The sequence below is a fragment of the Phyllobates terribilis genome, unplaced genomic scaffold (genome assembly GCF_046119375.1).
Source record: "Phyllobates terribilis strain yellow unplaced genomic scaffold, ASM4611937v1 Scaffold_4__5_contigs__length_816908805, whole genome shotgun sequence".
Taxonomy (NCBI): Eukaryota; Metazoa; Chordata; class Amphibia; order Anura; family Dendrobatidae; genus Phyllobates; species Phyllobates terribilis.
The window spans coordinates 464,357,468-464,429,556 of NW_027362764.1; the positions used below are offsets into that span (position 1 = coordinate 464,357,468).

The 72,089-nt window shown below is 42.8% G+C and overlaps 1 protein-coding gene across 1 annotated transcript; it reads left to right on the plus strand.

Annotated features, from left to right (window-relative positions):
- The first annotated feature begins 7,823 nt into the window (after window positions 1-7,823).
- On the plus strand, window positions 7,824-40,943 carry ZCCHC2 (zinc finger CCHC-type containing 2). Its single transcript, XM_073678660.1, has 14 exons — window positions 7,824-8,711; window positions 13,177-13,267; window positions 15,584-15,660; window positions 19,895-19,966; window positions 22,971-23,080; window positions 23,366-23,460; window positions 27,705-27,776; window positions 28,091-28,148; window positions 31,145-31,265; window positions 33,278-33,330; window positions 33,799-33,884; window positions 34,563-34,691; window positions 37,135-38,613; window positions 39,137-40,943. The coding sequence occupies exons 1-14, from the start codon at window positions 7,839-7,841 to the stop codon at window positions 39,196-39,198; spliced, it is 3,378 nt and encodes a 1,125-aa protein (XP_073534761.1). The 5' UTR covers window positions 7,824-7,838; the 3' UTR covers window positions 39,199-40,943.
- Window positions 40,944-72,089: the final 31,146 nt, after the last annotated feature.

Sequence of the window (72,089 nt, forward strand, 5' to 3'; positions counted from 1 at the left end):
TGTAGAGTTTTTGGACAGAGTCGAACTGGGGACTATTTGGCGGGAGTTTTGAAATGTTTGTATTTCAGAGTTATTAGTTTTATGTTAAGTAAATGGTTTTTTTTTTTGCACCTGATTATGTGTAGTCTCTTTTATTACATCCCTATGAAGGTCACTGATCACTTTTAGAGCACTGAAATTGCAAACATTAGATATTATAGGTATTTTTCTAGCCTGCGCCTGACAGTCACATTGTATGTGAACTCGTTAGAACTGATATTGTATGTGACGGAGGGTTAAGAATGACCTAAAAATGTTTAATAAAACAAGTTTTACAAACTGGAGAGTCAGTAAGGTTTTCATAGGATCATCTACTTAAATGTAATTTTTAAGAAAGAGCTCCTATATACTTCATACTAAACTCTATTTTACACAAAAACGGTTCATTTTGAATAATTAAGCATTATCCTGGTGTTCCAAAATCCCTATGACAACACTTCCTGTATTGTGTTGTTATGGAGTCACTAGAGGGGTCACTAGTGGAAATGTCGAACCTAATGCCTTGTAAGTTGTGCCTGATAACTGTCTACACATTTAGGAATTAATTACATTTTATAGATATGATCATCTTTTTAGTTTGTTAGTAAACCCATCATGAACATCCGAAGAATGAAGCCTGCAGGGAGCTCTCTTACTGCTATTACAAGGATTTTAACCCCTTCACTCGGGAGATTTTCCGTTTTTGTTTTTTCCTCCCCTTCTTCCAAGTGCCATACGTTTTTTATTTTCTGTCCACATACACATATGAGGGCTTGTTTTTTGTGGGACAAATTGTACTTTTGAATGACACCATTCATTGTACCACATAACGTACTGGAAAGCGGGAACAAAAAATTCCAGGTGTGTTGAAATTTCAAAAAAAAGTGCAATTCCCCAATTGTTTTTTTATTTACAATGTTCACTATATGGTAAAACTGATCTGGCAGTACGATTACCCATGTCAGTACGAGTACGCAGATACCAAACATGTATTATTTTTTTTTTGTTTAAGAGGTGAAAAAAAATCTGAAATTTGTGAAAAAAAGATTTTTGATTTTGTTGCCATTTTCTGAGACCCAGGTTTTCATTTTTCAGGATCTGGGGCTGTGTGAGGGCTTCTTTTTGCACCCTGAGCTGACATTTTTACTGATACCATTTTGGGCAGATAAGATGGTTTGTTCTCCTCTTATTGCAATGTTGAGGTGGCCAAAAAACCTTAATGCTGGCGTTTTGATATTTTTTCTCGTTGTATCGTTTACCGATCAGATTAATTTACTTTATATTTTGATAGATCGGGCTTTTACGAACGCAGTAATACCAAATATGTATTTTTTTATTGTTTTAATGCTATTATCAGTATAACTTCTGTTGTGGGGGCCCCAAAGGTGTGGGGGCCCCGGCCAACTGCCCAGTTTGCTCCCTCTAACGCCGGCCTTCGCTCCAACACAGATGTGAACTAAGTCTAAAAAGGAGACCAGAATCATCAGGCTCATCATTTGAGATTGCAAACCCAGGTTGTCCCCCATGATCAGTGCTGTGTGAAGGGGGCTGACTGACTGCCCCACTCCAATAGCTAAGCTGGCTTACTCTCTGAATTGAGCCAGGCCCCTATACACACAGCACTGATGATGTGCCAACACATGGACCTCTCTTCTGTGTCACCTCCAACCCAGAAGTAGAGCTGCCGAGACCTGTGCTAATAGCTGAAGATCAAGCCACTTTGTAAAACCAAAAATATTATCAAGTCATAAGTACATATAGTAGAAACATAAATATATTTTTAAGTGGATAACCTTTGTGATCTTTTTATATTGCATTGCAGATAAATCAGTGAATTCTTTTGCTATCTTCAGCAGCTATGTACTGTTATATTAGTTGTGTAGAAATTATTTTATATGATCTTTAAAAAAGTAAACTATTAGTCATATTTCCGGTGATAAAATACTTTGGTTAGCAGTGAAATTCAGATGTGGCAACAATTATACATATGACACTTTGTGGTGAGACTTCAGTATATGGAGCCACCTCTACTAGAAAGACAAGTGCATTCCTCCTCCCACAGGTTTAAGAATACAATGAAAATCTCTTAATATCCCAAGTGCCTCTGGAAGGACCATTATTCTGTATGCTCACAGATAATTGGCAATTTAAGAAGGAATTGCACACTGCTGATATAAACCTTGCCATGTGCCCAAAAAGGGAATCCCCAAAAACTGGTGGTACAAATATACGGTAATAACAGAAAAATGAATGCTGCGTTGTCTTTTGTTTCAGTCTCTGGACAATGTATGCCATTTTATACAGTGTTATAAGTCAGAGACGTTGGGAAATCCTCCTGAGGTCCACCTTCAACAGACGGCTCAGAACACAATGTAATCAGAGCCCTAAGGCCATGTTCACACGTTCAGTATTTGGTCAGTATTTTACATCAGTATCTGTAAGCCAAAACCAGGAGTGGGTGATAAATACAGAAGTGGTGACTTGTTTCTATTACACTTTTCCTCCGATTGTCCCACTCCTGGTTTTGGCTTACAAATACTGATGTGAAATACCGACCAAATACTGAATGTGTGAACATGGCCTAAGACAACACAGTGATTATTTCCACCAAATGGAAATCAGTTCCATTGTAGCAAATTTTATAGGAAATTATTCAGAATTATTCTTGCCCACTATTAGACCTTGATTTACAGGTCCATCAGCCGCATCAGTAATCTGGGCCGCTGGAGGGGAGCCCTAGAACCGCCTCCTACTTTGTGGCCTCAGAGGCTCTTCTTTTGATTAGCCTGCCTGATGTGACATCAATGTTGCGGCATGACACGTGTGACGATGCACCAGGCAAGCTAATCAAAAGAGCTGTGGATGCCATCAGGTAGATGGCGGTTCTATGGGCTCCCATCCAGCCGCCAGAGATTACTGACGTGGCGGCTGGACTGGGTCCTACAAATCGATTTGCACCAACTCTACTTACTAGTTAAAGCACATCTGTTCTTTCGTACAAAAAAGCACAATCTTACTGCCCTCATTCCCCAGAAGTTAAAACTGCTTTTGTTGATCATACCAGTCTGTTATGTCTGGATTCTCTTGCTCGATAACATGCCTTCCCCTATTTTTGAGTGACTACCTTATTTCACCAGCATTCTACCTGTACTAAAGGTGCTGGAACTTCCTTTCCCTAACTTCCCAGTTGGAAGTTGTCCAAACACAGTCATAGGAATTTGCAACAAGAAAATGGCACACAACTGTGCGGAATTTTAGGCACATGCTATTTTTCTCCCATAGACCTTTATTGTTTGTTTTTTTTTGTCCCCAATTAAAAAACTAATGCATAAATGTGTTGTGCACTTTATTGGTGTAATTTTATTGTCATATTATGTGATTTTAAGGCCAAGTTCACACATTCAGTTTTTTACATCAGTATTTGTAAGCTAAAACCAGGAGTGGGTGATAAATACAGAAGTGGTGACATGTTTCTATCATACTTTCCCTCCGACTGTTCCACTACTGGTTTGGCCTACAAATACTGATAGAAAATACTGAAATACTGAACACGTCCTAAGGGAAATTACTTAGTCACATGATCTATGAAACTGCAACATAAAAACACCAAATTCTAATTAAACACAAAGGTACAGAATCATTGAAAAAGAAAGCAGAAAAAAATGCTGCAAAAATGGAGGAAGAAAAGTGTATAAAGGAAGAACCCTCCAGCTTGTGCACGGGCCGACATCCATACTCAGACAGAAAAACCCTACATGTAATGTTTCTTGATTCGGCTCCTGGACTGGTCTGGTACAACTATTAACTGTAGCTTTGGATGCTAGAAATACTCACATAGAATGGAATTTGTTCTGCTGGGAGTTTCCTTTAGCATTTGGGCACCATTTCCCCTTATACAGGTACTTCTCACAAAATTAGAATATCATCAAAAAGTTAATTTATTTCAGCTTTTCAATACAAAAAGTGACACTCATATTATATAGAGTCATTACAGAGTGATCTATTTCAAGTGTTTATTTCTGTTAATGTTGATGATTATGGCTTACAGCCAATGAAAACACAAGTCATTATCTCAGTAAATTAGAATACTTTATAACAACAGCTTGAAAAATGTTTTTAATATCCGAAATGTTGGCCTACTGAAATGTATGTTCAGTAAATGCACTCAGTACTTGGTCGGGGCTCCTTTTGCATCAATTACTGCATCAATGTGGCGTGGCATGGAGGCGATCAGCCTGTGGCACTGCTGAGGTGTTATGGAAGCCCAGGTTGCTTTGATAGCAGCCTTCAGCTCGTCTGCATTGTTGGGTTTGGTGTCTCTCATCTTCCTCTTGACAATATCCCATAGATTCTCTATGGGGTAAAGGTCAGGCGAGTTTGCTGGCCAATCAAGCACAGTGATACTGTTGTTTTTAAACCAGGTATTGGTACTTTTGGCAGTGTGGACAGGGGCCAAGTCCTGCTGGAGAATGAAATTTCCATCTCCAAAAACTTGTCGGCAGAGGGAAGCATGAAGTGCTTTAAAATTTCCTGGTAGACGGCTGCGCTGACTTTGGTCTTGATAAAACACAGTGGATCTACACCAGCAGGTGACATGGCTCCCCAAACCATCACTGATTGTGGAAACTTCACACTAGACCTGAAGCAGCTTGGATTGTGTGATTCTCCGATCTTCCTCCAGACTCTGGGACCTTGATGTCCAAATGAAATGCAAAATTTACTTTCATCTGAAAACAACACCTTGGACCACTGAGCAGCAGTCCAGGTCTTTTTCTTCTTGGCCCAGGTAAGAGGCTTCTGGTGTCGTCTATTGGTCATGAGTGGGTTGACACAAGGAATGTGACACTTGTAGACAATGTCCTGGATATGTTTGTGTGTGGTGGCTCTTGAAGCAATAACTCCAACAGCAGTCCACTCCTTGTGAATCTCCCCCAAATTTTTGAATGGCCTTTTCTTAACAATCCTTTCAAGGCTGTGGTTATCCTGGTTGCTTGTGCACCTTTTTCTACCACACTTTTTCCGTCCACTCAACTTTCCATTAATATGCTTGGATACAGCAATCTGTGAACAGCCAGCTTCTTTAGCTTTTGTGGATTACCCTCCTTGTCGAGTGTGTCAATGACTGCCTTCTGGACATCTGTCAAGTCAGAAGTCTTCCCCATCATTGTGGAGGCTACTGAAACAGACTAAGGGACCTTTTTAAAGCTGGACCGTAGAGTGAAGGCAAAAGGGCCAACAAGTGCTAAGCATCTCTGGGAACTCCTTCAAGATTGTTGGAAGACCATTTCCGGTGACTACCTCTTGAAGCTCATCAAGAGAATGCCAAGAGTGTGCAAAGCAGTCATCAAAGCAAAAGGTGGCTACTTTGAAGAACCTAGAATATAAGACATATTTTCAGTTGTTTCACACTTTTTTGTTAAGTATATAATTCCACATGTGTTAATTCATAGTTTTGATGCCTTCAGTGTGAATGTACAATTTTCATAGTCATGAAAATACTGAAAAATCTTTAAATGAGAAGGTGTGTCCAAACTTTTGGTCTGTACTGTACATGAGATACATAGTGAGGTACATGGTGATGTACATGGGGCACACGGTGGGGTAGATGGTGAGGCACATGGTGATGTACATGGTAGGGTAGATGGTGAGGCACATGAGGTACACGGTGGGATAGATGGTGAGGCACATGGTGATGTACATGAGGTACACGCTGAGGTACATAGTGAGGCACATGGTGATGTACATGAGGTACACGCTGAGGTACATAGTGAGGCACATGGTGATGTACATGAGGTACACGCTGAGGTACATAGTGAGGCACATGGTGATGTACATGAGGTACACGCTGAGGTACATAGTGAGGCACACGGTGATGTACATGAGGCACACGGTGAGGTACATGGTGTTACGGTAAATATTTATACTATGCTTTATTATTTAGCCAATTCATGTATCTAATTGATAATTTTGTATTTTAATATTAGCTTTATAAGTGTTATTCATAAATAACAGATCTAATTGATAATTTTGTATTTTAATATTAGCTTTATAAGTGTTATTCATAAATAACAGAGTGTTGTCTCTGACATAGAGATGTATTAAAGTCTTCCTTTGTTTCTGAACATATAGTAAACTAGATATAGCCAGATCCTAAGGAATGCAGCAGAATACATAATTTACAACTTATCTCCCTTTTTAGGTAATGTAAAGTAAGTCACTCTCACTTTCCTTATCTTTGTGGTTGTAATAAAGACATGTAACCAGGCATCTGAGGGCAGACAAGTCTGGGACACAGACAGAATTGGTTGTGTGTTCTCGTCGCCGATCAATCGACTCCCTGATTTGATCAAAACTGGCAAACCCTCTGGAGTTTCTCCTAAAACTTTTCATATATGTTTCTCCATCAATAGTGAGGTGCACGGTGAGGCTGGTGCCTCCAGAGCCTTGGCCTCCTAGTCTATGAATGCAGTGGATGAGTGGTATCTTGTGAAGGGGCTGTAGTGTCCACCACTCGCATATTGATCACCTCTTCTTAGGGTATGTGCCCACGTAGCATTTTACAAGCGTATATGCTGCGGAATTTCTGCAGCGTAAACGCTTGGTAATCCGCCCCCCATGACAATCCGCAATGTCAATGCCCATGCTGCGGATTGTTCCGCATCATTTATGCTGCACTCAAAAATCCGCACCATGTAAATTAATTTTGCGGACACGCAGCGTAATCGCCGCTATTGACTTGCATTGAAACACATAATATCCGTGTCAGTACATTTGTACACACGGATATTATGCGTTTCTATGTGCGGATGGTACCAAAGTCTGGAGGAGAGGAGACTCTCATCCAGACCCGGGCACCATAGAACCTGTAAAAAAAAGAATTTAAAATAAAAAATAAAGTTTATACTTACCTTCCGATGTCCTCCCGGTGTTTTGTCTGCTTCGTCCGGTCTATTGCTATGCTCCCGCTGTTGTGAAGGACCTGCAATGAGGTCACTGAGTCATGTGACCCATCACATGGCTCAATGACGTCACTGCAGGTCCTTCACACCACTGCGAGCAGTGCAAGACACTGGACGGAGCAGACAAAACACCGGGAGGACATCGGAAGTTAAGTACAAACTTTATTTTTTACCATTTTATTCTTTTTTTTTAACTAACTTGGTCACACTATATAAATCAATGCCGGTTGCATGGATTTATATAGTATGACCAAGTTGTCAAGCACTTTCCAAGTGATGCTGAAATCGCTTGGAAAGCTCTTGATAACCCGCATGCGGAAATGCTTCTACCAGGTGGGAAAAACGCATGTAAAAACCGCATGCGTTTTTCCTGCCAGGGAGAAGCGGAAAAAATATGCAGCATTTCTGCATCGTGGGCACATAGCCTTAGGACGGACCATCACTATTAGATCGGTGGGGTATGACTCCCGACACCCCACCCGTCAGCCTTCACCAGCCCTGGCGACTGCCAAATGTGAACAGTGTGGAAACCCTGCTATATCACAGTGGACCCCCCTGGTAGGGGGCTGGACCCCCCAATCTCATGCTGATAGCCTTTCTTAGGGCCATCAGTATGGTGGCGGCAGCCCCTATAGGTCCTAGTCTCAGCCGTGCTCCGGGTCCGTGTCTTTCACAGTTATCCCCTTGCTGATAACATCATGCTCTATGGAGGCTCCGGAAACCGCCATCTTTCTGAGGAGCAGCGGGAACTTGTCGCACACGACTTTTCCGTATCAGCAGTCTGTGCCGCCCGGAGCGCGGGAAGTCCCGCGGCATTACCGCTAGTACAGGATGAATTGGCTGCACAGGAGCGGTGTCGCGATGTCAGCCCTCTCCATCGCAATACATGACGGTCGGTATCACGCCGCCGAGAGAGGAGGCGGGGCGGCGGGGGATCCCGCGGACAGCCAATCAGAGCGCAGGACGGAGGACGTCACAGCTCAGACTGTGGAACCCGGGGAAAGAGAACGAGCGTTCTGGAAGTGGCTGGTGCTCCGCCCTCACACGCCCAGCGCCGCTCTGTGGTACAGCGCCCGGTGGGGCGGCCATGGCACCGGCCCTGTGTCAGCATCTGTGCTGATAATGCTGAGGATGAAGCTGCCGCAGAGGAAGAGCAGACACCGGGTGGTGGAGGACGAGGGAGCGCGGCTCGGGATGTGTTCTCGTCCCTGTCCCCTCCGGGACTGTCCCGCTGGCGCTGGGGTCCCCGGGCCCGGCGCCCTCCGGCGTGAGGCGGTGTACGAGTGGTTCGTGCGGACGCTGGGCCCGGCGCACCGGCTGGAGTTCGCCTGCGGGCTGCTGGACCTGTGTAACCCGCTGGAGCTGCGCTTCGTGGGCTCCTGCCTGGAGGACCTGGCCCGCAAGGACTGCCACTACCTGCGGGACTACGAGAGCAGAGCCAACAGCCCGGCCGGGCCGCTCCTGGGCGACCTCGGGGACCCCGTCACCCGCTCCCGCCTCATCGTCTACCTGGCGCTGCTCAGCTCTGAGAACCGGGACGTGGCCGGCCGCCTGTACCGCCTGCTGCTGCCGGCCATGGAGCCCGAGCCGGGGGGCTGGGAGCAGGACGAGGAGGACGAGCTGCTGCTCACCATGGCGGCCCTGCACCCAGCCTTCTCCTTCCACCAGCGGGTCACCCTGCGGGAGCGCCTGGAGCGGCTGCGGGAGGCCATGGGCAGGAGAGGCCGCCCTGAGGTAAGGCCACATGTGCGCGAGCCGGCTAACCCCTTCACTGCTGGCTGCACGCTGTGACCAGCTGTGCACAGAGACCTGCCCGCCGGCGCCGACCTGTGGCCAGGGCTGGCATTGGTGCCAGGGAGGGAGTGCCACCCTCACATCAATAGCCCGGGTCAGGGACCCGAAGAGTTTCAGGAAATATCCTGGAGGTTTCTTCTAGTAACCAGGATTGGGCCAGGTGATTTGCTTGTCCCACTCCATCAGCCAGGTCAGTGACTTGTGACCGCCTCTTACCGGACGGCGTCCGCGGCCTGCCAACAAATGAAATCCAGAGCCTCGGATGCCATTGGGTAAGGGGGGTGCGCCGGCTCCTGTCCAGCTACCACCCATTACTTCCATGCCTATGGGATGGGACGTGCCAATTAAGTTGGACCGACTACTGGCAGCCCTGAAAGAGAGACGCACATGGACGCCATTGATGCTCGTTTTTCACTAACTCATTTGCCTGAAGGGGCAATTTCTGATCCCAATACAGCGCGGAGTAAGACGTCTTGGGGTGTGTTTTTCTCCCCTCTATTAAGGCGGTAGCAAAAACAGCCGACATGTGAATAGCGTCAGAGTATAGCTTCAGTGGAAAAAAAATGTTGGCGTGTGAATAAAACCTAATTCAACCAGTAGTAACATTGTAGTTTGGGACCCCAAAACCTGTATTGGGGCCCCGGCAGTATAATTGCAGCGGAGAGCAGGCTCCTTTTCACCGATGGTTTTGTGCCCCATACACTGGACAGTGTTATATATAGACCTGTATTTTTTTCATAAATTTTACTCACTTATATAGCGCCATTAATTCCACAGCTCTTTACAGACATGATCATCACTGTCCCCATTGGGGCTCACAATCTAAATTCCCTATCAGTATGTCATTGGAGTGTGGGAGGAAACCGGAGAACCTGGAGGAAACCCACGCAAACATGGGGAGAACGTACAAACTCCTTGCAGATGTTGTGTTTGGTGAGATGTGACCCCAGCCCTGCAAGGCTGTAGTGCTAACCACTGAGGCACTTCTGCCCCCATCACAAGTAATGACGTTGGTCTCACATCCATCTATTATGTATGACGGGCTTAACAGTTCTATATGGAGCAGCCCGATACTATTGTGCTCCGTGTTAATTGCCACATCAGAATTAAAACACAGCCAGATTATTTCCCTCTTCTTCCCTGAATGTTTTCTGAAGATAAATCACCTTAAGGCTGTGTGCCTACGATGCGTTTTTTAAGTGTTTCCGCAGCTGCTTAAACGCATGGTAGAAGGCCTGCCATGTTCCCCAATGATAATCCGCCCGTGCTGTGCACATGCTGCGGAAATTTCCGCTGCGGATTATCATTGCGGAAAAAAACGCAGCACTACCAATTATTTTGCGGAAGTGCTGCGTTTTCGCCGCCATTGAATCGCTTGGATTCCGCATCACTGCATCTGTAGATGCTCATTCCATGCGTTCCAATGTGCGGATGGTACCTGGGTGTGGAGGACAGGAGACTCTCCTCCAGACCCGGGTACCATAGAACCTGTGAAAAAAAGAAAAGAAAAAATAAAATATTTACCTTCTGACGGCCCCCGCTGCGCTCTTCCTCCCATGCCGGCAGATCGCGGTGGACTGAAGGACCTGCACTGACGTCATAGTCATGTGACGGCAGGTCCTTCAGTGTAGTGTACCGCGATCTGCCTGCAAGGGAGAACGGAGCGAAGCAAGACTGCAGGGGCCTTCGGTATGTAAGTATAGATTCATTTTTTTATTTTTAAGGTTACACTATATAAATCCATGCCGTTTGCATGGATTTATATAGTGTGACCAAGTTGTCAAGCACTTTCCAAGTGATGCTAAAGTCGCTTGGAAAGCGCTTGACAACCCGCATGCGGTAATGCAAGTGAAGAACGCTTCACATCCGCATGTCCCTGGCAGGAAAACGCATGTACAATCCGCATGCATTTTTTCTGCCAGAGAGATGCAGAAACGCTCAGGAAAAATCCGGAGCATTTCTGCATCGTGGGCACATAGCCTAACATTCAAAGACTGCGTTCTTACTAATCTGCAGGATGAGTGATCAGTGTCTTAACCTTGGGGACCCCGCCATAACGTTGCTTGAACGGAGCAGTGGATGAGTATGTGTGCTAGAGCTCCATTGGCAGCCAAGTCTTAGTGTTACTCTGACGAAGAAAATAAAGTTCTCATCCATGTTTGGCCTTTCTAGAACTATTCCTAGTTTGTCCACTTCATCATCTTTGAGGTAGAATAGCTCAGTGCCTTCAGAATAGATGGCAGGTTCTGCTGGCTCATCAGGTCTTCACATGCTCTGGTGCTATTTTCACCTTCCACAGACTCCAATATGAATTCTGTATACCTTCTTATAGCCCTTGTAAAAGTGACTGGTGGTAAAATAACATCTGCAGCTGACTTTGCGGGCTGCTCGCTGCCAGAATCCTCCTGCATTCCAGCTGTCTCCGAGAACAGGGAATCCTCCTGTGACATAACAGTGCACAGCTCACAGGAACACACTGTTGATATTGGGCCTAACCTTGCTTCATTCTTTCCACTTTATGGAGTGGAATGAAAACATTCTTCCAGAGATGCCAGGAGGTTCAGCACTGCTCTACATGATGGCCATCATTTTTTAACCAGTTCTTATTAGATGGCCTCACTACAGACATCCAGCACGTGACTGCAGGTCTGGGGATGACTTGGTAAACAAGTAAATAATTTTACTGCGGTTTTATTAGGCCAGGTTCACATTTTACTTTGGAGAATTTCATTTGTCAGAACAAACGATGAGAAATTAAATTCATGTCCAGGGTGGCATCAGATACAAATGGTTGCAGAGTGGATCATTATGGGTCTGTCTGGGTTCTTTAATGATATCCTCTTTGATAGGAAACCAAATACTGGGAGATATGCTTTTTGTTCCGCTCAAAAAACGGACTATGGGCCGCCTCTGCTTCTGTTATGCAATGAAGCCGTATTGGACATGAATTCTGTTTGTTCCTAAAATGGAAAGCAAAATCTGTGAATGCAAATGTGAACCCAGCCTTACACAGTATTATTGAGTACTACAGTATTTGTGGGGTGGGATTTCACAAAGATTCATTAGATAAATGGAGAAGGGGCCCCACGTATCGGACATTTGTCCTAAGAGACCTCATGTTCATTAGAACTTAACACAAAGTGCGTACTTTCAACTTGTATCTTGAGCTATGAGGCGATTCCCAGTGACCGCTCTCACCTACAGTAAATCACTTATACAGCAGAAACCGTTTGATTCATGGCAGCCTAGAACCCAACATATTGTCCTCTGCTGTGCTAGCACCCGAAGGACACCAACAGTAATACCTTTTTAAAGGTTTACTCTGACTTAAATGGAGATGATCTAATTGGTTTGCAGGACCCTGGTCCATTGGTCATGTGAGTAGTCTATTGCCACCAGATGAGAGCCCTGCATACCACCTTCTACCTCTTGGCATTCCCAGCATCTCTACTGATTTGAAGGCCCTGTCTGACATTGTTGCGGCACTGATGCACACGTGACTTTCCACTTAGTAGTCAGATGAGGAGCCAGTGATGCCGGCAGGTAGGAGGCATTTAACAGGGCTTTCATCTGGGCAATTGGGGCTACTAATCTTGCCACTGGATCAAGTTGTAGGAAATCAGGAGGCTGGGAAAAAAAAACCTGTCACGAGGTCAAAAGTGGCCATTTTTTACTTATCATTTTCTCATTGCTCCTCTGCGTATTCAAGTTGTTAAAAAATAAAAAATATATTGCTGTATGGTTCTGGAGATATGGGCCTTTTTAGTTAGTGAAAATTTTTAAGTCCTTTACCAAGGGTCGTGGCTCACCAAGTAATTGTGCAGAGCAGCGAAAATACACACCCCCATGGAATTATGTAAGCCACACCCCATTGGTGAAGGCCTTGAAGATTGGCACTAAATAAAAAAAAAAAAAGCCCATATCTCTGGAGGTGTGGGGCAGATTTAAAAAGAAAAATGGAGTACTCCGACGAGTAGCATCAACTTTCACATTGATTCCCTATCCGTAGAACACCAATGTATGATCGGCCTGGGTCCCGCACCCGCAGCTTTAATTCTATGGCAGTATGAACGGAAATAGGCAGAAGTTCTTGCCCCTGCTGTGTATCCAAAAATATACAAATAAGTTCATGAGGCCATTGGTACATCAGTAGTTACATGTACACTACTTATCCACTGCCTCACATTTTATTCTGTAAAAGCTATAGTAGCTGTGATAATATTTAAAAAGGATGCCAAAGTGAAAAGTAGAAAATGCAGTATTCAGTAGTCCTCACTGACATGAGTCTTCGTTTCTTAATTTCCTTCAGATTGCCTTCCCTGAGATTACATAACCTATATTTGTTTATATAGCAGTAGGAAATGGAGCTGTTTGCTGATTTAATATTTGCACTTCTCTTCTGTAGGAAGATATTCATGAATATTTACCCAGCAGTGATGGCAGTACAGGTACTCACAATGGAGTTGGAGCCACGGCTCATAATCTTCAGCAAGATGGTAAGTGTTTCATCCAGATGTCCGCTTCATCTGCGGAATCGGCTCTTATCTCTTCTGATCCATTTTGCTGCATATAGTCCACTGCTGCCTGAATTATACTGTACTGGTAGGCTGGTATTACTGGGATTAGGCAAAGTTCCCTCAGCTCACTGACATGTTCTCTGTTTAATACATGGTCTAAAAACATTTACAGACTATAATTGAGGATTTTCTACTATTACTATGTAATACGTGGTCTGCTGTGGAGCTAGTGCAGTAATCTGATTAGCAGAGAAGCAGTGAGAACTAAGGTAATGTAAGTGAAGCACAAACATAAATTAGCTGAAAGTGTTTAATGAGCACAGTGCATGCGCTTTACGGTCACTTCCATTTCATTAGGACTTACCACTAGACATACACTGCTCAAAAAAATAAAGGGAACACTCAAATAACACATCCTAAATCTGAATGAATGAAATTTTATCATTAAATACTTTGTTCTGTACAAAGTTGAATGTGCTGACAACAAAATCACACAAAAATCATCAATGGAAATCAAATTTGTTAACCAATGGAGGCCTGGATTTGGAGTCACCCCCAAAATTAAAGTGGAAAAACACACTACAGGCTGATCCAACTTTGATGTAATGTCCTTAAAACAAGTCAAAATGAGGCTCAGCATTGTGTATGGCCTCCACGTGCCTGTATGACCTCCCTACAACGCCTGGGCATGCTCCTGATGAGGTTGCGGATGGTCTCCTGTGGGATCTCCCAGACCTGGACTAAAGCAACCGCCAACTCCTGGACAGTCTGTGGTGCAACGTGACGTTGGTGGATGGAGCGAGACATGATGTCCCAGATGTGCTCAATAGGATTCAGGTCTGGGGAAGGGGCAGGCCAGGCCATAGCTTCAATGCCTTCATCTTGCAAGAACTGCTGATACACTCCAGCCACATGAGGTCTGGCAGTGTCCTACATTAGGAGGAACCCAGGGCCAACCGCACCAGCATATGGTCTCACAAGGGGTCTGAGGATCTCATCTCGATACCTAATGGCAGTTAGGCTACCTCTGGCGAGAACATGAAGGGCTGTGTGGCCCTCCAAAGAAATGCCACCCCACACCATTACTGACCCACTGCCAAACCAGTCATGCTGAAGGATGTTACAGGCAGCAGATCGCTCTCCACGGTGTCTCCAGACTCTGTCACGTCTGTCACATGTGCTCAGTGTGAACCTGCTTTCATCTGTGAAGAGGACAGGGTGCCCGTTGGTACTTTGCCAATCCTGCTGTTCTGTGGCAAATGCCAAGCGTCCCGCACGGTGTTGGGCTGTGAGCACAACCCCCATCTGTGGATGTCGGGCCCTCATATCCCTCATGGAGTCGGTTTCTAACCGTTTGTGCAGACACATGCACATTTGTGGCCTGCTGGAGGTCATTTTGCAGGGCTCTGGCAGTGCGCCTCCTGTTCCTCCTTGCACAAAGGCGGAGGTAGCGGTCCTGCTGCTGGGTTGTTGCCCTCCTACGGCCCCCTCCACGTCTCCTGGTGTACTGGCCTGTCTCCTGGTAGCGCCTCCAGTCTCTGGACACTACGCTGACACACAGCAAACCTTCTTGCCACAACTCGCATTGATGTGCCATCCTGGTTGAGCTGCACTACCTGAGCAACTTCTGTGGGTTGTAGAGTCCGTCTCATGCTACCACGAGTGTGAAAGCACAACCAACATTCAAAAGTGAGCAAAACATCAGCCAGAAAGCATTGGTACTGAGATGTGGTCTGTGGTCCCCACCTGCAGAACCACTCCTTTATTGAGGGTGTCCTGATAATTGCCAATAATTTCCATCTATTGTCTATTCCATTTGCACAACAGCATGTGAAATTGATTGTCAATCAGTGTTGATTCCTAAGTGGACAGTTTGATTTCACAGGAGTTTGATTTACTTGGAGTTATATTCTGTTGTTTAAGTGTTCCCTTTATTTTTTTGAGCAGTGTAGTTTGAAGTACAAAAAGCAGAGGCAGAATAATAATAAAAAATGTTAAACTTATTTATTCAATTGATTTATTCTGAGGCAGTTTAATGGTTTCCCCTGTACTTCCTTTCCAAACAGGTTAATCATGTTTACCGGTGTTTATGGTGTTATTTTGGAAAGACAAGCACACAGAATGACCTACAATTAAGATTTTTAGAAAGTGATAAACTTGATCGGGGTTGGAGAGCATCTTTTCTTAGGAGTGTACAATAGCTTTCACATATTGCATATTAAGACCTCACCTGCTGTCGGTACAGGCTGCACATGCACTCCTGTCCATTGTAACGCTGTGCTTCATGTTTTGCAGCTGTTCACATTGAGAGCATAAATATTAAGCATGTACAAAGGAGGAGAGCTGACAAGAACTCGGAATACACTTTTGAGGTGAGTGTATGTTTTGCATAGGTATGCATTTTACTGTAAAGTATAACCTTTTTGAAGTTTTATTTTATTGCCCCCTCTGTGATGTGAGTGTACTCTTATAATGTATTAGGAGAAATCCACAAGCGCCCTGTAGACAGGATAATTTATCACAGAGGGGGCGGACAGAGCAGCTACAAATAGAAAAGCAGATCTTGTGTGCAAATCTGCTAAGGTAACCAAGTAATAGAAAATCAAGAAATCTATTGCGCTACTCCAATGTGGTAAGGACAAAAAGAAAGCATCAAAGGGACAAATAATGAGATGCATAGACAAATAAACAAAAAAATATAAATAATCCTATGTCGTAATAATCTGGTAAAGGAAATAAATTGTATTGGTCAAAAAGGCAGCAATCATAAATATATTTAGGTGTCACAATAGTACAATGGTAAAAACACCATAAAAATGAAGGAAGCACAGAAGACGAGGGGGCAGTCCATAAGTTAATATAGTCCAAAGCGATTAAAGGGAACCAGTCACATCCTAGTTCCTATGTACACTGTCCCTATAGCTTTGTTAGTGATGCAATGTGCATCTCTAACAAGCTTTTTTCATTAAATTCGGTGGTAGTATAATGATTAGTGATGAGCCAGTATGTTCTGTTAACCCTTTCACCAAGTATGCTCGGCTAAGCACCGAGTAGCTACAGCTGCTCGGTGTTTTGTTTAAATCACTCCCGTGTGCATGATTTGCAACTGTTTGGCTATGTGCCCACGTTGCATTTATGAAGCAGAAAATTTCTGCTGCATAAATGCAAGTCCTCTCCCGGAAAAACGCATGCGGAATTCCGCACGCGTTTATCGCGCTTTTTTCGCGCGTTTATCACGCGTTTTCCACATGCGGAATTGCCTTGCGTTTTTTATGCATTGGACAAAGGCAATTCTGCATGCGGAAACGCAAAATTAAATGACATGCTGCGGATTTTTGAACGCGGCATAAACGCTGCGGAAAAATCCGCAGCATGTGCATAGAAGTTGCGGAAACCCATTGGGGATCATGGGGTGCGGGTTACCAAGCATTTTACAAGCGTTTCCGCTGCGGAAATTCCGCATCAAAAATGCTTGTAAAACGCTACGTGGGCACACAGCCTTAGACAGCTTTATTACATGTGAGGAATGATTGTTTCTTTTGCATTCCTCACATGTAATAAAGCTGTCAAACAGTTGCAAATCATGCACACGGGAGCGATTCAAACATAACACTGAGCAGCTGTAACTACTCGGTGCTCGCCCGAGTATACTCGGCAAAAGGGTTAATAGAACATACTCGCTCAACACTAATAATGATGTTATAACATTATACAGTGCTGGCCAAAAGTATTGGCACCCCTGCAATTCTGTCAGATAATACTCGGTTTCTTCCTGAAAATGATTGCAATCACAAATTCTTTGGTATTATTCTCTTCATTTAATTTGCTTGCAAGGAAAAAACACAAAAGAGAATGAAGCAAAAATCAAATCATTGATCATTTCACACAAAACTCCAAAAAAGGGCCGGACAAAAGTATTGGCACCCTCAGCCTAATACTTGGTTGCACAACCTTTAGCCAAAATAACTGCGAACTGCTTCCGGTAACCATCAATGAGTTTCTTACAATGCTCTGCTGGAATTGTAGACCATTCTTCTTTGGCAAACTGCTCCAGGTCCCTGATATTTGAAGGCTGCCTTCTCCAAACTGCCATTTTGAGATCTCTCCACAGGTTTTCTATGGGATTCAGGTCTGGACTCATTGCTGGCCACCTTAGAAGTCTTCAGTGCTTTCTCTCAAACCATTTTATAGTGCTTTTGGAAGTGTGTTTTGGGTCATTGTCCTGCTGGAAGACCCATGACCTCTGAGGGAGACCCAGCTTTCTCACACTGGGCCCTACATTATGCTGCAAAATTTGTTGGTAGTCTTCAGACTTCATAATGCCATGCACACGGTCAAGCAGTCCAGTGCCAGAGGCAGCAAAGCAACCCCAAAACATCAGGGAACCTCCGCCATGTTTGACTGTAGGGACCGTGTTCTTTTCTTTGAATGCCTCTTTTTTTTTCCTGTACACTCTATGTTGATGCTTTTTCCCAAAAAGCTCTACTTTTGTCTCATCTGACCAGAGAACATTCTTCCAAAACGTTTTAGGCTTTCTCAGGTAAGTTTTGGCAAACTCCAGCCTGGCTTTTTTATGTCTCGGGGTAAGAAGTGGGGTCTTCCTGGGTATCCTACCATACAGTCCCTTTTCATTCAGACGTCGACGGATAGTACGGGTTGACACTGTTGTACCCTCGGACTGCAGGGCAGCTTGAACTTGTTTTGATGTTAGTCGAGGTTCTTTATCCACCATCCGCACAATCTTGCGTTGAAATCTCTCGTCAATTTTTCTTTTCCGTCCACATCTAGGGAGGTTAGCCACAGTGCCATGGGCTTTAAACTTCTTGATGACACTGCGCACGGAAGACACAGGAACATTCAGGTCTTTGGAGATGGACTTGTAGCCTTGAGATTACTCATGCTTCCTCACAATTTGGTTTCTCAAGTCCTCAGACAGTTCTTTGGTCTTCTTTCTTTTCTCCATGCTCAATGTGGTACACACAAGGACACAGGACAGAGGTTGAGTCAACTTTAATCCATGTTAACTGGCTGCAAGTGTGATTTAGTTATTGCCAACACCTGTTAGGTGCCACAGGTAAGTTACAGGTGCTGTTAATTACATGAATTAGAGAAGCATCACATGATTTTTCAAAGGGTGCCAATACTTTTGTCCACCCCCCTTTTTTAGGTTTGGTGTGGAATTATATCGAATTTGGCTTTAGGACAATTGTTTTTGTGTTTTTTCCATTGAAGACAAATTAAATGAAGAGAATAATACCAAAGAATTTGTGATTGCAATCATTTTCAGGAAGAAACTGAGTATTATCTGACAGAATTGCAGGGGTGCCAATACTTTTGGCCAGCACTGTATATACTTTGTCCTACCTGCTTTTATTCAGTCATAGGGGTGTGATCCTGTTATTCAATCATGGGCAGCACCGCATTCACTCACTGCTGGCGCCGCCCATGTATTTGAATACTGCTCCTGGCAAGGTTGTGTCTAGATTTGAGTTGATATTTTGAGGCCCTCATTCCAGCAACTCCGATCTAGTCTCCTCAGCAGTGAAGTGTCTAGCTTGGAGGTGATTTTTTTTTTTTTTTTGCTCCTCACTTTAGCCACTCCAATCTAGACCCTTCACTGCTGAGGAGACTAGATCGTTCAGAGAAAACATTATAGTTGCGGTGAAATTATTACAGTTGAGATTCCCTTTTGGAACAAAAAAACCCATAAGTTAAAATTTAAAGACTAGGGAAACATATGACATGAAAAAAGTTATTGGTTACCTTTACTTAATAAAATTGCACTAAATTCCAGTCTGCAATCTTCATTCCTTCATGAATTTTCAGACCCCCTTGATATTCAGTTTGCAGCCTAGTCCAAGTTCAGACTTTTCTCTTGTGGGGAGTGTATCTCCCAGTAATATAGGAAGGATTTGAGGTCTGTATATATTCAGGGTGCTGCAGTTTTAATTAGCTCATGTATCAACACAGCGTCTATCCTACACTTTTTTTCCTCTTCATAAGCTTTTCTACAGTCTTTTTTTTTTCTACCCTCAAGATACTTTATTCCCTCTGCATGCTGTGGGAATCTGTGAACAACACCCTCATCCTTTTTGCTATCTCTAATACTGAGAGAAGGGAGGGCAAGAGGAGCTTGGAAGGATTTGTAACCTTGCAAAGACCTGAACTAGATAAAGGACTTGCAGGCATTTTATAACAAAAAAATTAATGATTTAAAAAAAAAAAATAAAAAAAAAAAAATCTGTATGAAGGGGTACTGCAAAGACTTTAAAGGAACCTGTCAGCAGGTTTTCCCAATATTAAGGTGCAGCTGGACTGGCAGTGATTACGCCCTACACATGCATTTCTCTAGCTGCTTTGGTTTGGTAGCATAATTGGCTAATTGTGTGCTTATATTAACATTACGCTGGGTTCAGGAGACAAGTGAAATGTAAACCAAGCATTATTTGTATGTACGTCAATCACTGGTGATAAGGACCAGATGTTATTTTATGGCTGGTGCTGTCCTGGAAGAGAAGCCCTATCATCAGCTTTATAGACAGTATAATAAAAATTCTACACTTGAATACATGGCTGGCTGTGATTTGTTATGTCTCTTTATTATAGGTGAACTGGTCTGATAACTCCAGAACATCTGTGACAAAATCATATCGGGAACTGCAGGAATTTCTTTTATTGGTATTTAAAGGATCAAATTAACCTAATAAAATATATAGCTTTATGGTAGAGGTTCCTAACCCTCAGTAATGTGGATAGCTCTACAAGATTTGTATAGGTGGTCAAAAAGTACAAAAGCTGTATAAACTCTATCTTATTAATGGTAGATTTTCTGAGCATTTGAGTACTCAACTAGCCATACAATTTTGAGAATATGGAGATTCCAAACATGCTTCCTAAATATTATGTATTCATTCGGGTCTCTGGGTCAAACGTGTGATATGTGCCATCCAATTTTGATATATCATATTATTGAGCTGTCTGTTTATATACTCCCCTGATGAGTCTTCATAACAGAAGATGAAACCTGTCAGGAGGAAAAAGGGAATAGGGATGTTTAGCAGTTTTATATTGGCAGGAACAAACTTTGGTATGGCCCTTGTAAGGTTAGGAGCAACTGCATGAGGCATGAAGTGGTTAAAGGGAATCTGTCAGTAGGATCAACCCTTCTAAGAGGTCTGTATGGTCATGCAGGTCATAGGAAGCTGAATATAATACCTTCATATCTGCTATACGATGTCTTCTTCCAGAGCAGTCCATGTTTTTGTGCGTATGTACGTGAGCTGTCCAGGACTACGGGCCGGACAAAGATCTCCCCAAGAATCTGCCTCCAGAGATTCTTTTAAATGAAAGGGAGCATTAATAATGTGAGACAAGTAATGACTGACAGTCTGCTCTCCTTATCTACATGTCTCACATTGTTAACGCCCCCTGTTATTTAAAATAAGCGTTGGAAGCAGATTCTCGGGGAGATCTGTGTTTTACCCATGGTTCTTAACAGCTCGTTAACATTAAGAAAAATGTGGACTTCTGGAATAAGACATTGGATCACTGATATCAAGGTATCATTTTATTCAACTTTTTATGACCTACATGCCCATATGTATGGTTAAGGCTAGTCACACGACTATGTTCTGCATTCAAGAAAAGCTGTCCTATTAGGATAATTAGACTCTGATCAAAATATCATCAGTTTTCCTCGATGTTGAGAATTAACACACAAAAAATTTCTCCATCGTCTTCATTCAATGTGTCCATGGAAATTGTACTGCACTTGGAGGTTAGATCCTACTGACATCTTCCCTTTAATACAATAAGATTAGGAACCAGATATCTATTTACTCAATGACCCTAGCCCCAAGAAGCAATCCCGATGACCCTTGTTTCATGGCAAGAGGAATAGGTGAGATCTAAACTTTTTATATGACTACTGCTTATTTTTGGCACCTCTTTATATTATTATGATTTCTTATGTTGGACTATACATCAGTGGGATATTATGTGTGACCCTCCATCCCCAATGTATTGTACTAGGTCAATAATAATTTTTTGAGGTGCAGTTAGTTCATTTTGTATTTGTGAGGTACATCAACTTTTAATAAAAGTTATCTTAAAGGTGTTGTCCGGTCTAAATCTCCAAGTCTGCAGTCACTCTGTGACCTCAGACTTGTGACTCCTTGCATGGTGCACACTGTGCTATGTGAGGCTTCTTGGCGCTGGGTGCAGCGGTCATGTGGCCACAAGCATGTGATATTCATACTCCTGACCACATTACGACTAAATGGGCACAGCCTTGCTCAATGCCAGTGTATTGAGCGAGGCCGGAAACAGTCATGTCGGAAAGTGGCCAAGAGTATGTATATCACACACTTGCAGTCAGATGACCGCCAGTATCAGAGAATCCTCAGTCAATAGTGTAACTCCTTATCAAGTCCTGTTAAAGCATATGGACCTCATAGGGGATGACCCTCCTTTTTGACCTACAGCCAAGATCTTTTGTAAGGCTATGTGCCCACGATGCAGAAATGCTCCGGATTTTTTCCTGAGCGTTTCTGCATCTCCCTGGCAGAAAAAACGCATGCGGATTGTACATGTTTTTTTCCTGCCAGGGACATGCGGTTGTGAAGCGTTCTTCACTTGCATTTCCGCATGCGGGTTGACAAGTTCTTTCCAGGCGATTTTAGCATCACTTGGAAAGTGCTTGACAACTTGGTCACACTATATAAATCCTTCCAAACGGCATGGATTTATATAGTGTGACCGAAAGAATGTTAAAAAATAAAAAAATAAATCTATACTTACCTTCTGATGGCCCCCGGAGTCTTTATTCGGTGCGTCTCGGCTTGCCGGCAGCTCGTGGTACACTACACTGAAGGACCTGCCGTCACATGACTAAATGACGTCAGCGCAGGTCCTTCAGTCCACCCTGATCTGCTGGCAAGCGAAGACAAGCGCACCGCGGGCCATCAGAAGTTAAGTATAATATTTATTTTTTTATTTTATTCTTTTTTTTTTACAGGTTCTATGGTACCCGGGTCCGGAGGAAAGTCTCCTCTTCTCCGGAAAGTCTCCTCTTCTCCAGACCTGGGTACCATCCGCGCATTGAAACGCATGGAATCCGCATGTACAGATGCAGTGATGCGTAATCCATGCGCTCTAATGCAAGTCAATGGCGGCGAAAACGCAGCGCTTCCGCAAAATAACTGGTAGTGCTGCTTTTTTTTCCGCAATGATAACCCGCAGTGGAAATTTCCGCAGCATGTGCACAGCACATGCGGATTATCTCTGGGGAACATGGCAGACCTTCTACCAAGCGTTTTTTTAAGTGTTTCTGCAGCGGAATTACAGTTTACATGTATATCTACAGCTTTATCTGATAAATCGTCTGTCTACTGGGAGCTATAACCTTTGCTAATAATTGAAAGGGTTAATCTCTGATACAGCCCACCAGAAAAAAATAGAATAAATGAGGTTAGTAATAAAAATTTAATTTTTCTAAAAAGATTTTGTATCATGTTCCTGTGTGTTCTTTGTGCATTAAGTTTACACTTTATATAATCTGATATTACAACAAATGATGTAGCTGGCGTTGTGTATGTGTGTAGATAGTCTTATTCCTAGAATGAGTGTTTTTTATTTATTGCCATGTTTCATCATGTTCAAACATTGCTTTTCTTGTTTTAAGCTTCCAAAAGAACTCTCCAATAAAAATCTTGATAAAACCATTTTAGAAGCCTTGCAACTGGGGAAAAAGAGGGAAGAGCTTCACTATTGTGACTTGGAGCCTGTTGTAAAGTAAGTTGAGACCAGAATTATTTAGCAAAAGAATATTTTGATGTGAGATGTTATGAAACAGGGAATGTAGCGGCTGTGTAGGGAATTGCTGCCCATCTCATGTACTTTAGGAGGGGGCAGGGGTTGCAGTTTCCCTTTTTGTAGGTTCAGTAAGGGCCCCAGAGGTAAGACTGGTCGTAGTGATGGCATGTTTCCCTTTATGTTTCCCTTTATGACTGTCTCAGAACATGAGAATAAAGAACAATCTAACTGTATAGTAATTATCACTTTATTTTCCCTTTTAAGGCAGATCTTTTCATCGCCATCCCAGGCACTTCTTCAAAACCAAAAGGTGTACAACTTTTTCCAAAATATCCAGGAAGAAACTACTAACTCCAACAGTAAGCAAATATTGTAAATGGAATATCTCTCCTTGCTGCTATTTTGGAAAAGATGACAATTACACTGAACATATGAAATGTGAGCCCATGCAGTCTGGCTGCAAGTAATATGACCCTTACTGGTGGTTAGGTTATTGTGTTTGAAATAACACTTTCTAAAATAAAGGCCCAAAAGTGTTAAAAAAAAAAAAAAAAAGTCTAAACAATAATATTTTATTTATATAGCGCCGACCTATTCCACAGCATTTTACAATTAAGTGGGGATATGTACAGACAGTAAAGAGATTACCGAGTAACATACAGTTCAACAGTTACAGGAGTGAGCCCTTACAATCTAATTTTAAGCAGTAAATTGTGTGTATGGTCTATACAGTATTATTTCTCACTTTATTCAGATTTTGCTGGTCTATCAAGCACTGCAGAGGAATATTCCTTAATAAAATATTTTTTAATATTTATTTCTATAGCGCTAACATATTCCGCAGCACTTTGTTTCAGAGGAGTGATTAGTAATATTAATGGGGTTGTCACTTGAACAATGTATATTTTAATTCCATAAAAAAATATGGAAACGTGAAGAGCTTCACAGTGCCTTGTCGCTGCGTCAGTCATCAGTACTGCGATCCATACTGCCTACTAGCAGTGTGCAATAAGCAAAAACAAAAGGAAAGGATTGGTACTTGAATTCCATTTTTTTTCGGATTATAAGGCTATGTGCCCACGATGCAGAAATGCTCTGGATTTTTTCCTGAGCGTCTTCATCTCCCTGGCAGAAAAAACGCATGCGGATTGTACATGCGTTTTTCCTGCCAGGGACAAGTGGATGTGAAGCGTTCTTCACATGCATTTCCGCATGCAGGTTGACAAGCTCTTTCCAAGAGATTTTAGCATCACTTGTAAAGTGCTTGACATCTTGGTAACACTATATAAATCCATGCAAAGAGCATGGATTTATATAGTGTGACCGAAAGAATGTTAAAAATAAATATCATACTTGCCTTCTGATGGCCCCCGGAGTCTTTATTCGATGCATCTCGGCTTGCCGGCAGCTCGCGGTACACTGAAGGACCTGCCGACGTCGGCGGTCGCGTGCCCCGTCACATGACTAAATGACGTCATGGCAGGTCCTTTAGTCTACCGCGATCTGCTGGCAAGCCGAGACAAGGTCACCGGGGGCCATCAGAAGGTAAGTATAATATTTATTTTTTATTTTATTCTTTTTTTTTTTAAAAGGTTCTTTGGTACCCGGGTCCGGAGGAGAGTCTCCTCTTCTCCAAACCCGGGTACCATCTGCACATTGAAACGCATGGAATGTGCATCTACAGATCCAGTGATGCGGATTCCATGTGTTCCAATGCAAGTCAATGGCAGCGAAAACGCAGCGCTTCCGCAAAATTGGTAGTGCTGCGTTTTTTCCCGCAATTATAATTCGCAGCGGAAATTTCCGCAGCATGTGCACAGCATATGCGGATTATCATTGGGGAACATGGTAGGCCTTCTACCAGGCGGTTTTAAGCGTTTCTGCAGCGGAATTGCCGCTGCGGAAACGCGTAAACGCATCGTGGGCACACAGCCTAAGGCACCACCCCAAATTTGAGAAGAAAAGTTACAGCATTTTACCGGGGGAGGGGTGCGGCGTTTAATTGGGGTCCCAGAGACAGGAGGTTGGCAGCGGCGGTAGCAGGGTGATGCTGCGGCCTCATCCTCAGAAGTGTCAGTGATTCAAGGCGGTGGTGGTGGCTGCGGGGGCTGGGCGAGTTCAGCTGGGCGATGCTGTGCCCCCGTCCTCAGAAGTTGGCAGTGAGAGGAGGCGAGGTTCCCTATCCCTGACATAGTCCTGCGCTGTGCTTCGGTAAAATGGCTGCCGGAGCATGCGCAGATCGAGATCTCTAGAGACTATCTCGATCTGCGCATGCTCTGGTGGCCATTTTACCAAAGCACAGCGCAGGGCTATGTACGGGATAGGGAACCTCTCCTCATCGCTGACTTCTGAGGATGGGGCTGCAGCATCACCCTGCTGAACTCAACCAGGTCCTGCTGCCACCACCACCGCCTTGAATCACTGACACTTCTGAAGACGGAGCCCGCAGCATCACCCGACTCCTGCCGCAGCCACCTCCTCCGCCAATCTCCGGTATGTGTGACCATAGCTCCTGTGACCCCCGGTTCACCACCACTGCCCCCAGGTAAAAAGGATTATAAGGCGCACGATTTTATTTAAAAAAACAAAACATTTTTTCTATTTTGCACCCTAAAATGTCTTATAATCTGGTGCGTCTTAAGCCGCAAAATACGATAATTAAACCTTCCATTTATTTCATCCATTAAAATCAGGCATATCCATAATTTAAAAAAAGCAAAGCAATTCTAGAATCTTTTATAATTTTTAATTATGGATATCCCTTGTTTTAGTTAATGAAATAAATGGAAGTTTTAATTATTCAAGTACCAGTACATTTTATATCAATAGATCTTGAAATAATAATTTCCACAATTGGATGGGTTAAAAAAATGCCTTTTTTTTTTTTTTTTAAAACTGGCAGGTAAATGTTTCATCTCGCAGAAAGCGGCAACTGGGATCCCCTGTAATGTCAGTATACTTTTGCCTCCTCCCCTGCCCAGGAGATGTGGTATGATCAGACCATGTCCCTGTACGGTCAGACACAGCCATTACACAGTACACAGCAGGGGCACATTTATAAGATTACCTCAGCACAGGAAAAACTATTTTTTAACACATCCAATTGTGGAACTTTATTAATTAAATTGTTTTGTTCTTTGGACAACCCCTTTTAAGGATTATTAGACGTATGTTACATCTAAATTGTATAAAAAACATGGATCACGTTATTTCTACCAACATATCAAAAGGAATAAGATTTTTAGAAATTCAAGTGGTACACTACATTTTTAGCTTGGGCTACTAATTATTGTGAAAGCACAGTAAGCATATGTTCACATGTTTAAGTGAGAATTTTAATGAACTCTGTGACACATTGCAGCCACTGTAGGTGAATGGAATATTTCATATACACTTGCAAAAAAATCCATGAGGGATAATGGATAATTGCAGATTTTAACGTCTGCAAGCTACATGATTATTAGGGTGCAGACAGACTGCCGTATAGCTTGTGTGATGATCGCATCGCAATCCTCGTACTGGCCCGGCACCTCTCCTGACCTGAGCATGACAGAGTAATGTATTTTGGTGTAGCTGTCAAGCTCAGGATAGGAGAGCAGACATCCAGTATGAGGATTGCAATGCAATCCTCGCACGTGTTATACTGCCATCTGTCTGCGCCATAGCTGTGAGGACCTGAAACCGAGGCCATTGCTGCCCGCCTTATATACTTAAAGGGAAGTTGTCATCAGTAATATGCTTGTTAAACTAAAGAGTTGGGCATACTGGCAATCTTATACTGATTTAATAGATACCTTCAGTGTAGAAATCTGCAGCCTGCTTTCTGTTTAATCATTATTAGAAGTTTCTGATTTCTAAACTTTGTACATCGGGGCGAGACTGTGGGTAGGGTCTTCGGCTCTGCCACGACCCCTCGGCTGCCTCTAGTGTCTTTTTTTTTTTCTTCATTTCAGTTTCGTGCTGGTGCCTTCCTAGCTAGGTGCGGCGCTTGCGCAGATTGATCTGGTGGCAGGAAAATGGTGCCAGTGGCTGCAAGTGTACTGATCCATTTCCGGTGGACTTCAGTAAAATGGTGGCGGTGCATGTGCGAAATGAGATCTCTGCTCACCATTCAGTCGAGATCTAAATCTGCGAACACGTCGGCACCGGCATAATTTTCCTGAAGCCCGCCATCAGATCAGTCTGCAAAAGCGCCGCCCACAGTTAGGACAGCGTCTTTGCAAAATTTAAATGTGCCAAAAGATAAAAACACGAGAGGCCGCAGAGGGGCCGAGGCCCGGCCGAAGACCCGCCCCCCCACTGTCCCGCCCCCATGCATGAAGAGTTTAGGAATCCAAAACTTCTAATTTAACAAAAACTAGAATGCAAAACCAATAATTGGCAATGTTGGGAACGGGTTAAAGCTGCTTCTTTATGAAAAGTCATCAGTGATCTCTCCTGTAAAAGTATATAACGAATTTTGGGCTTGTCTGCCCATCATTTCCCTGGTGGTTCCTTGAATGATGTTTTGTGGGATTCTCACTGACTACACTGCAGTGAATGGGGTGGGCTCTAAATACTGTCAAACTATTACGGGTCATTCTGATGTTCCATATTTCATCAGGTCATTTACAGCCTTGTTCAAAGTATTGTAAAAGCCAAGAAGACAGCTCCGAGACGTCAAGTCAGGAGGAAGGTGAGTGACATCCAATAAGATATTGCTGCAGTGAATACCTTTATCAATAAGACAGAGTATTTGTTTATTTTCCATGTCTATATTGAAAACCAATCCTGAATGCTGCAGTTTTCATTGTGGTTACTGAGCCTTTTAATATGTGGGCACTTCTGAGTTGTATTTTTTATTCTAGACTGCACTGCATCACAGATAATATCTCCCTTGCTGTGACTAAGATCTTATGAAGTAAATAGCACAAATACTGTTGGGAAATTATTGATAACTTAATTAGGATGAAAAAGCAGACTGACTTTATATTATTATTTTTTTCCTAGACTTTACACACCATACGTCCATTCATAAGAAATCTCCTGGGAAATGTTCAATCTCAAAGTGAGTTGAAGCTGTACAAATATTTCTCTCCTTAATGCAGAAAACAAAAACAGGGGTCGCTAATCCATGGGAGAACATGGGCGATCAGTTACATATGCCTTTTATGGATCTCCGGAGATATACCCTTAGGCTGCATTCACACATCTGTGTCTTACCATCCTAGAGAAATGGACCTATTTTACCCCTCAGGTGTCATCCTAGTTGTGTGTTTTTTTTTTTTTTTTTCCTTCACTGATCGGACTGTATTATCTTTTTTTTCCATTGACTTTGTCATGGATCATTTAAAAAAGATGAACCTTGAGTGGAACTCTAAAGTACAAAGTATGTCGTCAGTGGTTTATACTGATCCCATAGCCGAGTCTGGGCTGCAAAACAGATGAGAATAGGACACACTCTGAGTGTCACGGATAGGAGACATGGGTCTGTTTTCAAAATAGATGTGTGTATGGATCAATGAAAAACTATGGATCTGTGTACTGTCCAAGAAAAATCAGACACCTACACAAATGTGTCACATGGATGTGTGTATACACCTTTAAACAGGAGCTGATCGCCTTACATCGCAGGTTTAAGTCCATAAGAGGCCTAAAAAAATAAAGTGAAGAATGCTTTTAAAATTACAAGAAAATAAATTTGAATCAACCCTTTTCTTTCCAATTTAAAAAAATAAATCTGGTTTGTCAATATATATAGTAATTACCACAAAGAGAAATGGTATTTCTCATACCATCCTTATTAAAAAAAAATTACCAGCTATGGAATGGACAAGGCAACTGTTAGGTGGGTTCATAACTGGCTCAGTGATCAGACCCAAAGAGTGGTCAGAAATGGTTGTACATCCAGTTGGAAGAATGTCTCAAGTGGGGTACCACAAGGCTCTGTCCTGGACCCTGTGTTGTTCTACACCTTTATCAATGATTTAGATGAAGGAATTGAGGGTAAACTGAATAAAATTGCTGATGACACAAAGCTAGGAGGGATAGCTAATATTAGAGAAAAGAGAGAGGCTCTAAACAAACTGGAACTGTGAGCAGCAACTAACAGAATGCTTTTTAACAAGAAGGGATGCTAAGTCCTAAATCTGGGCAAGAAAAATGAAAACTTGTATAGAATGGGAGGAATAGGGCTAAGCAACAGCACTTGTGAAAAGCACTTGGGTATACTAATAGATCAGACTAAACATGAGTAAACAGTGTGATGCAGCTGCAAAAAAGGCAAACACAATTCTGGGTTGCATTAACAGAAGCATACAGACTAGATCACATGAAGAAATTATCCCCCTCTATTCCTCTTTGATCAGATCTCCTCTGGAATACTGTTAGTTCTGGGCACCACATTTTAAAAAAATTAATCGAAAAACAAGCAAATTCAGAGAAGAGCTACCAGAATGGTGACCGGTCTACAAACAATGTCCTATGAGGAAAAGTTAGAGGATTTGGGAATGTTTAGCTTGCAAAAGAGGAGACTTAATAGCTGTCTACAAATATCTCAAGGGTTGTCACACTGTAGAGCATACACGTCAAACTCTGGCCCATAGGGTAATTATATTTGGCCCGTGACACGAGAACCGCACCCCTATGTGGGGCCCATTATTCTGTATGGAGTACTATGTGGGGCCCATTATTCTGTATGGAGTACTATGTGGGCCCATTATTCTGTATGGAGGACTATGTGGGCCCATTATTCTGTATGGAGGACTATGTGGAGCCCATTATGCTGTTTATTGGTTGGTGCTTGGCCCGCGAGTTTATCCAAGTTTTTCATTTTGGCCCTCTGTGTGTTTGAGTTTGACATCCCTGCTGTAGAGGGAACCGCTTTATTCTCATTTGCACAAATACTAGAAGCAATGGGATGTGACTGAATGGGAGAAGATTCAGATTAGATATTAGAAAAAACTTTTTGACAGGGTGATCAATGAGTGGAACAGGCTGCCAGGAAAAGTGGTGAGTTCTCCTTCAATGGAAGTCTTCAAACAGAGGGCTGGACAGACTTCTTTCTGAGATGGCTCAGTGAATCCTGCATTGAGCAGGGGGTTGGACATGATGACCCTGAAGTGTTATAGGTCCTAGTAAGTAGTCCTGATTGTTGTGGTCTTGTCCTGAGATGCCCACAATGGCACAAACCAAGCATTACACTCTCTGTGCACACTTGAGCATAAGCTCATTTATTTCCCTATCAATTGCCTGATCAGGGTTCATTGTCTTAAGCCCTGGAACCCAAAAATCATTTTAAAATTAAGTTTGCTTTTAGGCTGTGTGCTCATGATGATTTTATAGTGATTTTTTTTTTTTTTTTCACTGTATGCTTTCCCTGCTTCAAAAACGCAGCATCTTACAACTCAAAGTGGAAGGGATTTATAGAAATCTCATGCCCACTTTTTCTTTTTTTTTTCACGCTGCGTAAACTGACCTGCGGTGCGTGTTTCAAATCTGCAACATTTTTCTTGCGTGTACGCTCCAGTTTTTTGTGAAGATTTTTCCCATAGACTTGCATTAGATGCAGAAAATCTGCAGGTAAAAAAACCCCTGCACATGCATTGTTAGTGCGTTTTTGCGGCGGAAATGCATAAAAAAACTCATGTAATGCGCACATGACTATATCAATAAAGTTTTATCAAAGCCGAATACCAGAAAGGATCAAAAACAAAGCATATTTGTTTAAAACATAACATACCAACAAGAGGTAAAGAAAAGCAGTAAAAAAAACTTAATGAAAAAACTGCAAGTAACCTAATTTACATAAGTATTGCAGGAATACTGCACAAGGTGGGAATGTAGCATTAAATTGGATTGTGATGTAGGTTGATGGTAAGGTATGACGAGTTTGAGTAAATGGGCAATACAGTTGTTACCATAAGATATTAGACTAAGAAAGTGCTCAGACTATTTAGTACGGTTATCTGATGTGTATTTGTTATTGTGAGACTCTTACAACTTTATTCTACACTTGAACAAAATAAATTGTTTTGTTTTTTTCCATTTGTTTTTTCTCAACAGTTTTATTGCAACAAAAAGTTTTCCTTGTGATGAGACCCATGTGCCACATAATGAGCAGAATGGAAAAGATTGCGCTAAGAAAGACTGCACGTCTGAGCGGTTTTTAAGTATAGGACACCAGGTGAGAACATCCTGTAGTACAGAACGGTTTCCACAATTTCTTGAAGTTTATTTCTAATTTGCTTTCAACTCAAAATTTTGTAAGTATGCTCTGATGCGCACCACAAGAGCCAAAGATTTGTTATTTTTGCTGTTTTCAAACTTTAATCTTTAGATTAGTGCATTCCTTCAGCTTAAAGGCATGTAGCGGTTAGTCATATAGCAGACAATATCCACTAAATATACAGTTTTATACAGGGTGAACCACAAAAAATAATTGTGTAACTTGTGGAGTTTGTACCCATTAATGCTTTTATTTGCACTTATGTACAATCAACTGACAAAATGAAGTGAATAAACAAATGGGGAAATCAATATTTGGTGTGACCGCCGTTTGCCTTCCAATCAGCATCCATTCTTCTAGGTACAGGTTATACTCTGCTTGACATAATTGGTTACTTGTACACATAACTATAATATTCATCATTTTTATATGTAGACAAACATTTGTTGGAGGCTTAAAACTGGTTGAGGAAATGCCAAACTCTGCTACAAAGCTGAGGTTGTGGGACACTCATGTCACAGGTCATACACCATAGCAAGACTGAGCACAGGAACAAGACATGAGGAAGTTATACTGCAAAGTGTCTCCTGAGAGGTAAAGATCTCAAAGCAGACTAAGGTTTCAAAATGTACTATTTAAGCTCTTTTAAAAGAAGCACCAAAAAAATTTGCAACGTTGACCACCGTAGATGCAGTGGTCAGCCAAGCACACTTGGTGCAGCAGATCAAAATCACATCAGGCTTACTTTCCATTGAAATCCATAAAAGTCCAGCAGTTGCATGAGCTCAGAACTGAAAGCAACAAGTGGGACCTAGCTACACCCATCTAGTGTTTGGAGAAATTTGTCTAGAGGCGGTCTCCATGCTAAGAGTTGTGGTCAAAAAGCTATACCTTCAAAATAGAAACAAGGCTGTGACAAAACCATGCATGAAAACATAGGAACTGGTTGAGCAGAAAAATGGCAGCCGGTGCTCTGGACTGAGGAATCAAAATGTGAAATATTTGGCTGTAACAGAAGGCTGGAGAGCAGTAGATTAATGTGTCTGCAGGCAACAGTGAAGTATGGTGGAGGTCCCTTGCAAGTTTGTTGCTGCACTTCAGCAATGTAGTTGGGGATTTTGTCAGGATTAATGGTGTCCTCATTGCTGAGCAATACAGGCACATGCATATCCATCATGTAATACCATTGGGAAGGTGTCTGATTAGCTCCAAATTTATTATACAGCAGAAAAACAACCCCAAACATACAACCAATGTCATTTAAGAGCTATCTTCAGTTCAATGCGAAACAATCCTGTGAGTGACAATATAGCCCACACAAAGCCCTGATCTAAACATTGAATCTGTGTGGGATTACATTATGGAGAGACAAAAGGTTTTGTCCAAACCTACAGCCACATAAGATCTGTGTTCAGTCTTCCAAGATGTTTGGAACAACCTCTCTGGCGTTTCCCCACCCCCCAAAAAAACTATGTTCAAGTGCACCTAGAAAAAGTGATTGTACCAAATATGGCCTTGATTTAGATTTCTCCCTTTTTCACTCATTCTGCATTTTGTTACTTGATAAAAATTAACTTTGTGCCCAAATGCATTGTATAAGTGTTGTGGTTCTAAGCATCTTATTACATTCATTCCATTCAGCCCAACAAATCTATAGGGCCTCATTTACTGAAAAGATGTTAAAAAGATGTCTTGGCTTCTATCATGCTGATATGTTTGTACCTTTTTTTTCCAGTTGTATAGAGTAGTAAGTTTTTTTTTTTTTTTTTTTCCATAAATATACACATTTATAATCGAAGCCTAAGTATGTTGCACACGTCTGTCAGGGCTACACAGAAAATCACTAGTGCACTGTAAATCCTAAGAGTAAATCCTAATTTGTTAGAGGTTTTGTGAAGGATTTAGGGGAATGTAAATGACTGGCAAGATCATACTCTTGTAATGGTTTAAATTGTCTTTTTCTACAATAGCGGCCATTGGATAAACAAAGTTCACTTTCCAAAGGGCGGGAGACTTCGGATAGGTAAGAATGGCCACCTAATATGTTGTTTTTTTAATCGCTTTTTTGGTTTTAAAGTGTAAGGCATTATATGTAAGCCAGTGTATGTGAGTCACTGGTATTTTACGGTTTCTTTTCTTTGCTTTTACATAAATTGTGTTCATGTAGCTGACAGATCTTGCATAAACAGTGCCATTTAATAGGATAACCTAATTCTGTTACCAGGTGAACTGAAAAGCTAACCAGTGGGCACTTGGCACCTGATTTTATCACTTTTCAGGCTGCAGATTTGTTTTTTTTCTTTGTTTAACATGAAGCACTTCCTAGAACTACGCTGCTGTATTAGTAGTACATGAGAAATTGCAGGAATCTCTTTACACACCGTAATAGTGAGAAGATGTGAACATAAATTAGTAAATATTCGTGTCCAGTTGGAAAATGTGTACAGTATTTCTGATGACCCTCATCTTGTCTCCAATACACTCTCTGCAGAAATGCACAGAAACCAAATGGCCTGTTGGTATACAAAGCAAATGGGGTGAATCCACCTCCAAACTTGAGGACTTTGATTGGGAAAGGTGATTATTACATTTAAGTCTTTCAATGTCTGCATGTTGTATGTTTTGTACATTAGGGCTTTTTGTTTTATTTATTCAACTTGGCAGAAATTAACCCTGTGTTTGTGAGGCCTGTTACTAAGTTTTTGTTTGTATAGATATTGGTGGCATGTGAATTGCATCCTCCCGTAATGATTCAGGTGGGGAGTAACACAATCTACATCAGTGGTCCTAAAAATCCCTATAGTGTAAATATAAAAACATGGCAGCACTTTGCGCTGTTCTTTTTCTTTTCTATAGTGTGGGTGCTTAGTGACATTCCAGACATTGGGACAAAGCATGAACTTCTGTAGGACAAAGGCATACATTTATTGTGAACTTCGACTTTACTTTCTGCTAGACTGGAAGTCTATTTTGCATCTAACACAGCAAGGAATATAGTGCACCTAAAATGTCTGATTAATTATGTATCTATATGTACATGCTCTTTAAAATTTTCCTAATGTTGTTTTTGTAAATATGTTAATTTACTGAATTTAAATTTAGTTGTTTTTTTTTTGTTTTTTTTTTAAAAGATGCTATTGAGAATTTTGTTGTAATTTTATTTATTTATTTTTTATTCAACTATTACATTCCTCCTCTTCAATTCTGGACCTTTATATAAGACCATGCGTGGAAAAAAAACATTTTGTCTTTTAGATTCTGCAGTAAAATTTGGGTCTGGGCATGAAACTTGTGGAGAAACCTCTTCGGAGAGTTACAGTTCCCCACCTAGCCCGAGCCATAGCAGAAGAGAGAGCTTTGAGAGTGAAGAAGACAAAGACAGAGGTCAGCATTTAGTTGGGTGTTAGCTTCCACAATGAAAGAATACTTGTTTATTGTAACAGGTAGGAGAGTTTTATAAACTAGAACAGGATGTAGATGAGCATATGTATGGCCCCACTATCAGTATTTGGTCAGTGTTCGGTCAGTATTTTTTCTCAGGAGTGGGAGCCAAAACCAGGTGAGGAACGATCAGAGAAAAGGTATAATAGAAACAAGTCACCAATTCTGCATTTATCACCCACTCCTGGTTTTTTCTCCCACTCCTGAGAAAAAATACTGACCACATACTGATAATGGGGCTGTGACCTAAAACTATTGCTGTTCTCTCTTCTTGCACCAATCAGCAGAGACCAGTGTGATGGTGATGGGCAGGGCGGTGCTGCGAATATGTTGAGTGGCTATGAAAACTCCTCATAAAGCAAAGCGACGCCCCCTGACAGCAGCGCATATAATATAATTTCCAGTACAGTCTCTCCTCACTAAGCAGTGAGATCTTGCAAATTATCACAAGCTCTCACTGCTTAGTGCAGATAGATTGTATAGGGAATGATACTATATGAGCTGCTGCCGGGGACATCGCTTTTCATGAGAAGAGTTTTCACCATGACTCCACAACTTCATCCATCATCAAAAGGATGTACTTTCCCCAACCTGTCCAGTGCTTTCTTGTTTTACTATTACACTTGTCTCTGCTCTGATGGGTGTGAGAAGACTCAGAGCAGAGACCAGTGATAGAGAGGGAAGTACTGCAAAGAAAACTTCTCTAATGAAGTGACACTACAGTATGTCCCCGGTGGCAGCAGCGCTTCTTCAGCACACACATGTGCATTAGCAGCTAGATAGATACTGATTTTCAAAGCAGTTAGTAACTAAAACAAGGAAACACACATACATATAATTACATTATTTTTTTAACCCCCTTAAGGACCTTGGGTTTTTCAGTTTTTGCTTTTTCGTTTTTTGCTCCCCTTCTTCCCAGAGCCATTGCCTTTTTATTTTTCAGTCAATGTGGCCATATGAGGGCTTATTTTTTGCGGGACGAGTTGTACTTTTAAACGCCATCACTGGTTTTACCATATCGTGTACTGGAAAACTGGAAAAATAATTCCAAGTGCGGCGAAATTGCAAAAAAAAAGAAAAAATGCAATTCCACAGCTGTTTTTTTTTTTTTTTTCTCTCCCACGTTCACTGAATGCTAAAACTGACCTGCCATTATTATTCTCCAGGTCATTACGAGTTCGTAGACACCAAACATGTATAGGTTATTTTTTATTTAAGTGGTGAAAAAAAATACAAAGTTTGCTTTAAAAAAACAAACCAAAAAAAAGCCTTTTTCCGAGACATGTAGCGTCTCCATTTTTCGGGATCTGGGGCTGGGTGAGGGCTTTTTTTTTGCGTGCCGAGCTGACATTTTTATTGATGCAATTTTGGGATAAAACCGATGTTTTGATCGCCCGTTTTTACATTTTACTGCAATGTTGCGATGACCAAAAAAACGTGATTCTGGAGTTTATAGAATTTGTTTCTCGTTACGCCGTTTACCGATCGGATTAATTCTTTTTTTTTTTTTATATTGATCGGGCGATTCTGAATGTGGCTATACCAAATATGTGTATGTGGGAATTTTTTATTTTATTTTGAATGGGGCGAAAGGGGGTGATTTTAAACTTTTTTATATATTTTTTTTTTTATATTTTGAAAACCATTTTTTTTCCACTTTCTGCATGCTTCAATAGTCTCCATAGGAGACTAGAAGCTGAAGTTTCCTGATCGTTTCTACTGCATACAGGCGACGAGCAGATCGTCTGTATGCAAGAGAAATACTCCTGTGCTATGAGCGCCGACCACTAGGTGGCGCTCATAGCTAGCAAGATATGCCAACCACAGGGGTCTGCTGCAGACCCTGAGTTGTCATGCCGACCCATCGGTGACCCGCGATCACGTGACGGGGTCACCGATGGGCGGGGCTAAGGCTGGCTTCCGGCGCGGTGCTGTTAAATGCTGCTGTCAGAGATTGACAGTGGCGTTTAACTGGTTAACAGCCGCAGGTGGATCACGATTCCACCCGTGGCTGTTGCGGGCACATGTCAGCTGTAAGAATCAGCTGACATGTGCCCCGGTTCAGTGCGGGCTCAGTGCCGAAGCCCGTGCTGAACCGGGTTAATAGCTTATAGCGTACTAATACGTCATAGGCTATTAAGGGGTTAATAACTGGATTTTTGCTGATCCTCTTTAAATCAGTTTCAAAACTCAATTCTACTATAGCCATATATCATTAAAACCATTTAAAGTCTTGCTTGGCAAGTAGCATTTTGTGTCTGGGTAATATTCAGTTGTAGCTGTGCAAATTATTTTTTTTCCTTTTGTTCCGATCTACACTATTTTATTCAGGTGACTTTTTTTTTTTTTTTTTTTTGTTCTTTCTTTCTTTTTTTTCTTTCTGCAGATACAGACAGTAACTCAGAAGACTCTGCCAAACATATTTCTGGTTTCACCACATTTAGAGCAGTTAAAGCTTCCACTGCCAAATTGTCTAAGCACCTTAACAATGACAGTACTACTGATACCGTGAACAATCCCAAATTCCCGCATTTTCATCTTTTGCCTCCATTGCATTGTGTGATGCCAAATGGTGCAGATAAAATGGAACATGGCCTACCATCAGCCATACCCTCAGATGGAAAGACTCTTGGTATGCTTGTCAGTCCTGTATCCATGTCTCCTGTGAAAGAATTATTTCACCAGAATTCTCCTGGACTTGTGGCTCCACCTCCAGGTTCTGTTGTGGGAGAATCTGAAAAATGCATGGACTTGCTGGCTTCTCCCCTGCCTGTTCCTTCCACTTTTCTTCCTCGTAATTATCAACCCAGCAACCCTGCTCTGCATATCCCAGTTCATAGAATGAAATTACCTTCTCAGGGGCCAACAGAAAACTGTACAGTTAATGGATCGGCACAGACTAGTTTGGGCATAGGGACTGCCAGTACAGGTTTTATATCCATTCACAGTCCAAGTGGGTTTGCAGCCTCCCCTGTGACTACGTCAGATCCTCTAGCTAAACCCATTTCACAAATGGCAAGCCTTAATCAGGTCGCAACTCGCCTGGATGCAAGCGCTGGAGCAAAACCTGTAAATACAAAGATAAAATTACATCACCCAACCACAAACTTGCCCACAGCACCTGCATCCGTTCCTTTTGCTCTGTCTGCACCAGCACTAGCTAGTGGTATGGTGCCGTCACCAAATACTAATGTGCTGAATGCTTCAGCAACGGTTTCTGCCACTCAAGCAGTTAGTGGTGGCATAGGTCAGTTACAGTCAATTCCTCCCACAGTTCCTACCCATAGCCCTGGACCAGCACCCAGTCCAAGTCCTGCATTAACTCACAGTACGGCACAGAGTGATAGCACTTCTTTCATTAGTGCTGCAGTTGGTAATACTAGCACAAATGGGGCACTCCCACCACCTCAGCAAGTAGGACAAGGAGCTTGTGGGTCTTGCGGACGTCGATGCGGATGTGGAAATAGTGGTGGAATACCCTTTGGCAGTTTCTACTATCCTAACCCAATCACCGGACAGATGTATACCAGAGTTCCTCCACTTTTTATTCCTTCACTTTGCAATAACACCTACCTCAGCCAAGCACACCAGAGCAACGGGACACAATACCCTGTCTTCTTTCATCAGGCTCCTTACACCAATGGACTGATGCATGACCCTGTGCTTGGGGGTCAAGCCAATTATGGAATGCAACAGATGGCAAATTTTGGTAGGATGTTCTCAATGTACCCAGCCACTAATGTAGTAGGCAATTCTAATGGATCTGTGACTAAGAAAAATGGGAATATATCCTGCTATAACTGTGGGGTAAATGGCCATTATGCCATGGACTGTAAACAGCCACCAATGGAAGCCAGTCAGCAAGGTAACCGTGATAGTTCCCAGAGGACATGTTTCTAATTGTCTTGTCTTTCCTTTCCTCCACGTGATGGCTGGGATTCAGCTGTGTGTTTGTGTGAATGTGTATTGCTCACACTTGTCTGCAATGGTGCCGATCTGCTCAGATCTGTCACTATATTTTGTATTGATAACCCTGTTAAAAAAATGTGTAAATTCCCACGTCTTGGTGTTTTGTGCCTAGTCATCAACTCTTGTGCCTATGTAACTCTTTATCCATGTCTATTGTAAGGCATACGTACAATGTTGGCCTTCTTTAGCCAAAAGAAGAAATGAAGAGCAAAATAAGATCGGAGCCCCCAAATTACAAAGTATTCAGTATAGCAGCTTACATGCTGTGCTTATGGGGCTGTACAGTAAGCTTTTGTCCGATATTTGGATTCTCCATTTTTCGAAAAAGTGCCTTTCTGTTGTGCTTCTTTGTCCACGTTTAATTATTTTTGTTGAACTGTAATTCTTCATTGACTCAGTAGTTTTCTTTCCTGTTTTAGGCACTTTCAGGCTGAGGTATCCTCATATTCCCTCTAATGATTCTTTGGATTCTGCAGACTGAAACCAATTCACATAAAATAAATAAGTCACAAAAATATAAATGTACTCAGTCTCCACGTCTAATGTTATGGTACCGAAGTTTTGCTTTCCTTTTCATTGGGGGAGCTAAGTTCTCACCATTGCTTTGCCATGAAATGTGAGCTCTGAACTTGAAGACCAGAAGCAGCCATGATGAATGAAGAGTGGCTAAATAACGTGGCCTGGATAATCGGTTCTATGGGATCCTGACTACGAGACTAAGAAGATACTTCATCGATTCTAAGCTCTAAATATTGCAGAAGACTTGACAGCATTTATTCATTTAATGGATCTGGGAACGTTATGCAATTTTGTATCTTCGCTAAGAATGTGTCTGTAGATACTTTCTCCACTGTAGGTCCAACTACTTCAACTGTTCTAAGTAAACTGAAAATTTGTTCTGTTAATTAATTTACATTGGAAATGTCAATGTTTGTAAGCAAGTGTGCATTAGGTGAAAAAAAAAAAAAAAAATTCTATACAACAATAGCACTAGTAGACAAAGTGCTGATATTTATTGGGAGGAATCTGTGTGCTCCTAATTTGAGTTGTTGAAGTGTGACTTGGATGATGTCTCAAAAGTATGTACACCCCTTGAGTGAGTCACTACTCCTTTCTACTTCCATTGTTATGTTCTTTGCTAATAAGTTGTCTGAGATGTTATCAGTCTAGGAAAAAAACAAACTTTATTTTTTTAGGTTTTCATTTAAACTTGTCTGATGGATTTACACTCTTGTGTCAAAGCTTCACCGTTCGGTTTTGGATTTTCATCTGACCAGAGGGTCGGTGTTTTTGCAAGTCACACACCCAATTCTAAATTATTTACACTCAGGATGTATGACAGTATTTAAGTCTAAAAGCCTTTACTGGGTAATTTTAGGAATATTTTTGCTCCTAGAAGTATAGATTTGTTAATGTTTTTTCCAAGTTTACCACTAAGTGTGATGCATAATGTGAAAGTATGAAACTTTGTCTTATTGTCAAAAGATTAATGCTGCTGTGTTTTCGCCAACATATGCACTACAGTCTTCTGGATAATGTTTATACCTTCGTGCACTGAGGATATCTAGAAGTTATGGCAGCAGTCATTTACCAGCATTGTATGTGGGTATTGGTTTTTGTTTAGTTGCATTCCTATCATTTGCTGGGAGGATATTCTTTAAAATGCCTTTTACATAGGTGAAGTATATTTTCACGGTCGGTATAACTAAGCATGTAAATAAATTTGCAAACCTACATGTATTATAACAGCCCATAAAATAGAAAGACAAATGTACAGTTGCTTCCAGACCAATTGCAATACTTGAAAGAAGTAGGTCTTGATGTAAAACGCCTTTTTCTCCTCCCCAGCTAATGGAGTTTGTTTTTTCTTTTTTTTTTTGTCTAAAAAAAAAAAATAAAGCATCAGATTATGATGTCTGAGAACAGTGTTTAGTTACTAGTTCATATAAAGCTTTAATTTAAGAGAAAATATCGTATTTTAAACTAGATATTTTTGGATATGATTGAACACAAAGAAGGTAGTACAAACCTTGGCAAGATGAGATGATTCTACAATACTGTACTGTAAGAGTGAGGCGTTACCTTCTTGTATGTTTACCATATACTTTGATATTTCAATTGTAATGTATTGGAAAGGATACCTATATTTCTAGAAAAGATTTTGGATTTTATGCAAAATTATTTCCTTGAATTAACAGCAATAAACACAAAAGGAGGGAAAAAAAACAGGAAGCAATGTGTGTTGTCAGTTTATTTACTTCTGTGTGAAAAATGTATATGCTTGTCTTAGAATAAAAATGAAGGAAAAAGAAGAGAGTGGATGTGTCCTAGGCACTGCGATGGAGACCATCCTATTCACAAGATGAGTTGTTTAATGGCACTAAGTGTTTCAGGAACAGACTGTCCCTGAAACACGTAGTGCCATAAGTCATCTTGTGAATAGGCTAGTCTTCTCTATCACAGTGCCTGGGACATATCTGCCCCTTTTCTTTTTCCTCCTGAATTGCATCTCCAACTCCTGCCCAGGAGGGTGTGGAGCTGGCAGTTGGTGCCGCAGCTGATCGGAGAAGCCATCCTTCATCCAAGAGAGTGTGCTTAGTCAGTACAGTGGTGCAGCTCCTACCTGGCAAGGGTGGGGAGTTGATTGTCGGTGTGGCAGCTGATCAGAAGAACTCAACCTTTTGTGCCCTAAAGCAGTGTTGTGCCTGTCCAGCGCAACAAGTGAAGGTGAGTATAGATGAGCGAACCCGAACAGTTAGTGTTCGGTGTTTAGCATCTGACCTGACTTTTCCTGGAAGTCAGTTGCAATGTTCGGAGTTCCTTGGGAAGTCTGGAGAAAGAGAATATTTTCCAGCTCAAAAATCCAGGTTCCCATTGTTTACTATGGGGTTTGGGTTCTGGTTGAAGTTCTGGTACCCGAACCAAACTTTGAAATAAAGTTCGGGTCTGGTACCAGAAACCAAACTTTCAGAGGTCCACTCATCCCTAAATGGTGAGCAAGTACTTGGACATTATCCTATGGGTTGTCGATTCACACAGGGAGCACTTTTTTTTCCAAACCAATCCAGCAAAGAACTTTCTCTGTAGTAATTAATACATGTAAATAGTGTAACAAAACGATGTAGGAATACTTCAAATGTCAAAACCTAAAGAGGTTTACCCCCAAATATTACCTGATATTTCACACTACTGTCCAACCTTAGAAGTCCACACTGCTGCATATGAAACAAGTTGTCTCCACTTGCAAATGGTCAATAATAAGGAATACAAGTGTGTGCAAAGTGTGAAACTTGCTATCATGCCCTTACTGTACAGTTGAAGTATTCCCAGGTCTAACTTCACACCCCTGCTAATGTGAGACAAGGTAGAATCTCTTACAGATGACCTCATACGGAGAGTGTGTTTAGTTCAAGGAGTCCACCATGAGTGAAGCACTAAGGCAATACTTTATCTGCATAAAATATTAATTTTTATTTAATTTATATTCAAAGACCATTGCAAAATAGTAATAAGGTTACAGTAACAAAACGGATGCATAATGGTACTTTTGCCACACAGTCATTGGATTACAAATGTCAAGGGTTTTTTTATGAAAAGAATAGGACTATGAGAGGTTAGGTGGAAATGATAAATGCATTTTACATCTAATGTGAAAAAAGAGTAATCATATCTGGTGCAAATTACCAAATATCTTATGGAGTTGCTAACAATTTTTTTTGTGCAAATCAGTGCGCTATCAATCTTGCTTTTTAAATTGATTTATGTGATGAGGAATAGCTAAGGTATCTAAGTTTCCAGGAAGGCATTATTCCCACATGATACTCAATTGGCAAGTTCCTCTAGTTTCCAAATTTGGTTGAGCTTGGTGATCTGAAAGATCAATGTTTTGGTTTCATAGCCAGTTAAGTGGTATTAAGGATTTTGTTCAAGCTAAATGTTGGACAACTTGTTTGTCTGATTAGTTTCAAGTCCTTTGAGCCTTTGGTGAGAAAATTGCAGGATCAATCCACTCCTGCACAACTTTTGTTTCACCATTAATGCTGCTTCTGGGACATGGAACTTGTAACTTCTCCTGTTGTTTAAATACCGCTGAGCTAACTGATTAAAGTTCCTTATTCAATACACAAAATAAAAAATTCAACCCTTATACTTCTAATTGAATAAATCTACTTAAAGTGGTTATTCCATTTCAGAAAACTTTTTTCTCCATAGGCTCAGTTAAATTTAAAGTGATTTTTACTCACCCTCCCCAGGACTAGTCTGCATCTCAGCTGCTGCCCTGGTTTATGTTTATTGGCTGCAGCCGCTCAACATAGTCCAGGGCAGGGACACTGCTGGACCTGTGGCGGGTAAGAAAAAAAATACAAAAGTCTGAGCTTTAAAGTTAAGAGCCTATAGGAAAACATTTGCCCTTCGAAGTAATATTGCTCAAAATATTTCATACACATAATTAATTCTTATCCCTAAATAGCAAACTATAAAGAGACAAACCTACTTATTCTGCAACATAAACCCATTTTAAGGCTTCATTCAAACATCAGTATTTTTGGTTAGTATTTCATCAGAGTTTGTATGCCAAAACCAGGAGTGTCTCCAAATCCACGTGACAGGTGTCAATTAGTGATGAGCACAGCTGCTTGGTACTCAAGTTTGCTGAGGGTGCTCAAGTGAGATGTTTAGGATCCCCGCGTCCGCATGTTTTGCGGCTGTTGGCCACAAAACATGCAGAGATTGCCCGACAAACATGGGCAATCCCTGCATGTTTTGTGGCTGTCTTAGCCGCTAAACATGCAGCCACGGGGACTTGAACATCTCACTTGAACACCCTCCGCAAACTCGAGTTAAGCCCCCGTCACACTAAGCGAGATCGCTGCTGAGTCACAAGTTTTGTGACGCAACAGCGACCTCAGCAGCGATCTCGCTACGTTTGACATGTAGCAGTGACCAGGCCCCTGCTGTGAGATCGCTGGTCATGTTGAAATGGCCTGGACCATTTTTTGATCGTTGAGGTCCTGCTGGGTAGCATGCATTCGTGTGTTTGACACCTTACCAACGACCTCGTTGGCGACTCAGAACTGAGACACACAGGCGTGCATTTGCGTTGCATCGTTATACAGGTCGCTGTATTGTTGCTGCGTCATTGGGAAGATCTGACTGTTTGACATCTCACGAGCTACCACGCTGCAACGATCCCTGCCAGGTCGTATCGTTGTCGGGATCGCTGTATCGTCGCTAAGTGTGACGGTACCTTAAGAGCACTTGCGCTTATCACTAGTGTCAATCTTGCAGAGAAAAACTATAATTGAAAGTTTCAATCCTGGTTTTGGCATACAAACACTGATCCAAAAATACTGATTTGTGAATTAGGCCTAAAATGGATTGCCAATTTGTATGTAGACACACTTACCGATTGCTGACCCTATTTACTACCATCATCCTAAATTCTTTTATATTTCCACAACTGCATAGAGAAGCTTCATCTGAACAAAGGTACTTGTTGGCTTGTGTTAAAGATAATAATTCTGCCCTTTCAGAATTTGTCACTTTATAGAATTCAGCTGATTTATCGCTTTCTTGTTTACACCACCACTGTTAGGCTATGTGCCCACGATGCAGAAATGCTCGGGATTCTTATCTGAGCGTTTCTGCATCTCCCTGGCAGAAAAAACACATGCGGATTGTACATGCATTTTTCCTGCCAGGGATATGCGGAAGTGAAGCGTTCTTCACTTGCATTTCCGCATGCGGGTTGACAAGCGCTTTCCAAACGATTTTAGCATCACTTGGAAAGTGCTTGACAACTTGGTCACACTATATAAATCCATGCAAACCGCATGGATTTATATAGTGTGACCCGAGAGCATGTCAAAAAATAAAAAAATAAATATATACTTACCCTCTGATGGCCCGTGCTGTCTTGCTTCACCGTCCCGGCTGCTGGCAGCGGTAGACTAAAGGACCTGCCGACGTCAGCGTCCCGTCACATGACTATGACATCAGCGCAGGTCCTTCATTCCATCGCGAACTGCCGCCAAGCAAGGAGGAGCGCACCGCGGGCCGCCAGAAGGTAAGTATATATTTATTTTCTTTTTTTTTTTTTTTACAGTTTTCTATGGTACCCAGGTCTGGAGGAGAGTCTCCTCTCCTCTAGACCTGGGTACCATCCACACATTAGAATGCATGGAATGCGCATCTACATATACAGTGATGCGTAATCCATGCGATCTAATGCAAGCCAATGGCGGCGAAAACGCAGCACTTCCGCAAAATAATTGGTAGTGCTGCGGATTTTTCCGCAATGATAATCCGCAGCGGAAATTTCCGCAGCATGTGCACAGCACATGCGGATTATCATTGGGGAACATGGCAGGCCTTCTACCAGGCGTTTTTTTAATCGTTTCTGCAGCGGAATTGCTGCTGCGGAAACGCTTAAAAACGCATCGTGGGCACACAGAGGGTTGTTTTTTTTCTCATCAGTACAGAGCAAATTACTTGTTGGCTGAATAAGGTGCCTTAGGCGTTGCTCAGAAGAATACCAGCTCACAAAGTGACATACCAACATGTAGCATAGCTTGATGTCCAGCTAATGGGACAGTTCCTTGTGTGAACTGAGCAGTAGTCTGTATGCATGCCCAACTCTATTCACTTCTATGGGCCTATAGCAGTGATATATGTACACATAACCAATTCTCTATTTAATTTTGGTCATATTATTCCATTTTGGAATTCAAGGCTGCTGCCGACTGGAGAGATACAGTTTATATAAACATCTTTTGAAAATCTTCTGTTCTTGAGGCAGGGAGACTAGCTAGCAACAGGTTTGGGGTTGATTATGAACCTATCTAGTAGAATATAAGCAAACTCCTGACAATAGGAAAAGAAAACAATACAAAAGTGCTGAAACAATTGACACTACAGATCTGAAATATTTGAGCATTTAATGCTTTTTCACTCTGGTTTCAGAGCAAACTGCCTCCAAAAACGCTGGTTGAATTTATTGACTACTTTATAAGTTGACTTGTAAAGTTAAAAAAGAAATTCCATCAGGTTTCCCCCATTGTATTCTGATAATAGACTCTTCAACAGATTCAGAATGCAATATTTTAGCAATTTTTCTTACAGAAAGAGAACATTCTTGTCTTCTTAAAGCAACTCAACATCATTGTTTTGCATAATAGCCTTCACTTTAGAAGAGAATAAATGTCCAAACTCATTAAATAGAACATTTTTAGAGTCAGATTGAGAAGATAATTAGTCAGAAATCTTTACTATAATGGGCAGGCAAATCATTCATCCTCATATATAGAAGAAACCCCTGCCTTCTGACCTGACATGGAATGTAGAAATCTTCCATCTACCACGTATGGCTTAAAGGCCATTTAAGAGCGACTTAAAGGGAATCTGTCAGTAGGATCAACCCTTCTAAGTGGGCATGTAGGTCATAGGTGTTTGAATAACATGATACCTTCATATCTGCGATAAGATGTCTTCTTCCAGAGCAATCCACATTTTTCTGAATATGTAAATGAGCTCTTCAGGACTATGGACCGGACATAGATCTCCCCAAGACTCTGCCTCCAGAGCGTCTTTTAAATCAAAGGGGGTATAACCAGTGTGATGTCTTATTCAAAAGAAATGCATGTTTTTCTTATATGTAAATGAGCTGAACTAAGGTCAGTATATAAAGTCATGGCAAAATATTTTGAAACCAAACACAAATTTTGTTTTTCCTACACTTTGCTGCTTCAGTTTTTTTTTTGTAAATTTTTTTAAATGAGTGGGGCTGGACAATGCATTTTTAATAGGGATGAGCGAGTACTAATATGCTCGTTACTTGAACTGAGCAATTCCTAATGCTCGTTTCAAGTAACGAGTATAATGGGAGTCAATGGGAAATCTGAGCATTTTTTTGGCAGACCCTACAAGTAGGTCTGGGGGGCAGTGAAAATATTGAAATTGATGGAAAAAGTGCTGAATGGAAGGAAAACATTATGGGAAAGACCCCTGGAAGCATCTCTGACTCACAGATCGCTGCTGAGAACATGGTGTCACACTTTTACTCCACTTTAAGGACTGACAATAAAACATTCAAAATCGACGAGAAATTGGAGTTTACAGGAAAAAAAATGTTCAGAAACATTCTTTCCTGTATATGTATGACTTGTATACAAGGCAAAATTTTAAAAGGATTAAAAAAAATAATTTAAGTAAACCAAAATTTTAATTTTTATAAAAGATTTGGAAATGTTAGTGTAATTTATGAAGGAAGCAAGAACTGCCAAAAATTGGATGGAAGACGGACTCGGATACACCCGTATTAGACATAAAGGAGGGCCTCATACACATTCTGTTCAAATTGTCATGTAGTGGTACTCCTAGACTTATAATTTTTTCCTGGCTTTGCACTTTTTGCACAGCCTTTATAAGGAGGGTTATCCAGTCATCTATAAACCCCTGAAGGCAACAACTGGCGGACCGCAAACACTATGTGCTTCTGTCATCTGGTGGTGTGGAAAAGTCGGGCTAATCCAAGCCTTATTCATTTTTTATCAGAGTGAGCCTGTCAGCATTTTCTGTTGACAGGCAAAAGTGCCTGTCTGTTATGACCTCCCCCTGCGACACTAAAAACCCATTCAGACAAGACACTAGTGGTAGGACAGCACAGTACCTCCAAGGCATAGAGCTACAGCTCATGCCAGGTGTCCAGCTTTGAGACCCAATAGTTAAAGGTCACAGAGGAATTAGGGAGTACGCTGGTTTTGTCTGCCAAGTATTGCTAGACAATCTTGAAAAACTTTGCTGGAACAAGTTTTTGTCACTGGCTGATGATGGTGCATCCGACTGTGCAATGACAGGTACAGGGTGGGAGTCACCAGTGTCATGGACAGGGAAATGGGAAGCACCTAGCACAGGGGAAGCGTGGTGTCACCCGCTAGCACCAATTGTGGACTCAGGCGTTCAGCCCACTGAGTCGGGTGCTTAGATGACATGTGCCTGATCATATTGGTGATGGTCAGGCCCCTGCTGATCTTAGCATTGCACAGAATACAAATGACCTTTTTTTTTATGCCTCAGAACTCTCTTTAAAAAAGTCCCAGACTGGGGAACACCTAACTCTTTGACGGAGAAATTCATGAGTGTCGGTGTTCTGCAGAACAATTGCCTACCTTCTCCCTCTAGTGACCCCACTGCCTCTTTCTGCCTGTTTCAGTGCTGCCGATCCCTCCCTCTCAGCGCTGCTGGCCTTGCTATGCATGCCAGCTTCTCAGTGACTTTGTCATCCACCACCTTGTTTTCCACTCCCGCACCCTGGTCCTCCTGACTTGGTGACTTAAGAACCTGACTTATCAGCAACTGTGTCTCATCATCATCTTCCTCAGACAAAATTTGCCGTTGCACTCCGTCATCTTCTTGTGGCCGTGGCTGCTCTAAGTTTTGTGCATCACTAAACAGCATCTCCTCCTGTCCCTCTTGGACAATGCATGGTGAGAGGCCACAATCAAGAAATAATGTTGTAAATAGCTCCTCGGAGTGTCTTAGTGTGGGATCACTAGTCTCCTGGGACTTAACATGATAGAGGATCAGGGTGAGGATTAAGTGATCCAGACTGTTAGCTGGTGAGACTTGACCATGTGGAAGACTGTGTGGTGCTGCCAAGCATGCTGGAAGCATTATCTGATATCCAACCTGTTTGCACTGGTGTGGCTTCAGAAGTGGTGTACTGTGCCTCCCTGCAAAGTGGGACAGGAACCTATGTGTCGTGGATGGGCGTGTTTCTTGTGCTCTATAAACAGGCATAGTTGCACCTGCCCCATGTCCTCAGCATCTGTGTGCACCATCATCAGCACTTCCACGTCCCTCTCCTTTGCTGCATGCCTTACGCATTTTCCAATTGCTAGGTCTTTTAAAACCAAGTTTATGCTTAATAAAAAAAAATTGGTCACCTGCAGCAGGCAAAGCGTTTTTTTTTTTAGTTTAATACTACTGTAATGTAACACAAAGCATGTAAAAACGTATGGCTGACTAATTCAATCCAGAAAATTCTTTGAATGCTTTTTTGGAGTGTTGTATACCACCGTAATGTAACACAATACTCTATGGAAGTACTTCCCAACCGATGAAGTATATATACATGTCATGGCAGTTGCTTGCCTCCCGAGTGTCATCTGATTCTGACAGCTGGCGCTCAGTCCCAGGAGCTGTGCCCGTCTGCCACTTCAACCTCCTGAATGCTGCGATCGCTAACGATCACAGCATTTAGCAGGCAAGCAAAGGGAGGAAGCCTCCTCTGCTCTTGGATCGGTGCCCTCGCGTGAAGGCGTGGGGGGCCCAATCATTGCCATGGTGACCTGATGTCGTCATGTCATCCAGGTCACCAGGCACTAAAAAGTTAGATCATGCACAGTACATGATCTAACTAACTTGAGTCACTGCAGCACTGATCATTAGAAGGCATAGCAGTGCTCCTGCATTGCTATGCCCTATAATTCTGATCAGAGTGCTAAACGTGAAAGTCCCATAGTGGGACTAAGTAAAAAAAGAGAAAAAAAAAGTATTATTTTTTTTAAATCACAAAATAATGAAAAAAAATAAAATAAAAAGTTATTGTACCCATAAATATAGTACAGACCAAAAGTTTGGACACACCTCATGTAAAGATTTTTCTGTATTTTCTTGACTATGAAAATTGTACATTCACACTGAAGGCATCAAAACTATGAATTAACACATGTGGAATTATATAGTTAACAAAAAAGTGTGAAACAACTTAAAATATGTCTTATATTCTAGGTTCTTCAAAGTAGCCACCTTTTGCTTTGATGACTGCTTTGCACACTCTTGGCATTCTCTTGATGAGCTTCAAAAGGTAGTCACCGGAAATGGTCTTCCAACAATCTTGAAGGAGTTACCAGAGATGCTTAGCACTTGTTGGCCCTTTGGCCTTCACTCTGCGGTCCAGCTCAACCCAAACCATCTCAATTGGGTTCAGGTCTGGTGACTGTGGAGGCCAGGTCATCTGGTGTAGCACCCCATCACTCTCCTTCTTGGTCAAATAGCCCCTACACAGCCAGGAGGTGTGTTTTAGGTCATTGTCCTGTTGAAAAATAAATGATGGCCCAACTAAACGCAAACCGGATGGAATAGCATGCTGCTGCAAGATGCTGTGGTAGCCATGCTGGTTCAGTATGCCTTCAATTTTGAATAAATTCCCAACAGTGTCACCAGCAAAGCACCCCACACCATCACACATCCTCCTCCATGCTTTACGGTGGGAACCAGGCATGTAGAGTCTATCCGTTCACCTTTTCTGCGTCGCACAAAGACACGGTGGTTGGAACCATAGATCTCAAATTTGGACTCATCAGACCAAAGCACAGATTTCCACTGGTCTAATGTCCATTCCTTGTGTTCTTTAGCCCAAACAAGTCTCTTCTGCTTGTTGCCTGTCCTTAGCAGTGGTTTCCTAGCAGCTATTTTACCATGAAGGCCTGCTGCACAAAGTCACCTCTTAACAGTTGTTGAAGAGATGTGTCTGCTGCTAGAACTTTGTGTGGCATTGACCTGGTCTCTAATCTGAGCTGCTGTTAACCTGTGATTTTTGAGGCTGGTGACTCGGATAAACTTATCCTCAGAAGCAGAGGTGACTCTTGGTCTTCCTTTCCTGGGGTGGTCCTCATGTGAGCCAGTTTCTTTGTAGCGCTTGACGGTTTTTGCAACTGCACTTGGGGACACTTTCAAAGTTTTCCCAATTTTTCCGACTGACTGACCTACATTTCTTAAAGTAATGATGGCCACTCGTTTTTCTTTACTTAGCTGCTTTTCTCTTACCTTAATACAAATTCTAACAGTCTATTCAGTAGGACTATCAGCTGTGTATCCACCAGACTTCTGCACAACACAACTGATGGTCCCAACCCCATTTATAAGACAAAAAATCCCACTTATTAAACCTGACAGGGCACACCTGTGAAGTGAAAACCATTTCCGGTGACTACCTCTTGAAGCTCATCAAGAGAATGCCAAGAGTGTGCAAAGCAGTGATCAAAGCAAAAGGTGGCTACTTTGAAGAACCTAGAATATAAGACATATTTTCAGTTGTTTCACACTTTTTTGTTAACTATATAATTCCACATGTGTTAATTCATAGTTTTGATGCCTTCAGTGTGAATGTACAATTTTCATAGTCATGAAAATACAGAAAAATCTTTAAATGAGAAGGTGTGTCCAAACTTTTGGTCTGTACTGTATATATATATATATATATATATATATATATATATATATTACATATACAGTACAGACCAAAAGTTTGGACACATCATCTCATTTAAAGATTTTTCTGTATTTTCATGACTATGAAAATTGTACATTCACACTGAAGGCATCAAAACTATGAATTAACACATTTGGAATTATATACTTAACAAAAAAGTGTGAAACAACTGAAAATATGTCTTATATTGTAGGTTCATCAAAGTAGCCACCTTTTGCTTTGATGACTGCTTTGCACACTCTTGGCATTCTCTTGATGAGCTTCAAGAAGTAGTCACCAGAAATGGTCTTCCAACAATCTTGAAGGAGTTCCCAGAGATGCTTAGCACTTGTTGGCCCTTTTGCCTTCACTCTGTGGTCCAGCTCACCCCAAACCATCTCGATTGGGTTCAGGTCTGATGATTGTGGAGGCCAGGTCATCTGGCGTAGCACCCCATCACTCTCCCTCTTGGTCAAATAGCCCTTACACAGCCTGGAGGTGTGTTTGGGGTCATTGTCCTGTTGAAAAATAAATGATGGTCCAACTAAACGCAAACCGGATGGAATAGCATGCCGCTGCAAAATGCTGTGGTAGCCATGCTGGTTCAGTATGCCTTCAATTTTGAATAAATCCCCAACAGTGTCACCAGCAAAGCACCCCCACACCATCACACCTCCTCCTCCATGCTTCACGGTGGGAACCAGGCATGTAGAGTCCATCCGTTCACCTTTTCTGCGTCGCACAAAGACACGGTGGTTGGAACCAAAGATCTCAAATTTGGACTCATCCGACCAAAGCACAAATTTCCACTGGTCTAATGTCCATTCCTTGTGTTCTTTAGCCCAAAGAAGTCTCTTCTGCTTGTTGCCTCTCCTTAGTAGTGGTTAGTGTTGAGCCACCCCCGTAGTGTTCGAGTTCGGTTCGGTTCGTCGAACACCCGTGTGTTCGCCGAACTGTTCGTCGAACACCTTCGAACACCGTTAAAACCAATGGCAGGCAAACAAAAACACATAGAAACACATAGAAAACACCTTCAAAGGTGTCCAAAAGCTGACAAACTGCTCAGAAGACACAACTAACACATGGAAAAGTGACAAGTACATATAGTCATGCGAAAAGAAAAGAGGTGGAGGAGTAAAAGGAGGGGGAGACACAGATATAGGCATGTCATGCCCTTCTAAAATCCAAAAAGTGAGAAGCCGAGACGGCCAGTCCGCTCCTGCCCGTGCCACCTCCGTGTCGCCGGGTTTGTGCCAGAGCCGCGGTGAACCCTGACGGCCAGCCCCCCTCTCCCAATACTGGTGCCTGTCTGCTGGTGGGTCGAGAGAGCCCCCCTGTGGTGGAGGCAGCTCTAAGCTTTTTAATTTAAATTGTCCCTCTAATTTGAATGAATACACTTTAAATCCATTTACAAGGATCTATTGGAGGGCAAGTCTCATGCCAGCAGCCGCGTAATTCCAGCTCCAGTAGCGTCCACTAAAGCTGCTGCAGTTAAAAAGCTTTTATAAGGATCGAGCTCGGCTGTCCACCGCAAGGCATCCTAGTGCCAGTCCCAGCCCCTATGCCTTGGGGTGCCTCCTGATGCTCTTCACTGAGTATCCCGTGGTCCCGAAGCATTTCCTTTGAAAAAATTAAGTGTCCAAACTACAGGTGGTGTAGCTTGCTTAACAGCCGGGATAATCCGCTGACTAGCAGACACTGCTACTAGGCACAAAGTATTTCCTGGGCTAGATGCAGTTAAAAATTTGTAAGTAGATACTCTCGTTGGATGCTGAGAAAGCATTCCATAGAGTCTCCTGGCACGCCATATATGATTCTCTTAAAAAGCTTGGGGTAGGGGTCTAGGGGACCCTTTTATAGCCAAAATCACGGCCCTGTATCACAATACGTCACCTAGGCTGAAGATAAATGGAACTGTAGCACCGAGGGCTCGGTTGCTACAGACGTATTGCACCTCACCCAGAGGTGTGATATCTCACTCTCAAATAAGGATGGAGTGTGGATCAGGACCCGACACCTGCATGCATTACACCACATTGCCGTGGGGCAGGGCGACCAATATGCCCCTGAGATGGGCACGACAGTCCCTGTCCCTGGCTGGAGTGGGGGGAGGGAACACTGAGGAAGGGGAACCCTGCAGTGCAGGAGCAGGGAGGAAGCAGTTCCTGGGTGCATTGAGAAGGGAGTATAAAAGGTGGGCACCATCTTAGTTCAGTGCAGAGAAGTCTGAGCAGAAGTGGCAGGGAGCAGGGGCTCTGCATGAGCTCTGCTCCGGAGGCGGGCCTAGTAACAGAGGCCCAGGCCTGCAAGAGGGAGAAGGAAGGAAGAGGAGCGGAGAAGGCTCCAGGAACGAGGAATGAAGGGATCCCAGGGGTGCGGACGGGCGAGTCGCCACCGCACGCCCGAATCCACCTGCGTGGAGGGGTCAGGCCAAAGGGGGAGACCGGTCCCCGAACTAGTGGAGGCAGGAAACGACCCTCAGCTAGAAACCGGAGGCTCTGACATTTTATGTGGCGCAGCCCCTTGCTCCACCCGCTAGGAAGGCACCACATAGGGTCAGGGAAACTGGCGCCAAGTTTACCAAGAGGAGGCCCGAGGCAGCCGGACAGAAGTGTTGGTAAGAAAGGCCAGACAAAGGACACACAAAGGGGGTCCTGTGAAGCGCTCCAAAGTTATCTGGGAGTTGTCTGAGCCCCTCACCTGGTGAGCACAGTACGACGTGGGCAGCCGTTACCTGCAGACGTGGTCTGGATAATAAGAACTGTGAGTAAAGGCCCTGAACTGCATCACTGACTCCGTGTCGTTACTGCTGCTGCCCTGCACCATCACCCCCATCCTCCGCATACACTGCCCTGAGGCTATACTCCTCCCGTGGGGAGTTATGCTACGCTCTGCTGCACCCACAACACCAGCCTTAGCGGTCTGCCCTGTAGCGGCGGTTCACTCTGACCGCAATCCACGGGTGGCGTAGTCGGACATTTAAACATCAAAACCACATAAATAGTTCCGCCACTGGTTTGACCGCCCTGAGCCACGGAACCGGATCGCCGCCACGAAGACTACAACCACCAGCATCCACCAAAAAGGGTCCGGCTCCGGGTGTCCCAAGGCCCAGGGGGTGCGTCAGAACATTTTCATCACCTTTCACAATCACCAATGGGACAAGGCAGGGATGTCCTCTGTCCCCTCTCTTATACATCCTAGTGACGGAGCACCTGCTCTCATCAATTCGCCATAACCCCAATATTAGGTGGATTGAGGTGGGAGGCACCGAGTACAAGTGCTCTCTATTTGCTGATGATGTCCTAGTATATATCACTCAATCACATATATCCATCCCTGCTGTTATGGCTGAAATAGATCACTTTGTTACATGGTAAAATTTTAAAATCAATGCAGCGAAGTCTGAGGCCCTCGATGTCTCCCTCCCTAAATCCATATAGGATTCCATCCAGTCCAACTTTCCCTTTGCCTGGCCCTCACAGGGTATCAAATACTTAGGAATTCCTATTCATAGAGACCTCTCCCATCTATGTTATCTTAATTTTGGGCCCTTTATTGAACAATTCCATACAGACCACGGTTGGCAAGTTAGAACTGTAAGATTCACTACGTGAACCACTGGTGTTTTGTGGAAAAGCACATGTACACCGCGTTCCAAATTATTATGCAAAAAGTGTTTAGGAGTGATAAGGGAAGAATTTGTTTGTTTGTCAGTTAAACTCATTGATGGTGATGTGTGTCAGGGCTCTTTATATCACTGTAAGCAATTGCAGACACCTGTGCTAATTAGTTTGGCAGGTGTGTCCAATGAAAGGCAAGACTACTTAAGAAGGCTCTCTCACATTATTAAGCAGCCTACATTTTCTGCCAAAATGGGAAAGAAAAAGGATGTGTCGGCTGCTGAGAAGCAACAAATTGTGGAGTGTTTAGGTCAAGGCATGACTACAATCAACATTGTGCGATGATCAGGATGAAGTGTCTTGGCAATCAAGAAGTATGTAGCTGATTCACAGTACACACGTGTGCGTGCTGATAAGGGCAAATTGAGGACTCTTTCCTACAGGCAATTACGTCAGGTTGAAAGAGCAGCGGCAAAAAAGCCTTGTCATAGCAGCAGACAAGTTTTTGAAGCTGCTTGTGCCTCCAACGTCCCCCGAACAACAAGATGCAGGGTCCTTCAGAGGTTTGCAGCTGTGCATACGCCATCCTGTCGACCTCCTCTATCCACTTCACACAAGCAGAAACGGCTCCAGTGGGCCAAACATTACATGAAGACTGATTTCAAAACTGTTTTGTTCACGGATGAGTGCCGTGCAGCGCTCGATGGTCCAGATGAATGGAGTGGAGGATGGCTGGTTGATGGACACCCCAAGCAAACACGGCTACAGCGCCAACAAGGAGGAGGTGGAGTAATGTTTTGGGCTGGAATCATGGGGAGAGAGATTGTTGGCCCCTTTAGGATCCCTGAAGGCGCTAAAGATGAACTCCATAATGTATGTGGATTTTCTCAAACAGCACTTCCTGCCATGGTTCAAGAAGAAGAACCGTGTATTTCACAGCAAGATCATTTTTCTGCATGATAATGCACCATCTCATGCTGCACATAAAACATCTGCATCTCTGGCTGATATGGGCATAAAAGGGGACAAACTTATGGTGTGACCCCCATGCTCCCCTGACCTCTACCCCATTCAGAACCTTTGGAGCATCATTAAAAGGAGTGTCTATGATGGCGGGAGGCAGTTCACATCTAAGCAACAGCTCTGGGAGGGTATTCTGTCCTCATGCAAAACAATTGAAGCAGAAACCATCCAAAACCTGACAAATTCAATGGACGAGAGAGTTCAGAAGCTCCTTTCGAACAAGGGGTCCTATGTGAAAATGTAACATCACCTAGAATAAAGTTTTGAGTTGAAAACTGTTTGATTTCAGTTTCTAACAACCTGCTAATGCTTATAATTTCAAAAATGACCATTTTTTTGGTCTTTATTAAAATGAAAAGGTTGATCGAAAAGTTTGGGGGATCTAAGAGTGTGGCAACCCAGTAGTCATGATTACTTCGAATTCTGACAATATGAGGGTCATGTTGCAGGTAGTGCAGCAAGAAGGCACTTATGTGTCTTGCGCATCTCGGAGCCCCAAAATTATTTTCCGGGCTAGATGCAGCTAAAAATTATTTTTAATTTTAAATCTGGTGAAGCTTATTATAGATGGCCTAATAGGATCAGTGCTGCACACTGCTACAAAGCCCAAATTATTTTCCAGTCAAGATACAGATAAACATGATTAGTAATTTGAAAGCTTAAAACGGTTGGTAGGGTGATTTTAACCAATCATCAAGCTTTTACTCTCCCCAGGATGACACAGGGGTAGAAAAGTCGTTTCGGATCCATGATTTGTTCATCTTTATGAACGTGAGTCTGTCTACATTATCAGTGGAGAGCCGCGTGCGCTTATCTGTCAGCACACCACCAGCAGCGCTGAACACACGTTCAGACAGAACGCTGGCTGCGGGGCATGACAAGATCTCCAAGGCGTAAGTGGCTAGCTCCGGCCATTTATCCAGATTGGAAGCCCAAAAAGAGCAAGGGTCCAGTGACACAGTCGTGGCTTCAATGTTTACTTGGAGATACTCCTGTACCATCGTCTCTAGGCGTTGACTATGTGTCAGACTTCTTGTCTCCTGTGGCCTTGCAAAGGATGGGCTAAAAAAGTGGTGAAATGATTCCGCAAAATTGATGTTACCAGCAGATACTGTGGTTCTGTTACGGTTTGAGTGCTGAACACTTGACGGTCCCACGGTTGGCAAGTTGGAACTGTGAGATTCACTACGTGCACCACTGGTATTTTGTGGAAAAGCACATGTAAGATTCTGCAACAGTCTCTGCTGATACTCCTGCATGCGTGCATCCCTTTCTATGGCAGGAATAATTTCTGCAAATTTACTTTTGTACCGGGGATCTAACAGTGTGGCAACCCAGTAGTCAGGATTATTTCTAATTCTCACAATTCGAGGGTCATGTTGCAGGTAGTGCAGCAAGAAGGCACTCATGTGTGTTGCGCATCCAGGAGCACCAAGTCCCTGTTGTGTTGGTGGCGAGGTAACAATCATGCTTCCTTCCTCTGTCCTCTCCCCCCAACCTCGCACAACAGAAATGTGATCAAGGTCTCCCTCATCTGATGAGTCTTCCATCAGTTCGTCCTCCACTTCTTCCTGGGCTCCTGCACCTTCCTCACTAGTTTGGCTGCTACCATGCGCCCTGGTAAAATCATCTCCCCCACCCTCACATGCCTGCCGCCTTGGTGCTGCCGACCGTCTGGACCTTGCAGATGTTAGCCCTTCCGCATACAACTCCTCCTCCTCTACTTCCTCCACCTCCTCTTGTGCCACCACCTGACTCCGAATTCTGTTTAACATGTGCTCCAGCATGTAAATCACCGGAATAGTCATGCTGATAATGGCATCGTCAGCACTAAACATCTTCGTCGCCATTTCAAAACTGTGCAGAAGGGTGCATAGGTCCCTGATCTGAGACCACTCCTCCAGCGTGATTTGCCCCACCTCTGAATCTCGTTGGCCCAGGCTATACGTCAGAACGTATTGCACCAGGGCTTGTCGGTGCTGCCACAGTCGCTGCAACATGTGCAGAGTTGAATTCCACCGGGTAGGCACATCGCATTTTAGCCGATGAAGTGGCAGGCCCAACGACTTCTGTAGAGATGTAAGTCGCTGAGCTGCGGGATGCGAACGGCGGAAGTGAGCACACAGCGACCGTGCCCTCTGCAGAAGGCCATCTAGTCTGGGATAGTGGGCTAAAAATTGCTGGACAACCAGGTTCAACACGTGAGCCATACAAGGCACGTGTGTGACATTGCCCCGGCGAAGGGCCGCACCCAGGTTTGCAGCATTGTCGCACACGGCCTTCCCTGGTTTCAGGTCCAGTGGAGACAACCATTCATGAAATTGGTTCTCCAGAGGTGACCACAACTCCTCAGCTGTGTGACTCACATTTCCCAGACATTTCAATGTAAAAACCGCCTGATGACGTTGAGCCCTACTGCCAGCATAGTAAGGAGGTGTGCAGGATCCCTTCTGCGCAGTTAGAAAGCTTGTGGCATGACCAGACAGGCTTTGGGTGCAGGTGGAAGACCGAGAGGAGGTTGAGGAGGCAGAAGCAGTGGAGGAACTTTGACATAAAGAGGATTGACGCACAACTCGTGGGGACGGCAAGACTTGGACAGCAGCCCCTTGTCCTGCTGTCACCATAGTTACCCAGTGCCCAGTCAGCGACATGTAACGCCCCTGTCCATGCCTACTCATCCAAGTGTCTGTGGTGAAATGCACCCTGTCACACACAGAGTTTCTCAAAGAAGCGGTGATGTTGTGTGCGACATGCTGGTGGAGCGCAGGCACACCTTTCTTTGAGAAGTAGTGCCGACTGGGCATCTGGTACTGGGGCACTGCGACGGACATAAGGTCTCGAAAATCCTCTGTGTCCACCAGGCGGAAAGGCAGCATTTCTGTAGCCAAGAGCTTGCAGATGGTGAAATTCAACCTCTTAGCTTTCTCATGGCTAGGAGGAAATGGTCTTTTACTTGTCCACATCTGAGGGACCGAGGGCTGGCTATTGTGCTTAGACGGGGTTGATAAGGGTGTCCCCGGCAAACTGCCGGTCTGTGAGGAAGATGCAGGCGGACATGTTAGGTTGCCTTGATCCAAAGGTGGTGCTATCGATGTCGGACAGCGCTCAAGACCAGCTGGTGTTACCACCTCCAAAGAAAATGATGACCTGCCAATCACGCTGGCTGTTGCGGGTAAAGAGGTGGCAGGTCTGCGCCCCAAAACAGGTGTGACTGCTGTCCCCCCAGTCACAGAGGATGAAGAGGCCGCGGATGCACAAGATATGGCAGACGGTGGTTGGCCCGGCCGGCTAGGCCGCATTGTAGCACACTGAGCTTCCCACTGCAACTTATGCTTCATGTCCATGTGCCGGTTCATGCATGAAGTACTCAAACTATGTATTTTTTGGCCTCTACTTAGCTTTTGCTGACAAATGTTACAGATAACACGAGTTGGGTCATCTTTATCGATCTGAAAAAATGCCCAGGCTATGCAAGGCTTAGCACCCATGCGACCTGAAGAGCCACCACGACTTGTGGTGAGAGGCAGAGTTGTGTTTGAGGATGCAGTTGTTGACGTGCTTCCAGTACTACGTCTCTGTCCAGGAAGGCGCAACCTGACCTCGTCGTCACTAGCATCTTCCTCCACCTCCTCTGCTGACCTCATCTCTTGGCTGACTGTGGGTTGACAGTAAGTGGGATCTCCGACCTCATCATCATCACCCTGTGCGTTATCACACCCGTCGTCCTCAGAGCCAACCTGTTCCTGCCCTGACAAAAAACTAAAGTTGTCGCTCCAATCAGGTATTTGAGTCTTATCATCGTCTTCCTCATTGTCTCCACCAACAGGAGTTACAGTTTGGGAATGAGGGTCTACATTATGGTCAGAACCTTCTGCGTCTGGTCCTGGATCCGACTCATAAAGATTCTGGGCATCAGTGCAGATCATTTCCTCGTCTGGATTCACAGAAGCGCTGGAGTCGACCTCTGATTCCCAGGCTATAGTATGAGTAAACAGCTCTGCAGACTCAACCATCTGTTCTACCTCATACTCAGACGGGCAGCTGGAGATTTGGGAGCTGTGAGGAAGCAAGTGCGATTTGGGTGACACCTTTGAGGACTGGAGTATTTGTGATGTTGAAGTTGATGTGGAGGAGAGCCCACTTAAAGGAGCACTTGATATCCGTTGAAGCACCTGCTGTTTTTGTGCCTCATCTGGAATTTGTAGCGATTGGCGTGGCCGTAAGAAAGGGATCTTATCACATTGTCCGCTAAAAGAAGTAGACATTTTAGTTTGGCTGGAAGATGGTCTTTCTTCTGCACCTACCCCACGGACACAACCTTTTTTCCCCTTCCCAACACGCCTATTCCCCTTTCCACCAGCAGCAGGCCTTTTTCCACTCATTTTGGTGGTTAACTAATTCACAACTCTGGAGTTGTTTGCACAAAAAAACAATGGATGGTAACCGAGCAGAGCTGAGTGGCCAAACTGTGGTATTAGGCCAAAACTATTGGCTGGATTAGATGCAGAAAAAAATTATTTTTAATTTGCAACCTGATGGAGGTCAGTATAGATGGACTAATAGACCAAGTCCCACACACCGCTAGAAGCCCAAATATTTTTTCAGAGCTAGATGCAGAAAATTTTTTTATTCAATTTGCAACCTGATGGAGGTCAGTATAGATGGACTAATAGACCAAGTCCCACACACTGCTAGAAGCCCAAATATTTTTTCAGAGCTAGATGCAGAAAAAAATTATTTTTAATTTGCAACCTGATGGAGGTCAGTATAGATGGACTAATAGACCAAGTCCCACACACCGCTAGAAGCCCAAATATTTTTTCAGAGCTAGATGCAGAAAAAAATTATATTCAATTTGCAACCTGCTGGAGGTCAGTATAGAAGGACTAATAGAACAAGTCCCACACACTGCTAGAAGCCCAAACATTTTTTCAGAGATAAATGAAGAAAAAAATTATTTTTAATTTGCAACCTGATGGAGGTCAGTATAGATGGACTAATAGACCAAGTCCCACACACTGCTAGAAGCCCAAATATTTTTTCAGAGCTAGATGCAGAAAAAAATTATTTTTAATTTGCAACCTGATGGAGGTCAGTATAGATGGACTAATAGAACAAGTCCCACACGCTGCTAGAAGCCCAAATATTTTTTCAGAGATAAATGAAGAAAAAAATTATTTTTAATTTGCAACCTGATGGAGGTCAGTATAGATGGACTAATAGACCAAGTCCCACACACTGCTAGAAGCCCAAATATTTTTTCAGAGCTAGATGCAGAAAAAAATTATTTTTAATTTGCAACCTGATGGAGGTCAGTATAGATGGACTAATAGACCAAGTCCCACACACCGCTAGAAGCCCAAATATTTTTTCAGAGCTAGATGCAGAAAAAAATTATATTCAATTTGCAACCTGCTGGAGGTCAGTATAGAAGGACTAATAGAACAAGTCCCACACACTGCTAGAAGCCCAAATATTTTTTCAGAGCTAAATGAAGAAAAAAATTATTTTTAATTTGCAACCTGATGGAGGTCAGTATAGATGGACTAATAGACCAAGTCCCACACACTGCTAGAAGCCCAAATATTTTTTCAGAGCTAGATGCAGAAAAAAATTATTTTTAATTTGCAACCTGATGGAGGTCAGTATAGATGGACTAATAGAACAAGTCCCACACGCTGCTAGAAGCCCAAATATTTTTTCAGAGATAAATGAAGAAAAAAATTATTTTTAATTTGCAACCTGATGGAGGTCAGCATAGATGGACTAATAGACCAAGTCCCACACACTGCTAGAAGCCCAAATATTTTTTCAGAGCTAGATGCAGAAAAAAAATATTTTTAATTTGCAACCTGATGGAGGTCAGTATAGATGGACTAATAGAATGATGCTATGCCCAAAAGATTTTACTTCACTAGGTGCAGTAAAAAAAATTGGTATTCTATACACAGGTGGTATATCTTGCAACACAGATAGGCTACTCCACTGACTAACACACTCTGCAATAGGCCAAAAAGGATTAGCTTTGCTAGATTCAGCCAAATGCTGTGAAAAAAACTTGCACAGCACTGGCACAGACCTGCCTGGCAAAAACTGATAGGAACTGATGTAACCTAGTCCTGAAAAGGACTCCAATTACAATTAGTCTTTACTCCCACAATCTATCTATTTAAGAGCACAGACCTGCTTGATAAAAGTCGTAGGAAATGCTGTAACCTAGTCCTTAAAAGGACTGCAATCACAACTATTCCCTACTCCCAAGCTATCTGTATATTTGTGCGAAAATTGGCTTGAAATTAACAAGGTATAGCGCACACAGCAACAGCGGTGCCGTCTAACACGCAGCTGCAGCAGTGAGAAAATGGTGGCGACGGGGAAAATGGCTTGGTCTTATAGGGCAAGGACATGTGACATACACTGCCAATCACACATGCCCTTGCTTGTGTGAAAAATAGCACTTCGCTCCGTGTGTGCGCTGCTGATAGGCTGACAGATTGCACCTCCCCACTGCAAATGCGGGAAAGAGAAAAAAAAATGGAGATCTTCATTGTTCCTGCAGAGATCCATCCCCTGCCCCTCCCCCCGCCCCGCTGTACACTCAAACTGCGTATTAACATTAATTTTCATCATTACTGAGAAAAAATCCAGTTATGATTTTGGTGCACGAACAGTTATCGAACATAACCTCGAACAGCCGAATTTTTCTCAAATTGTTCGTGTTCGCCGACCGGCTCGAACACCGCCCAAAACAGCTCGAATTTGAGATTGGCGAACAGTTCGAGTAGAACAACGCTCATCTCTAGTAGTGGTTTCCTAGCAGCTATTTTACCATGAAGGCCTGCTGCACAAAGTCACCTCTTAACAGTTGTTGTAGAGATGTGTCTGCTGCTAGAACTCTGTGTGGCATTGACCTGGTCTCTAATCTGAGCTGCTGTTAACCTGCGATTTCTGAGGCTGGTGACTCAGATAAACTTATCCTCAGAAGCAGAGGTGACTCTTGGTCTTCCTTTCCTTGGGTGGTCCTCATGTGAGCCAGTTTCTTTGTAGCACTTGATGGTTTTTGCAACTGCACTTGGGTACACTTTCAAAGTTTGCCCAATTTTTTGGACTGACTGACCTTCATTTCTTAAAGTAATGATGGCCACTCGTTTTTCTTTACTTAGCTGCTTTTTTCTTGCCATAATACAAATTCTAAGTAAAGAAAAATGAGTGGCCATCATTACTTTAAGAAATGAAGGTCAGTCAGTGTGAAAAATTGGGAAAACTTTGAAAGTGTCCCAAAGTACAGTTGCAAAAACCATCAAGCGCTGCAAAGAAACTGGCTCACATGAGGACCGCCCCAGGAAAGGAAGACTAAGAGTCCCCTCTGCTTCTGAGGGTAAGTTTATCCGATTCACCAGCCTCAGAAATCGCAGGCTAACAGCAGCTCACATTAGAGACCAGGTCAATGCCACACAGAGTTCTAGCAGCAGACACATGTCTACAACAACTGTTAAGAGGAGACTTTGTGCAGCAGGCCTTAATGGTAAAATAGCTGCTAGGAAACCACTGCTAAGGACAGGCAACAAGCAGAAGAGACTTGTTTGGGCTAAAGAACACAAGGAATGGACATTAGACCAGTGGAAATCTGTGCTTTGGTCTGATGAGTCCAAATTTGAGATCTTTGGTTGCAACCACCGTGTCTTTGTGCGACGCAGAAAAGGTGAACGGATGGACTCTACATGCCTGGTTCCCACCGTGAAGCATGGATGAGGAGGTGTGATGGTGTGGGGATACTTTGCTTCTGACACTGTTGGGGATTTATTCAAAATTGAAAGCATACTGAACCAACGTGGCTACTACAGCATCTAGCAGCGGCATGCTATTCCATCCGGTTTGCGTTTAGTTGGACCATCATTTATTTTTCAACAGGACAATGACCCCAAACACACCTCCAGGCTGTGTAAGGGCTATTTGACCAAGAAGGAGAGCGATGGGGTGCTACCCCAGATGACCTGGCCTCCACAGTCACCAGACCTGAACCCACTCTAGATGGTTTGGGGTGAGCTGGACCGCAGAGTGAAGGCAAAAGGGCCAACAAGTGCTAAGCATCTCTGGGAACTCCTTCAAGATTGTTGGAAGACCATTTCCGATGACTACCTCTTGAAGCTCATCAAGAGAATGCCAAGAGTGTGCAAAGCAGTCATCAAAGCAAAAGGTGGCTACTTTGAAGAACCTAGAATATAAGACATATATTCAGTTGTTTCACACTTTTTTGTTAAGTATATAATTACACATGTGTTAATTCATAGTTTTGATGCCTTCAGTGTGAATGTACAATTTTCATAGTCATGAAAATACAGAAAAATCTTTAAATGAGAAGGTGTGTCCAAACTTTTGGTCTGTACTGTATATATTATATTATACTATATTATATACACTGCTCAAAAAAATAAAGGGAACACTTAAACAACAGAATATAACTCCAAGTAAATCAAACTTCTGTGAAATCAAACTGTCCACTTAGGAAGCAACACTGATTGACAATCAATTTCACATGCTGTTGTGCAAATGGAATAGACAATAGATGGAAATTATTTGCAATTATCAAGACAACCTCAATATAGGAGTGGTTCTGCAGGTGGGGAACACAGACCACATCTCAGTACCAATGCTTTCTGGCTGATGTTTTGGTCACTTTTGAATGTTGGTTGTGCTTTCACACTCGTGGTAGCATGAGACGGACTCTACAACCCACAGAAGTTGCTCAGGTGGTGCAGCTGATCCAGGATGGCACTTTAATGCGAGCTGTGGCAAGAAGGTTTGCTGTGTCCGTCAGCATAGTGTCCAGAGGCTGGAGGCGCTACCAGGAGACAGGCCAGTACACCAGGAGATGTGGAGGGGCCATAGGAGGGCAACAACCCAGCAGCAGGACCGTTACCTCTGCCTTTGTGCAAGGAAGAAATGTGCATGTGTCTCCACAAACGGTTAGAAACCGACTCCATGAGGGTGGTATGAGGGCCCGACATCCACAGATGGGGGTTGTACTCACAGCCCAACACCGTGCAGGATGCTTTGCATTTGCCACAGAACACCAGGATTAGCAAAGTCACCACTGCTGCCCTGTGCTCTTCACAGATGAAAGCAGGTTCACATTGAGCACATGTGACAGATGTGACAGTCTGGAGACGCCGTGGGGAGCGATCTGCTGCCTGCAACATCCTTCAGCATGACCGGTTTGGCAGTGGGTCAGTAATGGTGTGGGGAGGCATTTTTTTGGAGGTCAGCACAGCCCTACATGTGCTCGCCAGATGTAGCCTGACTGCCATTAGGTACTGAGATGAGATCTTCAGACCTCTTGTGAGACCATATGCTGGTGCGGTTGGCCCTGGGTTCCTCCTAATGCAGGACAGTTCCAGACCTCATGTGGCTGGAGTGTGACAGCAGTTTCTGCAAGATGAAGGCATTGAAGCTATGGACTGGCCCGCCCGTTCCTCAGACCTGAATCCGATTGAGCACATCTGGGACATCATGTCTCACTCCATCAACCAACGTCACGTAGCACCACAGACTGTCCAGGAGTTGGCGGATGCTTTAGTCCAGGTCTGGGAGGAGATCCCACAGGAGACCATCCGCAACCTCATCAGAAGCGTGCTCAGGTGTTGTAGGGAGGTCATTCAGGCACGTGGAGGCCACACACAATACTGAGCCTCATTTTGACTTGTTTTAAGGACATTACATCAAAGTTGGATCAGCCTGTAGTGTGTTTTTCAACTTTAAATTTGGGGGTGACTCCAAATCCAGGCCTCCATTGGTTAATAAATTTGATTTACATTGATGATTTTTGTGTGATTTTGTCGTCAGCACATTCAACTTTGTACAGAACAAAGTATTCAATGAGAATATTTCATTCATTCAGATCTAGGATGTGTTATTTGAGTGTTCCCTTTATTATTTTTTTTTGAGCAGTATACATATATATATATATATATATATATATATATATATATATATATATACAGTTATATGAAAAAGTTTGGGCACCCCTATTAATCTTAAGCTTAATGTCTTATACAAATTGGTGTTTTTGCAACAGCTATTTCAGTTTGATATATGTAATAACTGTTGGACACAGTAATGTTTCTGCCTTGAAACGAGGTTTATTGTACTAACAGAAAATGTGCAATCTGCATTCAAACAAAATTTGACAGGTGCATAAGTATGGGCACCCTTATCATTTTCTTGTTTTAAATACTCCTACCTACTTTTTACTGACTTTCTAAAGCACTTTTTTTGGTTTTGTAACCTCATTGAGCTTTGAACTTCATAGCCAGGTGTATGCAATCATGAGAAAAGCTACTTAAAGTGGCCACTTGCAAGTTGTTCTCCTGTTTGAATCTCCTCTGAAGAGTGGCATCATGGGCTCCTCAAAACAACTGTCAAATGATCTGAAAACAAAGATTATTCAACATAGTTGTTCAGGGGAAGGATACAAAAAGCTGTCTCAGAGATTTAACTTGTCAGTTTCCACTGTGAGGAACATAGTAAGGAAATGGAAGAACATAGGGACAGTTCTTGTTAAGGCCAGAAGTGCCTGGCCAAGAAAAACATCAGAAAGGCAGAGAAGAAGAATGGTGAGATCAGTCAAGGACAATCCTCAGACCACCTCCAGAGAGCTGCAGCATTAACTTGCTGCAGATGGTGTCACTGTGCATCGGTCAACTATACAACGCACTTTGCACAAGGAGAAGCTGTATGCGAGAGTGATGCGAAAGAAGCCGTTTCTGTAAGCACGCCACAAACAGAGTCGGCTGAGGTATGCAAAAGCACATTTGGAGAAGCCAATTTCTTTTTGGAAGAAGGTCCTGTGGACTGATGAAACCAAGATTGAGTTGTTTGGTCATTCAAAAAGGCGTTATGTATGGCGGCAAAAAAACACAGCATTCCAAGAAAAACACTTGCTACCCACAGTAAAATTTGATGGAGGTTCCATCATGCTTTGGGGCTGTGTGGCCAATGCTGGCACCGGGAATCTTGTTAAAGTTGAGGGACGCATGGATTCCACTCAGTATCAGCAGATTCTTGACAATAATGTTCAAGAATCAGTGACAAAGTTGAAGTTACGCAGGGGATGGATCTTTCAGCAAGACAATGATCCAAAACACCGCTCCAAATCTACTCAGGCATTCATGCAGAGGAACAATTACAATGTTCTGGAATGGCTATCCCAGTCTCCAGACCTGAATATCATTGAACATCTGTGGGATCATTTGAAGAGGGCTGTCCATGCTCGGTGACCATCAAACTTAACTGAACTGGAATTGTTTTGTAAAGAGGAATGGTCAAAAATACCTTCATCCAGGATCCAGGAACTCATTAAAAGCTACAGTAAGCGACTAGAGGCTGTTATTTTTGCAAAAGGAGGATCTACTAAATATTAATGTCACTTTTCTGGTGAGGTGCCCATACTTATGCACCTGTCAAATTTTGTTTGAATGCAGATTGCACATTTTCTGTTAGTACAATAAACCTCATTTCAAGGCAGAAACATTACTGTGTCCAACAGTTCTTACATATATCAAACTGAAATAGCTGTTGCAAAACACCAATTTTTATAAAACATTAAGCTTAAGATTAATAGGGGTGCCCAAACTTTTTCATATAACTGTATATATATATATATATATATATATATATATATATATATATATATACACTGTGTTCCAAATTATTATGCAAAAAGTGTTTAGGAGTGATATGGTAAGAACTTTTTTGTTTGTCAGTTAAACTCATTGATGGTGATGTGTGTCAGGGCTCTTTATATCACTGTAAGCAATTGCAGACACCTGTTCTAATTAGTTTGGCAGGTGTGTCCAATGAAAGGCAAGACTACTTAAGAAAGCTGTCCCACATTATTAAGCAGCCTACATTTTCTGCCAAAATGGGAAAGAAAAAGGATGTGTCGGCTGCTGAGAAGCAACAAATTGTGGAGTGTTTAGGTCAAGGCATGACTACAATCAACATTGCCAAGACACTTCATTGTGATCATCGCACAATCAAGAAGTATGTAGCTGATTCACAGTACACACGTGTGCGTGCTGATAAAGGAAAATTGAGGACTCTTTCCTACAGGCAATTACGTCAGGTTAAAAGAGCAGCGGCAAAAAAGCCTTGTCATAGCAGCAGACAAGTTTTTGAAGCTGCTGGTGCCTCCAACGTCCCCCGAACAACAAGATGCAGGGTCCTTCAGAGGTTTGCAGCTGTGCGTAAGCCATCCTGCCGACCTCCTCTATCCACTGCACACAAGCAGAAATGGCTCCAGTGGGCCAAACATTACATGAAGACTGACTTCAAAACTGTTTTGTTCACCGATGAGTGCCGTGCAACGCTCGATGGTCCAGATGGATGGAGTGGAGGATGGCTGGTTGATGGACACCCCATGCAAACACGGCTATGGCGCCAACAAGGAGGAGGTGGAGTAATGTTTTGGGCTGGAATCATGGGGAGAGAGATTGTCGGCCCCTTTAGGATCCCTGAAAGGGTAAAGATGAACTCCATAATGTATGTTGAGTTTCTCAAACAGCACTTCCTGCCATGGTTCAAGAAGAAGAACCATGCATTCTGCAGCAAGATTATTTTCATTCATGATAACGCACCGCCTCATGCTGCACATAACACATCTGCATCTCTGGCAGCTATGGGCATAAAAGGGGACAAACTTATGGTGTGGCCCCCATGCTCCCCTGACCTCAACCCCATTGAGAACCTCTGGAGCATCATCAAAAGGAGTGTCTATGATGGCGGGAGGCAGTTCACATCTAAGCAACAGCTCTGGGAGGGTATTCTGTCCTTATGCAAAACAATTGAAGCAGAAACCATCCAAAACCTGACAAATTCTATGGACGAGAGAGTTCAGAAGCTCCTTTCGAACAAGGGGTCCTATGTGCAAATGTAACATCACCTAGAATAAAGTTTTGAGTTGAAAACTGTTTGATTTCAGTTTCTAATAACCTGCTAATGCTTATAATTTCAAAAATGACCATTTTTTTTGTTCTTTATTAAAATGAAAAGGTTGAAAACTCTGCTGTGCATAATAATTTGGAACATGCATTTTGAGTGCAGTTTGAGTGTTTTATTTTTAAAAAAATATACTATTATCATAGGCAGTTTGTACAAAAACCTTTCAATTGTACTCTAATAGTTATTTGACTGGAAAATTACAATGGCTGCAATTCATATAGGTAATTTGGGAAAATCTGAGAAAATATTATTTGCATAATAATTTGGAACACAGTGTATATATATATATATATATATATATATATATATATATATATATACATATATACATACACACACACACACACACACACACACTACCGTTCAAAAGTTTGGGGTAATTTAGAAATTTTATTATTTTGAAAGAAAAGCACATTTTTTTTTCAATGAAGCTAACATTAAATGAATCAGAAATACACTGTATACATTGTTAATGTGGTAAATGACTATTCGAGCTGCAAACGTCTTGTTTTTATTGCAATATTTACATGGGTCTATAGAGGCCCATTTCCAACAACCACCACTCCAGTGTTTTAATGGTACATTGTGTTTCTTAACTGTGTAAGAAGGCTAATGGATGTTTAGAAAACCCTTGCACAAGTATGTTAGCCCAGCTGAAAACGGTTTGGCTAATTTGAGAAGCTATAAAATTGACCTTCCTTTGAGCTAGCTGAGAATCTGGAGCATTACATTTGTTTGCTCTATGAAACTCTCAAAATGGCCAGAAAAAGAGAACTTTCATGTGAAACTCGACAGTCTATTCTTGTTATTAGAAATGAAGGCTATTCCATGCAAGAAGTTGCCAAGAAACTGAAGATTTCCTACAATGGTGTGTACTACTCCCTTCAGAGGAGAGCACAAACAGGCTCTAACCAGAATAGAAAAAGAAGTGGGAGGCCCCACTGCACAACTGAGCAACAAGACAAGTACATTAGAGTCTCTAGTTTGAGAAATCGACGCCTCACAGCTCCTCAACTGGCTGCTTCATTAAATAGTACACGCAAAATGCCAGTGTCAACAGTGAAGAGGCGACTCCGGGATGCTGGCCGTAAGGACAAAGTGGCAAAGAAAAAGCCATATCTGATACTGGCTAATAAAAGGAAAAGATTAATATGGACAAAAGAACACAGACATTGGACAGAGGAAGATTGTAAAAAAGTTTTATGGACAGACGAATCAAAGTTTGAGGTGTTTGGATCACACAGAAGAACATTGTTAGATGCAGAACAACTGAAAAGATGCTGGAAGAGTGCCTGATGCCATCTATCAAGCATGGTGGAGGTAATGTGATGGTCTGGGGTTGCTTTGGTGCTGGTAAAGTGGGAGATTTCTACAAGGTAAATGGGATTTAGAATAAGGAAGGCAATCACTCCATTTTGCAACGCCATGCCATACCCTGTGGACAGCACTTAATTGGAGCCAATTTCATCCTACAACAGGACAATGACCCAAAGCACACCTCCAAATTATGCACGAACTATTTAGGGAAGAAGCAGGCAGCTGGTATTTTATCTGTAATGGAGTGGCCAGCGCAGTCACCAGATCTCAACCCCATTGAGCTGTTGTGGGAGCAGCTTGACCGTATGGTACTCAAAAAGTGCCCATCAAGCCAATCCAACTTGTGGGAGGGGCTTCAGGAAGCATGGGGTGAAAATTTTCAAGATTACCTCAGCAAATTAACAGCTAGAATGCCAAAGGTCTGCTATGCTGGAATTAATGCAAAGGGAGCATTCTTTGACGAAAGCAAAGTTTGAAAGAGAAAATTATTCTTTCAAACAAAGATCATTATTTCTAACCTTGTCAATGTCTGGACTATATTTTCTATTCATTTTTCAACTCATTTGATAAATAAAAGTATGAGTTTTCATGGAAAACACAAAATTGTCTGGGTGACCCCAAACTTTTGAAAGGTAGTGTGTATATATATGTGTATATATATATATACACTGCTCAAAAAAATAAAGGGAACACTCAAATAACACATCCTAGATCTGAATGAATGAATTATTCTCATTGAATACTTTGTTCTATACAAAGTTGAATGTGCTGACAACAAAATCACACAAAAATCATCAATGGAAATTAAATTTATTAACCAATGGAGGCCTGGATTTGGAGTCACCCCCAAAATTAAAGTTGAAAAACACACTACAGGCTGATCCAACTTTGATGTAATGTCCTTAAAACAAGTCAAAATGAGGCTCAGTATTGTGTGTGGCCTCCAGGTGCCTGTGTGACTTCCCTACAACTCCTTGGCATGCTCCTGATGAGGTTGCAGATGGCCTCCTGTGGGATCTCCTCCCAGACCTGGACTAAAGCATCCGCCAATTCCTGGACAGTCTGTGGTGCAACGTGACGTTGGTGGATGGAGTGAGACATGATGTCCAAGATGTGCTCAATCGGATTCAGGTCTGGGGAACGGGCGGGCCATTCCATAGCTTCAGTGCCTTCATCTTGCAGGAACTGCTGACACACTCCAGCCACATGAAGTCTGGCATTGTCCTGCATTAGGAGGAACCCAGGGCCAACCGCACCAGCATATGGTCTCACAAGGGGTCTGAGGGTCTCATCTCGGTACCTAATGGCAGTCAGGCTACCTCTAGCGAGCACATGGAGGGCTGTGTGGCCCTCCAAAGAAATGCCTCCCCACACCATTACTGACCGACTGCCAAACCAGTCATGCTGAAGGATATTGCAGGCAGCAGATCGCTCTCCACGGTGTCCCCAGACTCTGTCACTTCTGTCACATGTGCTCAGTGTGAACCTGCTTTCATCTGTGAAGAGCAAAGGGCGCCAGTGGCGACTTTGCCAATCCTGGTGTTCTGTGGCAAATGCCAAGCGTCCTGCACGGTGTTGGGCTGTGAGCACAACCCCCATCTGTGGACGTCGGGCCCTCATACCACCCTCATGGAGTCGGTTTCTAACCGTTTGTGCAGACACATGCACATTTGTGGCCTACTGGAGGTCATTTTGCAGGGCTCTGGCAGTGCTCCTCCTGTTCCTCCTTGCACAAAGGCGGAGGTAGCGATCCTGCTGCTGGGTTGTTGCCCTCCTACGGCCCCCTCCATGTCTCCTGGTGTACTGGCCTGTCTCCTGGTAGCGCCGGCCACAGTTTTGTGCACATGTGAAAAGAAGGACAACACTACACAGATGCCAGAAGGAGTCCAGAGTAACTCTGCTGCTTTATTATAGTGAATGGATCCCACGGGGCTTTCATCTGAATCACATCACTTGGAGATTTAGATGGAAACTTCAATATAAGTGCTCAGCATAGAGCACTGGATAAATGTGATCCAAAATGTTATGTAAAGTGTTCCCAATAAAAGCTTCAAGTCAGTCCTCACAAAAAAGTAGTTCACTACTCAGGTCCGTCATCTGTTAACAGAAATATTAGGGGCTTCCACGTTACTGGTAGTGCAAAGGCTATGGAAAAGC

What these genes read in the sequence shown, in the direction of transcription:
- ZCCHC2 (XM_073678660.1), top strand. Translation starts at nt 7,839, where the DNA reads ATGTCAGCCCTCTCCATCGCAATACATGACGGTCGGTATCACGCCGCC. An exon ending in GACGTCAAGTCAGGAGGAAG is followed by an intron (nt 27,777 to 28,090) that starts GTGAGTGACATC and finishes TTTTTTTCCTAG; the next exon opens with ACTTTACACACCATACGTCC. An exon ending in AATGGAAGCCAGTCAGCAAG is followed by an intron (nt 38,614 to 39,136) that starts GTAACCGTGATA and finishes TTCCTGTTTTAG; the next exon opens with GCACTTTCAGGCTGAGGTAT.